Genomic DNA, 72,089 nt, shown 5'->3' on the forward strand with positions numbered 1-72,089 from the left:
TTGTTTATGTATATTGGGGCAAACCTTGTATACATATAATCCAAACACAAACAGAGAAATCATGGTAAACATTTAAAACTGAAGAAATTTAACATCAGGGATTAGTTACACAGGTGACAGATTCTTGGGGAAGCCAAAGAGCAGATGGTGAGGCAACCAAGAGATTAGTATCAGCAGGAAACACCTGTCACCTGTCTGGAGCAATAAGGAGGGGGTAGACTGTAGTTCCACAGCAACTGGACTACAGTTGGCCTGTCCACCAGGAGCTGCTGTCACAGAGAAAACATGGTCACTGCCAAAGGCACCACAGAAAATGGAGAAGGAGGAGAAATATCTCAAGCTTACTTGCTTGTCCTGCCCTTCAATCCTCAGCCGCTACCTTTCAATTGGCCAATTCTACCAAGAAGCTGGAGGAGTAGAAGAGCCGAGAAAAATATTTCCTATGGAACAAAATCAGGGCAGGGGAAGGGAGAGAAGGTGTTTTTAGAAAACTGACAGACACCCCTTTGTCAAATGATGTTATATAACTCAGACAGGAAGACTTGTAGATTTACTTGTTAACTCTGGACACCAAAATCATCCCACATTTGTCATTAGCTTCCATTTACTCTCTTTCTCTATTCAGTTCCTGGAAAGTTATTTTAGAAAGATGAGAACTGATGTCCACTTCACAGAATAAACTATATGCTGCTTATTAGATTAATGATATGAACATGATATGCACACAACTCTTTTTCCAGACAAATCTATGATTATTGACATCATTCTGCTGCTATACTGTGATCTCCTACTAATCAACAACCCTCCACCTTGCCACTTCATAGGTATTTGTGAAACCATTAGATAGGTGTGGTTAAGGTAAAAGTGTATAATTTTTTGAGGAAAGAATCTGTGATTTATTTATACGTGTCTGTGTGAATGTATGTGTGTGTGTGTGTGTGTGCATATGTGTGAAACCAAGACCAGAACCATGCATTTGTTGAATGAATGAACCACCATGTGCTCTAGAAGGCAAGGGAGGAGTAGGAGCCAAGGCTAGAAGGGTCCTGGGGTAGTGAGTGAGTTTTGTTTGGAAAAATAAGTTCCAGTTCCAAAAGGCTGCAGTAGATGGTACTTCCCTTCCACCAGCTACTGGAAATAGGACATTAGGAGCCACAGCTGATTTTACTAAAATCATCCTCTCCAAAAGGGGAGAAGGGAGTAGAACATGGAATCAATGTTTGTCTGTTGCCCTAAACGTTGTAAGATGTAGTATATTCTTCGTCACATTTAATGTTTCTTAATACATTTCTGATGCAGAACTCTTCAAATTGAGCGCAGATTAGAAAACTGACGCTAAGAAAACTTAAGCAATTTACTGAAGGTTACATAGCAGGTAACTGGTAGAGTCAATTTTTCAACCCAAGAATGGAGAGCTGAAAATAAAATATTACACAGTATCTCCTGATTCTCACCCAGGATGCTTAAAATAACTGAAGTGGGTTAAAGAACTCTGCTTCATGGAGTAGTCCAGGGCTCTGTCACCTAAATGATTACTCTAAACTGTTCCCAATTGTTTGAAATGTTCAATGAGAGAAGAGCTTATATCTCACAGTTAAAGAGGGGGAAAAAAGCCTTACAAAGCAAATTGGACTGTGATTCAATACGTATTAGTGTGAATAGTCTAAATCAATGTATCAATGCTTTCTTTCAGCTTTAAATGAAAAGAGAGCTGGTATGCAGAGGGACTAAATGCATTAGAAGTAGGGACAGGCCAGGTAACCAAAGAAAGAAGACAGTGGTAGAACAATGGCGATGAGAAAACCAAAAACAGCTTTCAATAACTTAGCACATTTTTCTTAGTTGTTCTGTTTAATTTTCCACTGTGGGTAGAAAAGCAAAGCTGGGTTCCTGCTACTTTGTTTTGAGGAAAATAACTCCCCAGTTCTCCCACCAGATTACTTCTTCTTTTATCTGCTGCTAACATCAAGATTTGAGTTGGAATTTATTTGAAAAGGTGGCTCTTCTTAAAAAATAAATGTCTGAACACTACACCTAGAATGTTATTGATAGTTGGAGAAAAAAACACTGACAAAAGGGTTAGGGTATCCAGTTGTATTCTAGTTTTGTCTCCTAGAGGGTGGAAAATTACTTAACCCCATGAAACTCCCCTTCTTTTTGTTAGTGGCATGAAGATATCACTAATTAGAGTCCTTCCAGCTCCTATATTCTGTGATTTCTCCATGGGGTGATGCATGTTCTAGTAATAATCGACTCTTATTAGTCCTCTTTTATTGTGATCTCTTAAATAATTGTAAATTTATGGTGCCTGTATTATTGGAGTATGATTGAGCATGGTGAGCTATGGTTAGTTATAGGTTAGGGGCATTTTGAAGTGTAACTGTGGAATGGTATAAGCCAGTTCTAATTGTTAGTTCTAATTCAGTTGAGTTAGCACTAGAAGTTGTTCCTGAACTTACTTCTTCTAAAGATTACAGAGGTAACCATAGACCTTGTTAACATCAACTTGGACCAAGATGTCACTGCCAGACTTTTTTATAGGGACCCACATCATTTCTTCACTTCCTGGAAGTCTTGGGTCTGGGATAATTGATTGCCCTGCTTCTCCAGAGTGGAGGAGGGAATCTCCAGGGACGAGACCCAGGAAAGCTAAGGAGAGGGTGCTGGATGACTGTTCGTGCAGTAATACATCAAACTCACCTAGCAGGCACCAGTATTTCTGTCTATATACCAACTTCACAGAGCCTTGCCATTGCCCAGGAACATCTGGCTAGACCAATGAAGACTCTTTTGATTTTATTCTAAGAATTTTGTTTAGTTGCACTTTCTTGACAGTGAACTGCATAGATACTAATGTGTGGGGCGCAGTTACAGTGTTTTGGCCAGGTTCAAGCCTCGGACTAATGAAAGGACAGGATCCTCTCATTGCCACATGCAAGTCCCAGCTGGAGGGCAGGGCCCTCCCAGCACAATCATAGCCAACAGCTGTGGTTGTAAGCTTGAACCTATGGTCCGAACACGTGGCCCCACGTGCCTTGTGATAGATTTCAGGTGCATGTAGTTGAGTAGTGTTGAAACTCACGAGAATGCTGTAAACAACTTGATCACATCCCTACTTTGCCTCGTGGCATTTGCTATAAAATAAAGACAGGGCTTGTGGGCGCTGGCGCTGTCTCCTCATCAGGGAGCAGCGTCCCACCGAGACCCAGCTTTCATTTTCTTGTCTGTCTTTTCTCAATCTTTTCACCCCCCCCACTCAGGATCACCTTTGGCCATAACACTAAATGTAACTTCCTTGGGAGTTACATTTATGATAGGAAAAAAAATCAGTTGGTCCAGAGATGAAAATTTAATTATTTTCCATTGATTTCCTTTTTTATTTACAAGGATATTCAGGATGCCTATAATGAGGAGCCTTTCTAGAATGAGTTGTAAGGGGCTTTTTCAGTTGCCTGGGATACAGAGTACATAAAAAATAACTAAAGTAATAATGTTAGAAGGTGTTTGTGATCCTTGAGATGTTCTGAATTTGGGATGAGAAATAACAGGACAAGTCCTAGTTTATTGATTGCCTACTAAGGCACTCACAACACAAGTGTAACAAGGAAAAATACAGAAATCTAATGGTTTCTTGTTACTCCATTCATTCAGCAAATATTTATGAGTCTGTATAGTATGTCAGACACTGTATTAGGTTCTGTATGAATAAGATATGTTTTAGGACATAGTGTGAACGAGACATTTCAATAATATCATTGCACTCATGGATATTATTTTATTTTGGGCAAGACAGTAAACAAATAAATACTCCCTTACTACATAATGCAATATCAGATATTTACAATGCTCGGAAGAAAAAAGAAAGTTGAATAAGGTGATAGAGAAAGAGGGTTAAGGGTTATCATGAAATATGGAATTAGGAGTCCTGTCTGACAAGATGACATTTTAGCAGAGATCTGAAAAGTTGGGAAAGCAATGATATAAATATTTGGAAAAAAAATAAGATATTTTTCACTGCTCTTATTTTAAAACTGTGATTGACCATTCTGTTTCCTGCACCTAATATTCCCTCTCCCTTCACACATTTTGGCATTGAAGGCCCAGTTTATAATACACCTTGTCTTTTAGCACTGTCTTGGGATAACTTTCTCTTGTTGAGTCTAAAGATCCCCTTCTTGGACAAAGACCATAGGCTTGCCATCCAACTCAGTCTTGACAGTACAGATGAAAAATTGGGAACCATTCTGTTGGATCCAGTATTTGCCATGGAAAAGATGCCAGGATCCATATGCTTCGAAATGAAATTATCATCATCCAATTTCTCCTCATAGATAGACTTGCTTCCCCACTCCCTGCCATCATGGAGTGCAAAGTCACCACCCCAGCACATAAATCCAGCAATAATTCTGTGAAAGTAGGAAACTTTATACAAATCCCTTTTCCCAAGTGCTCAGAGCACAAAAGTTTTCTGCTGTCTTTGGAATTTTGTCTGCGAAAGCTTGAAGTAGACATGACCCAAGGACTCACCATTGATGGCCACATTGAAGAACATGGTGGGGTTGACCATGGCTAGATGCCAGTAGCTCTGGGATGGTGGCATCTGCAAGGCCTGGTTCATTTTTACGTTGAGTTGTATTCTTGCTATTGAACTTGGAGCTTTGTAAAATGTATTCTGGACACAAGTTCTTTAGTGAATATATGATTCATAAATTTTTTTTCCAGTCTGTGAGGAAAACATAATGTAGCTTATGTTTTTATGCCTTTTCCCAACAGACATGTTTAAAGATTTTCTTTTATGCTTTTTCTGGAAGTGTGATAGCTTCAGGCTTTACCTGTAGGTTATGACCCATTTTGAGGTTTTTTTTTATGTATAGGAATAGATTAAAGTTTTTTTCTTTTGTTTTGCTTTGCTTGTTTTTGCTTTAGCATAAGCATACCCAATTGTCCAAGCACCATTTGTTGAAAGGCTGTTTTTTTTTCCCTCCACTGAGATGATCTTGCCCTTTCTCAAAAGTCAGTTTTCTATATAGTATATGTGTGTCTATTTCTGGACTCTCTTCTCTTTTATTATTCTACTAGAGGCCTAGTGCATGAATTCGTGCACCCTGAAAGGAACTGTGGGCTGCAAGGCTGCCGTGTGCTCAGGGGCAGATCTCGGCCCATCCTCCTTGCCCCCTCCTGGCCCTCCCACTGTGACCCTGGGATCCCAGTCTGCAGGCAGCCCCTCTCCCATGCTCTGACAGTGGTGGTCCCGCTTGCACCCATTGAGGGCGCAGAGCAATTGGGGGGCTGGCACTAGCAGTGGGTGCGAGCGGGGCCAGTGCCGTCAGCAGGTGAGAGTGCAGCTGCTGGCCTGATTGTCCCTCAGGAGCAAGTGGAGGTGGAGAAGCCCTCAGGGGCGACTGGGTCCAGCAGCTGCCACTTACACCCACTGACAGCACCGAACTATAGGGGACGGCGCTGGGCACAGGCTGCAGGTGCAAGCGGGGCCAGCGCCGGCAGCGGGTGCAAGCGGCAGCTCCAGCACTGGCTGCGGGTACGAGCAGGGCCGGTGCCATCAGCAGGTGTGAGAGGTGGCTGCCAGCCCTGATCACTCCTCAGGAGCATGGGGAGGTGGAGAAGCCCTGAGGAGCAATCGGGGCCAGCAGCCACCACTCACACCCACTGATGGCGCTGAGTGATTGGGGCCGGCACAGGGTGCAGGCAACAGGTGTGAGCAGGGCCGGCACTGGCAGCAGGTGCTAGCACCGGCTGGGACTGTGGCACACAGGAGCAAAGAATTTTCAGTAACCACCAGAGGCTCACCCTAATGCCAGCAACTGGTGCCCTGCCTTCGTCTGATGTCCCTGCTAACGTGCTCCAACATCCCACTGCGGCCGATGCCCACCATGTTCCTCACTGTGCAGCCTGCTGCCAACCACCCGCCATGTTCTGCATGAGCCCCCTGGTGGTCAGCGCACGTCATAGTGACCAGTTGTTTGGTTGTTCGGTTGTTCTGCCCTTCAGTCTATTTGCATATTAGGGTTTTACATATATAGATTTGCTTGTTTTCATGCCTTTTCAAAACTGTCTTGATTATTGTATTTTGAATATGTCTTAAAACCAGAAAGTTCTTTCAAAGTTGCTTTAATTATTCTCTGCCCTTTGCATTTCCATACGAATTTTAGAATTAGCTTGTCAATTTCTTCAAAAATACTGTTGGGATGGGGTTTGTGTTCAATATATAGGCCAATTTGTGGCATATTGGTATTATAAAAATATTAAGTTTTATGATGTATGAACATAACACATGTCTCATTTTTAAAAAGATTTTTTCATTTCTCTCAGCAATATATTATAATTTTCAGTGTAGAGGTCTTAAATATATTTTATTAGATTTATACTTAATATATCAGTTTTTTGTGCTATTGTAAGTGTTTTTAAATTGAAATTTCTAATTTATTTTGCCAATATGTAGAAAAACAATTGATTTTTGTACGACAATCTGTCAAATCCTTCTAATAAGGCTTGTGGTGATACAATGAGGCCCAGTGCTTCTAATGAGCCACCAGCAGTCCAATTAAACACTGAAATTATTGTCTTTACTGAGTGATCCATTTGTAGAGTGTTAAGGAATCAGCTCATCCTGATCTTGTGAACTGACTGTGGCAGAAGATTATGACTCTTGTTATTAAACTTTCAACCCCAGCCAACCTGCTACTAGTTCTAAGACAATCATAATTGATGACGAGAAAGTAGGAAAAAATTTAGAGGTCTTGTTTTGTTTCCTTATTACAAAAAGAGGAGACATTCATGAGGGATATTTTGAGAAAATTCTGTGAGCATGTTTGTTTGTTTTTTGATAGACTCTAATGACATCAGAACAAACAGGTGAGGAAGAAGCATCTCCATTCACTGTACCCTTTTCTAGAGAAGACAACCCCATACAGACGGAGAACAATCCTATATGTGGATACAGTGAACAGAGCTAGAAGAATCTGCCCTCATCTCATATTTTTGGCTCATGCACTGGCATAGTAACTGGGTGAGAGTGCAGAGTGGAGATGGCAGGATGGGCTGACACACAGAATGGCACACAGGATGGTGAAACAGAACAAGCATTGAAAGACTAGGCTTGTTTTGGCTCTACCCCTTTCTTGATGCGTGGTCCTGAGTAATAAAGTCAAACCTCAAAGGACCTCAGTATTTTTTTTTGTAGAAAAGAGAAATAAGAAAGTGCTTTTGCTGCAGTAATTAAAAAAAAAGAAAGAAAGAAATCTTACCAGTTGCATAAACACGGATGGACCTAGAGGGTATTGTGCTAAGTGAATTAAGTCAGATAGAAAGACAAATACCACATGATTTCACTTAAACGTTGAATCTAAAAAATAAATAAATAAATAAAGGAACCAAAAGAAACCATCAAACCAGGAACAAATTTATAGATAGAGAACAGACTGAGTGTTGCCAGATGGGAGGGGAGTTGGGGGACTGAGGGAAAAAAGTGAAGGGATTAAGAAGTACAAATTGGCAGTTATAAAAGAGTCATGAGTGTGTAAAGTACAGCATAGGGAATATAGTCAATAATATTGTAACAATTATGTATGGTATCAAGTGGGTACTAGACTGAGGGTAGGGGGGTCACTACATAAATTATATAAATGTCTAACCAGTTTGCTATATAATTGAAACAAATACAATATTGAATGTCAATTGCAATTGAAAAAATTTTTCTAAATGTTTTAAATAGACAAGATCCATGTACAGGCATCCCCCATTTTACTGTACTTTGCTTTATTGTGCTTCAGAGATGTTGTGGTTTTTACCAATTGAAGGCAAAACTCTCCACTGACAAAAGATTACAACTCACTTGATTGCAATACTTGCTTTATTGTGATGGTGTAGAACAAAACCCACAATATCTCCAAGGTATGCCTGCATACATAAGGTTGTTGGGTACCATAGGGAAATGTAAAGTTTTAAAAATGTATCAAATCATACACTTAAGATTGCTATTTTCACTATAATTTAATTCATACTGATACACAAACATACAGGTAAAAATGAGGAGAATGATCATTGGGTAGTCACTGAGATGAGGCCATTTTACTTGCAAATCTCCCTCCACTACACCCCTACCACTAATAGCCAGTCAGGGTCATTCCATCCTTGCAGGTTGGTTTCGATGGAATGTTGGGGTGTCAGCAGACTGGAAACTGCTGTACCAATGGTCCATGGAGGGGCTGCAGTCCTCTGTGGATCTGGGCTTTGGACGCATTGTTGGGAAGCTGGGAGAGGTGGTGTTAGCTGCTTCCCACACCTGAGCCCATGCTTAATGGTCCACGTACTCCCTTGGGAGACATTGGTGTGTCCACCTGTTGTTATTGACTTCTTGGTGGGTCTCGTATATATAATCAGACTTGTTTGGTCTGTTGGGTATCAACTTTATGTAAGATGGGAAGTGCAGCTCACAAAAGCACTGGCCACACAGATGGAGAAGAAACCTCACCTCATTGACAAGTACAGCACAATGAGAGAGGAGTGCACAGGGATCAAGTCATCCTTAGATGATGCCAGGAGTGAGATGGAGTCATTCAATATACCTGGTCTTAGTGACACTTACAGAAAGGGACCATAATCTACTGGATGCTGAGGCAGGAAATTACTTCCCTGGCTCATGAACTGAAGGAAGAGAGATCCAAACGCTCAAGGCAAAAGCAGGAGATGGCGGTGATGGTAAAGATGCTCAATTCCCTGGAGGAGTCTGTGAGAATCCCCACATCACAAGCTGCATTTCCAAAGCTTCCAGGAGCCCAAGAGCCAAGTCCTGATGGACCCTTCCTCAGGAGTGGACCTCCTCTCCCCTCAGGCCGCCCCAGCTGCCAGCTGTGCCGCCTACCTCCCCCTCCACTTGACAACCCTTGAGGCCAGTGGATACAGGAGAGCCCTCTCCCTGGGCTGGATCTCCTCCTCCTCCACACGCTGCACACAACAGTCAGTTCCCATGTGGACAATCCCTCCAAATGTATGTATTAGTCATCTAAATCACTGATTTTCAACCCATGTGTCACAAATTTTTTAAAACATGCAATATCTATTTAGTCAGGGACACTGACCTCTTTTCCCTTAGATTGTCAAAAAAAAAAAAAATGACAACAGCCAACACAACAATAATCAGCAGGTGTGAGTGAATCAATATTATACCTATTTTTTTTGTTAAATCATCAAAAATATTACATATTATATGTTTATATTATATTATATTATTATGTCATATATATATTTTGGTAGTGCTGCAGAATTTTAATAAATAGTTTATGTGTGCCATGAGGTGAAAAAGGTTGAAAATCACTGTTCTAAGTGAACATTTATATTTTATTCTCTCCTTAAATATGGTATTTTTTAAAAAAATAAGTACTCAGAAATCAGTTGCACTTTTCTTTTTTTTATATAAGGTTTATTCTTTTTTATGTTTTTTTTTATGGATTTGAGAGAGAAAGGAAGGGAGAGGGATAGAGATATAGATAGAAACATTGTTGAGAGAGAAACATCATCAATCTGCTGCGCCTTCTGCATGCCCCCAATTGGGAATCAAGCCTGCAACCCAGGCATGTGCCTTGACCAGGAATCAAACGAGTGACATCTTGGTTCTGGGTTGGAGCTCAACCACTGAGCTATACCAGCCAGGCAAATATAATTTGAAAATATATGCAGCTTTGCAATAAAGACTTAATTGTCACAAAGAAAATTTATCTTTCTCTATATACATTTCATTGGTTGTATTTCTCAGGAGATCCCTGACTAATACAATACATATAAGAGAGACGCAAAGATGAAAGGCAATGGAGAAGAATTAAATAATTTTTGTTCTTTTTTCTTGACATATAACATACACAAAGAAAAGCGAACATATTATGTGTGATTACTCCGTAAAAATTCATGTGAACACACGTATGTAATTAGAAACTAGACAGAAAAATGGTACACTAACAGCAGCCTCTTCCTGACTCTACCCCCAACCTCCACTTAAAATCACAGTCCTGATATCCCAAAGCAAGCTTAGTTTTTCATGTGTTTGAATTTTATTTAAATGTTTGTTCATTTTACTTGTATGTAATTTAGTTTAGTTTAATTGCCATATAATATTTAATTGTGGGAATATGTCACAATGTTTTAATCCATTCTAAAGATAGGTATTTAAGTAGTTTTTAAATTTTAGCTGTTTTATATAGAGTTGTTATGCACATTCTAGCATACATCATTTGGTGAACACATGTATACTTTTCTGTAGAAGTATATTATACGAGTGGAGTTGCTGGATTATAGTACAGGCTTGATTATAGAATCACAGAAGAGTAACTGATCAAGTTAGCCTTTTAGACAGATCTTTTTCATAGCAATGAAAAGAATGAATTAAAGAATGTTGAGAATAATTTGGGTAAGAATTGATCAGGGTTTGAACTAATGCATGTAAGTGAGATAGAAATTTAGAGATGAATATGAGAACTATTTAGAAGAGGAAATAATTGAACTTGATGGCCTAATTAGACATGGGTATGAGGTCAGAATGACCTCTAGGTATGCAGTGGGGTAGATTGGTGCCATTCATAGAAATAGAGACTACAGGAATTTCATTAAGTGAGCCTAAATAGGTTTTCAGGGAAGTGCTATTATTCATTTTGGAAAATGAAGAAATAGGGTTTGACACAGTCAATAGCTAATAAATGGCTTATTTTCTCTAAGATGTTTACCAATTCTTTAAACACACCAAATAGTTTCTGGCTTCATATAGCATTTGCCATGCATTCTAATAATTATACTCGTTGATATGTACAGGAAGTTAAGACAGACACACCTGGGTTTGATGTTACCTCTGTCACTCAGAAGTTACATGTACTTGGGCTAGTACTTTAATATCTAAGAGGCAGTTCTTCACCAATAACACCAGGACAATAAATCAATGAGACCGGGTATATAAAGCATCTGTCATATCTGTTAATGATTTACACTAGTGATTTTAAATGATAGCATTATTATTGTTATAGTTAGTTATTATATCTTAATGCTTTTTTACCCCTTATATTATCAAATCAATAGAAAGTTCCATCTTTTCCTACACCTCAACAATTTAACCTGAAATCTGAGAATTTAGGTGTTAAGTAAAAAACTGACATATTAGCAGCCTTGAATCAGGCCTAATCATCCCCATCAAGAGAGCTTCTGATTTCAAATAAGGATGTATATACTGGTGTCTGATATGATTCTGTTCTTTGACATTCCTAGACTATTCAATGATTCTATCTGCCATTTTCATACTCTTCCCTATTTATTAATAACAATCTCTAACTTTCTACTTTTAGTAAGCTAGATTTTAGATTACATATAAGATTATGAATAATTATATATTATTCAAAATAATAATAAATTATTATTTTATTTGGCATTTGTCAATATGTCCCCATATTGTAATAAAAAGTCAACTTTTTATTTAATCAAGCTCATGTTCATAATAGATACATTCATATTACAAAAAAAGTTTTCATGGTTTTTCTTGAACTTTTGTATAAAGTAGTTTTTTGAGCAATAGAAATGCTATTAACACAATTCTTTGATAAAAATTTTTCAGAGAATATCTCTGTATAACATGAAATGTGGATGGATCCCATGTCTTGAAAATTTTAGTAGAGCTAATGAACAGTCTACAGAGTTGCTCTGTATGTAGAGAAGACAGGTTGTCTAGGTCGCAAAGTTTGGGGTCGCAAAGGGCCAACAAGTGTCAGCTGAATGGCCACAGCTGTTGAACCAGGGGCTAACTAGGTATATATTGAATGAGAACGGAAACTGCCATTAATTCATGGACTTCACCCACAAACAGTTGCAAAGAATGGCATGGTTATTGCTGAAACCCTGCCCTGGAATACTTATCTAGGAAGTCTGCACTGACGTTTATTGAATCTATTCATTCTAGTTTAACTTTTCCCTGACAGTCCCCTATTCACCATCTCAGTGACCTAGGAATACAGCAGTTTCTGCTACTCAAAATTACTTTATAACAATCTATCTCCATAAAAATTCTAGCCAGAGAGATTACAGATGAGAGGAAATATTTAGTCAATTTCTTTCAAGTCTGCTGCCTAATTTCTTCCTGACTGAATGGTTATGGGTGTTTGGCATGTGGATTAATGTGAAGGGACAAAGCAGGAGTCCCAACTTCATCATGTATTCATAAACCCTGAGAGCAGGGTTTCTTAACCCTAGTTGCAGATAATCCCTTGGGGAGCTTTCAAATATTATTGCTGGCATGGCCCCATCATGGCCAATTAAGCCACAGTCTCTGAGGATTTGTTTTAAACGCTGGGATTGTTTAAATTCCCAAGATTCCAATCTGCCAGAAAACAGCTCAAGTTTTCTAAGGTGAAAACAGCTGGAGTTTTCTAAGGTGATTTAGAGGCCATGCAAAGCACCTTAGAGATTACCTAATCCAGTGGTTCTCAACCTTCTGGCCCTTTAAATACAGTTCCTCATGTTGTGACCCAACCATAAAATTATTTTCGTTGCTACTTCATAACTGTAACGTTGCTACTGTTAGGAATCGTAATGTAAATATCTGATATGTAGGATTGTCTTAGACGACCCCTGTGAAAGGGTCATTCGACCGCCAAGGGGGTCGTGACCCACAGGTTGAGAACCGCTGATCTAATCCAATATATGAAGCAGATCAAAGTAGCTCTGGTTAACATGAAGAAGAGCATTCCAGAATTCTGTCCACTTGCCCTCCTACAAGCATGGATCAAGGAGACAACTATTCAGGTTATTGAATGAACATAATAATTGAATTCCATGTTTATTATTGCCAAAGTGAAAATATAAAATCGGAGAATTTAGTGACTGGCCCAACTACATAATACATAATGATGAAAAATTTGAAAGCATTGATTTCAAGTAGTTTGTAAACCAGCACTAACTTTGTGTGCCACTTTTATATTTCTGAAAACATACTGTTTGACATTTCCATTCTGCCTTTATTTCAAGATCTAGGACTCTAGATTTGAATTAATTTGAAAGGCATATTATAATCAGTCATATTATAATCAGGTAGGAATGGAGATTCCTACCATCTTGTTTTTTTCAGTTAGTGATTATTTAAAAGGGCATTTGTACCCATGAATGATCTTTTCCCACCCTGCAGGTGACAAGGTGGAAGAAGTCAATGATTGTGGTCATTGCAGAAGAAAGGATGAGAGCCCAATCCTGAGGAAGAGCAAATGAGATGATGGGGCCAAACATCAAAGCAGCTGCTAGTGGTTCTGTGATGAGCAAATACATTCTTCTTTTGCATAGCTTCTATTCACATTTTTATGTTTGCTTGCCTCCTTTTATTGCAATAACAAGTTGTGCATAAACATTATTAGAGACAAATACTAAAGAAGTGAATAAAGAAAAGGGTAAACCATTGAGGATGATTACTACATCCCAGCAGGGAAGGGAGGCATAAGACGATATTGTTTCGTTTTTCTCAGTCTCAGACGCTGCATGTGCCTCCCCCACATATTCTGGAATAATCTTAGAATATTTTCTTTATTTCTTTGTACTTTTGTGCTGCTGTCCAATCATCAACAAAGAACAAATGCAGCTCTGCAATCCTGACACTATTGAACATATTTGTTTACAGTATATATGGTATATGTTTTGGGGCATTCTGTGCCACTTATTACTTCACTTCTGAAATTCTTCTTCAAAACCTTCACTTCTTTCCAGAAATATAGCCACAACTGAATCCTTTCTGAGGAGAGAAAGCTAATCAGTTTTTATGTCTTGACAATACTGTATATATCAGGACTGATTTGGTGGTGGTGGGGGGATAGATTTTAGAAATCTTTGGAAATTGGAAATAAAAGTCTAAACCTTAGACACATATAATTCTATAAGGCTCTGTAATTGATTTACTCTCAAACTTGGGGTAGAGTCTTATTTTGAAACTAGAGACTGAGTGCATGAAAATTTGTGCACTCAGGGTTTCCCTCAGCCCAGCCTGCACCCTCTTGCAGTCCAGGACCCCTCAGGGGCTGTCCACCTGCCAGCTTAGCCTGCTCCCCAGGGGATCAGACATCCCTCTGGCAGCCAGGGAGCCCTCAGGGTATGTCCGCCTGCAGGGAGCGGGCCTAAGCTGCAGTCAGACATCCTTAGTGCTGCCACAGAGGTGGGAGAGGCTCCTGCCACTGCTGCTGTGCTAGTAGCCATCAGCCTGGTTTGTGGCTGAGCAAAGCTGCCCCTGTGGGAGCGCACTGACCACTAGGGGGCAGCTCCTGCATTGAGCATCTGCCCCCTGGTGGTCAGTGCACGTCATAGTGATCTGTCCTTCTGGTCACTCTGCTATTAGGGTCAATTTGCATATTATTCTTTTATTATATAGGACTAGAAGCCCATTGCACGAAGATTTGCGCAATCGGCCTTCCTTCCCCTGGCTGCTGGCACCAGTTTAACTCCGGCACCCGGGACCCAGGCCTTTGGTCCAGCTGCAGCAGAGAAGCCAAGCCTCTTCAGTCTTCAGTCTTCAGTCTTCGCTCTGTGCCTGTGTATGCAAATTAACCGCCATCTTTGTTGGGTTAATTTGCATAGTCGCTCTGATTGGCTGGTGGTGTAGCGGAGTGACACCAATTTGCATGTTTCTCTTTTATTAGTGTAGATATCTACACTGAATGTCCAGATTTTTATGACCAGCCAGATTATTATGACCACCCCATCAGTACTTCATTGACACTTCCAAAAATACTGAATATTGAAAACTTCCTAAGCAAATACTCTCAAGGTTTTATTATTATTATTATTTGCATAACTAATTCACTTCATTGTACTGATGGGGTGGTCATAATAATCTGGCCACTCAGTGTATATTTTGCATAGGCCAGGGGGACACTTTTGCCAGTGGACAACAAAAGTTGACATATAACATAGCAAAATTTCACTCTTGGTGCAAAGTGATGAGTATGCTCATAATAATTATGTTCATAATTAAAAAAATAAAAACAAATAACCTAAAATTTTTCAAAAAGGAAATAGGTATATAATTTTAATATAGTCATACAGAATAAAATGTTCTATTAGTGAAGATACACTAACTACTATGCAAATTAATATCAAAGAAATGTTGAGTGATAAAGGCAAGGGCAGGGAACATATATCATATGCAAATATACATATTAAAATACATGCCAAACTAAATAATATGTATTTACATTTGCATTACACTACCACAAATAGCAGTAGCTAATTACCATCCAAAAATTTCTATTTCACTTAAATTTTTAAAAATGCAAAATTAAACAGAGCAATGTGATTGTTTTCTTTGCTTATTGAATTGGGGAAAATATTGGCATGTTTTTAAAGTATAGCTTTTAATGAGATAATTTGAAAATATATATTAAAGCCTTTTTCATAAAAAGTTTTAAAACATTTTTTTAATAAAATTTTGTGAGAAAATGATCAGATGCTCACAAAACTTTAAAAAAATAACCATAAAAATAAAAAATTAGACATAAAGTATATTCATTTACTAGGGCTGTCATATAAAAATATCAGAGATTGGATGGTTTGAAAAACAAAAATGTATTTTCTCACAATTGTGGGAGGTGGAAGCCAAGGTCAAAGTGTCAGCAGGCTTGGTTATTTTTTAGGCCTAACTTGTTGACTTGCAGTTTGGCACAAGCTGTCTTCTCACTGTGTCCTCACATGGTCAGCCCTCAGTCTTTGTTGTCTGTATTCTAGTCACCACTTCTTATAAGAACATCAGTTATATTGGATCAGTGTCCACACTAAGGATCTTTTTTTTAAACTTAGTTATATTTTTAAAGGTGCTGCCTCCAAATACAGTTATATTCTGAGGTACTGAGAATTAGGGCTTCAACATATGAATTTGGAGAGGACAGAATTCAGTCCACAGTTATATGTTAAATAATACAAAATGAAGTATTATAAAATCTAATGCAATGAAGAAACTAAAGAAATAGAAGCCATTAGGAATTTCCTCAATGACATTCAACAATGCATATGATATATTAGGTAAAAAATAACCACATCTTGGTTATTTTTTCTTGTGTATGTTTAAGGATGCCTATGGTGAATATTATTATTTCATAATTAGAAAATTTTTTAATTTTCTGCATTGGGAAGATTGCACAAAAAGATCAAGAATTAATATATTAAGAGCAGCCTGGCCATTTAAATTATTTCATTTATTAATTCAACCAATATTTATTGATTGCCTATTCTGTGCCTGGTAACCAGGATCAGGGAGGGAGAATTTGGAGTTTACATAATTGTTTCTTTTAATTTAAAATGTTTATACATTTATATACTTGTGGCTTAGGTTTAAAAATTTGTTAATCAGAATAAAACTCTTGTTTCAGAATTTTAAGGGCAAAGTCATCTAATTCTGCCATACACCTAAAATATGTGAGTAAGCCATATAGAAGGAGGCCAGGAAGAGGCCATGGCAACTTTCTTTAAATATTTGAAAGGATACCATGTAGAAGAACATGTGATTTGTAGTGTCGCTTAGGTAATGAAGCTAGGACAAAGGGGTAAAGTTTGATTACATATAAGGGAAAAATCCTAACAAAATAATATTCTAAACGTATCATCTATAGTCTTGGGAGGTAAGGAGTTTACTTTAATGATAGTGTTAAAGGTTAATTTGCATCAGCACTGTATTCTGTTATGAGGGGAATGCTCTATACCTCTGTTATCCAATATGGAAGCCACTAGTGACATGCAGCAGTATATGAGCACTTGAAATATGGCAACTACAATAAAAGAATTGGACATTTATTTTATTTAACTTTCATTAATTTAAATTTAAGTGCCAACATGTGACTAGTGACACCCAATTGAACAACACAGGTCTAGCAGACTTCTTAGCAGGGATACAACTGATTTGAATGGTCAATGAGAAACCCAGTTGGAGTATATGACTTCTAGACCAAGATTGTATGATTCTTTGAATTTAAAGTTACAGACAGTTCTTTTTTCTGAGGTGCATAAAAGGGGGGGAAAAAAGATATTCTAGTTGGAAAGACATATGAGCATGCCTTGGATTGTCTAAGTTAATTTAAAACCTTGTTTGCCAAATCTACAATGTAGCAGGATACAAAATTAACCCCAAGAAATCTGAGGCATTTCTATACACCAGTAGTGAACTTTCAGAAAGAGAGATTATAAAAGCAATCCCGTTTACCATTGCACCAAAAAAATTAAGCTACCTAGGAATCAACTTAACTAAAGAGGTAAAAGACCTCTACTCAGAAAACTACAGGACGTTGAAAAAAGATATAGAGGAAGACATAAACTGATGGAAGAACATACCGTGTTCCTGGATTGGTAGAATCAACATCATTAAAATGTCCATACTACCCAAAGCAATCTATAAATTCAACGCACTTCCCATTAAAATACCAACGGCATACTTCAGAGATCTAGAACGAACTCTCCAAAAATTCATCTGGAATAAAAAAAGACCCCGAATAGCTGCAGCAATCCTGAAAAAGAACAAAGTAGGTGGGATCTCAATACCAGATATCAAGTTGTATTACAAAGCCACTGTTCTCAAAACTGCCTGGTACTGGCACAAGAATAGGCATATAGATCAATGGAATAGAATAGAGAGCCCAGAAATCGGCCCGAACCAATATGCTCAATTAATATTTGACAAAGGAGGCAAGAACATACAATGGAGCCAAGATAGTCTCTTCAATAAATGGTGTTGGGAAAATTGGACAGATATATGCAAGAAAATGAAACTAGACCACCAACTTACACCATACACAAAAATAAACTCAAAATGGATAAAGGACTTAAATGTACGACAGGAAACCATAAAAATTCTAGAAGAATCCAAAGGCAACAAAATCTCAGACATATGCCGAAGCAATTTCTTCACTGACACAGCTCCTAGGGCACTTGAAACTAAAGAGAAAATAAACAAATGGGACTACATCAAAATAAAAAGCTTCTGCACAGCAAAAGAAACCATCAACAAAACAACAAGAAAACCCACTGTGTGGGAAAACATATTTGCCAATGTCATATCTGATAAGGGCCTAATCTCCAAAATCTATAGGGAACTCATACAACTCAACAAAAGGAAGATAAACAATCCAATCAAAAAGTGGGCAAAGGACCTAAATAGACACCTTTCAAAAGAGGACATTCAGAAAGCCAAGAGACATATGAAAACATGCTCAAAGTCACTAATCATCCGAGAGATGCAAATCAAAACAACAATGAGGTACCATCTCACACCTGTAAGACTGGCTATCATCAACAAATCAACAAACGACAAGTGCTGGAGAGGATGTGGAGAAAAAGGATCACTTGTGCACTGCTGGTGGGAATGCAGACTGGTGCAGCCACTATGGAAGACAGTATGGAGTTTCCTTAAAAAACTGAAAATGGAACTCCCATTTGACCCTGTGATCCCACTTCTAGGAATATATCCCAAGAAACCAGAAACACCAATCAGAAAGGATATATGCACCCCTATGTTCATAGCAGCACAATTCACCATAGCTAAGATCTGGAAACAGCCTAAGTGCCCATCAGTAGATGAATGGATTAGAAAACTGTGGTACATCTACACGATGGAATACTATGCTGCTGTAAAAAGGAAGGAACTCTTACCATTTGCAACGTCATGGATGGAACTGGAGAGCATTATGCTAAGTGAAATAAGCCAGTCAATGAAGGAAAAATACCACATGATCTCACTCATTCATGGATAATAGAGACCATTATAAACTTTTGAACAATAATAGATACAGAGGCAGAGCAGCCTCAAACAGATTGTCAAACTGCAGCAGGAAGGCAGGGGAGGGTTGGGGGGCAGGAGGTAGGGGGGTAAGAGATCAACTAAAGGACTTGTATGCATGCATATAAGCATAACCAATGGACATAAGACACTGGGGGATAGGGGAGGCTAGGGGACTGTCTAGGGCGGGGTGATAAAATGGACACATATGTAATACCCTTTGTAATACTTTAAGCAATAAAAAAAAAAAAAAAAAAAAAGAAAAAAAAAAAAAAACAGAAAGGACAAGCAAACAAAGCCTAAATGATATACAGATTAGACGAGCTAATGCCTAAAATGCCTTGTATATAGTAAATGCCCAATAAATGTTACCTAATTTAAAAAAAAAAAAAAAGAAATATTCACAGGCTATAAACCATGGTTTCTCTAATCCTAAAGACTACACAAGGTTGAGATGGAGGAAGAGACATGATAGTCAGAGGAGCAACTTACACTGGATGGGACGAAGTGGCAGAAACAGACATCCTCAAGCCAGAGAGAGATGAGGACTAGAGAGGTAGGGAAGGGGTCCATTAGCCCAAGTTTTCTGGAATAGAGACTCTCTCATTGATCCTTTGCTTGTAATACCCTGCCATCTAACAGTCCTTAACACTTGTGGGCCCACCAGAAAAGGAATGTCCATAAATGTGTAGGGATGGGGCATGAAAAAAACAACAAAAAAACCTGATCCATTTACCTGTTGAAACTGAACTCAAACTGCTGAGAATTTCCTTATAAGCTTGGACAGTGATGGACTGAATGCCAATGCTACATTGGAGGAATTGGATTAAAAAATTAATGACTGAATATGGGGCAACCTGGGTTATCCTGCAAATATAGTGCTACCCCTGGAGAAGAGCCAGGCATCCCGCCTCCGCCCTGATCCTCTACCATGATTAAACATGGACACTTGGTTGCTAGATGCTGGAAACCAAGATCAACAGTAATTAATATAAATGCGAGAAGTCCACCAAAAGGCTGAGTTTGGGCTTTGATATTCACAGAGTGAATTTGCATTTTATTACCTACTGCTGACTCAATGGCCTAAAGCAAACGCCTCCAAAACCTGGTAATCTTACTGTTTACTAAACATTACCATTGATATGTCTGTTTGTATTCCTAAAAGGCAATTGTGTATTCTAGTAAATAAAAGCAGACTGGAATGGAGACTCAGTGGAACTTGACTACTACAGTCAAGTTTTCCCCTGGCTTCCCCCCATAATTTCAAAATAAAAAATAAAAAAAAAATAAAAAATAAAACCTTGTTTGCCAAATCTGAAGGTGTGGTAGAGAGCAGACTATTCTATCTATCATGAAAATCAGGAGTTACTAAATGTATTTTTTACAATTAGCTAAGGTGACAGGGGACACACATGTTGGAAATACAGTGTCAGTGTTGCTACTACAATTACAGATTGTTCATACAAATAAATGTATAAATAAAAAACTGAGACTCAAGCAGTTTGAGTGACAGGACCTTATTTACAGTGACGGCGAACCTATGACATGCGTGTCAGAGGTGACACACGGACTCATTTTTTTGGTTGATTTTCCTTTGTTAAATGGCATTTAAATATATAAAATAAATATCAAAAATATAAGTCTTTGTTTTACTATGGTTGCAAATATCAAAAAATGTCTATATGTGACACGGCACCAGAGTTAAGTTAGGGTTTTTCAGAATGCTGACATGCTCAGCTCAAAAGATTCACCATCACTGTTAACCAGGCTCTCATGAAATTTTAGGCAAAGTTAAAGAGTAGCTTCTCAAAAGCCAGTTTTTAAAATGCTGAATGTTAGAGTGGATACTGCAACTCTGGCCCGCCAAGTGAGTCCAGTGCACATTCTTCTCGCCACAGTGCCTCCTGATAGCACATGTAGACCAGAAGACCCTGCAAACACACCCGGGATATTAACATAACTGGCAATCAAGGAATGCCAAAGACCTGAAGTTCATTAGCTGTATATTCTAGAGCTTTAGCTTGAAATTTCAATTTAGTTTAGAGAAAAAGTGCAAAATACATTTCTTGTGAAAGCATGAGCAACATTTGCAGGTTTATTTCTTAGACTAATCATGAAACTGAGAAAGCAGTGACCTATGTCTTTGACAGATATCTTACCTATAATAAGCAGGGCTTTGAAGAAAGAACTGCAACTTTAAAACTAGTTGCCTGGGTTATAACAAGCATTAATGTCAGGAAAGTCAATTAAGAAGTGACCTCAACAACAAGCCTTTGTCATTTAGGTTTAACCCACTTTCTTTGTCAGCTTTAATGTGAGTAACATTAACTGTTGCCCTTTTTGCTTTGCATTGAAAGGTCATTAAGAAAAGTTAAGCCTCCTATGTGTTTATTCACTTTTGAAGGCTGCTGTTCCCAACATTCAATCAGAGAGGTTGTCAAAGGAGGGGAAGAAAATATTGGGTAGAGCACAATAAACTTGTTATCTATAAACTACATTGAGCAGATCAAATTGTCACCTGTCATTTAGGTGTGTAAGTAAAAAATGCTTTTCTTTCAACTTAATCTAAATACCATACCTCACTGTGATAGCAGCAGCAATTGTTACCTTCACCAGTGAGTGACTGCGTTTGCCTCTATACTTTAGTGCATAGAAATAGAATTTTCTATTTCTCTAAGCTTTCTTTTTCGGTGGCTCTTCCGAATCAAAGATGTCTCAGAGAGCCTATTAAACTAAACTGCTATGACTTAAAAAATGTGATAAATAAAAGTAGTGGGTATTATAACGTAGTTAGGAAAATCACTAATAGATACAAGTGAGAGAGGCTTATTTTAATTTGGGGTGTGTTTTGGAACCACAGGTAAGAACCATGGAAGTATAGATGTTCTATGCATAAAAAATTGTTTTTGGTTAGATGTTTAATATTACAGAGAGAGGAACAGCTAATGACAAATGTTTAACTGGTGGATACATAAAGCGTCATGATAGTCTACCAAAGCCAACTTTAGGAAAATCCTTTTGCCTCCATTTCAATAGGTAAAAAGTGTATGTAATCTGCTTCAACGTATTTTATCAAGACAATGGGACAATGCATGCACCTATAAATACCTCAATGCCCTTATGTAAAAAAAAAACAAAATATATATATATATATATATATATATATATATATATATATATACACACACTAGAGGAGGCCCGGTGCCCAAGGGGAGGATTGGAGGGGGGGGTCAGGGGATCCCTCAGCCTAGTCTACACCTTCTCACAATCCAGGACCCCTCGGGGGATGTCCAACTGCCAGTTAAGGCCCGGTTCTGGGATCCTGCAGGATCAGGCCTAAACTGGCAGTTGGACATCCCTCTCGCAATCCGGGACTGCTGGCTCCTACCAGTCACCTGCCTGTCTGCCTGATTGTCCCTAACTGCTCACCTGCCTGCCTGATCACCCCTAACCACTCACCTGCCTGCCTGATTGTCCCTAACCACTTTTCCTGCCTGCTTGATCTCCCCTAGCCACTCCCCTGCCTGCCTGATATCCCCTAACAGACTGCCTCAGCCCCCGCTGTGGTGGCTTTGTCCAGAAGGATGTCCAGAATGACATCCAGAAGGTCATTTGGCTGTCTGGTCTAAGTAGGATATTACACTTTTGTTATTAATATATCCTATCTAATAATAGACAAACATGGTAGTTGACCATACCTTTGCTACACCTCCCACTGGCTAATCAGGGTGATATGCAAATTAACCGCCAACAAAGATGGCAGTTAATTTGCATACGTAGGCTCCAAGTGGTGGAGAGAAGCCTGACGGCCTCGGGCCGGTGGAGCAGCGAGACCTCATGGCTCCGGGAAAGCAGAGCAGCAAGGACTCACAGCCCCAGGGCGGCAGAGCAGTGAGGCCTCACTGCCCCGGGGCCAGCAGAGCAGCTAAGCCTGACGTTTCCAGGGCCGGCTCCGGCCAGAACTCGGCCAGAGCAAAGGCCTGGGCCCCGGGTGCCAGAGGCAAACCGGTGCCAGCAGCCAGGGGAAAGGAAGGCCTATTGCAGGAATCTCTTCATGCAACAGGCCTCTAGTATATATATACATGTGTTGCCATATACACGTTTTGCTATACATGCAATTTTGGATTAGTAGATTATTCAAGATCCTGGTTGGGCAATAGCATAAATAGTATTTGACTTTATAGGTATGACATTCTAAAACTCCAAATTCCTAGGATGAGGAACATGCAGCTTCAAAGAATAATCTCAGCCCTAGCTGGTTTGACTCAGTGGATAGAGCATCGGCCTGTGGACGGAAGGGTCCTGGCTTCAATTCCAGTCAAGGGCACCTGCCTGGGTTATGGGCTTGATCCCCATTGGGGTGTGTGCAGGACTCAGCCAATCAATGATTCTCTCTCATCATTAATGTTTCTCTCTCTATCCCTCTTCCTTCCTCTCTGAAATCAATAAAAATAAAAATAAAAAATGAAAAAAAAAAAGAATAATTTCAATCAAAGACTGTGGGTTGGCATTTTATAGAAACATGTAATTTTCCTAAAAGCTGCTATGTTATGAATTATATAGAGTCATAAGTATAGGCCTTTGATAATATGTTGTCTTATTTTTTACTTTAATTTGTACATCGATGAGTATAATTCCATAAAGTGCCCTCTTTGTGTGAATACACATATCACTTTAAAATGCATTATCAGGGAGATATCATTTTTTATATTTATTTTTAAACATGTCTAGTGTTTACTAAAGTAATAAAGTAAAATGGTAAGAATATCCTATATAAATTTGATGATAAAATGTATTTATTTCTTTTTACTGAAATCTTCTAGATGGTAAGATTAGGTGGTTATAAAAGCTGCAAGAATGGATTACCACAGAAATTCAGTATTTTCCTTTTAATCATTAAATAGATGCTACTTCAGGCAGTCGGTTTGTTGTTTCTTGGCTCTCTTAGAATGCTAGGGATTTTTGTATGTACTCCATAGACTGGTTCATAATTTTGACCCTGCTTTTTGATAAGTTGTATTTCCAGCTGGTTATTTGAGAAGGTCATGCACACATTGTCTTGGTGTCAAACAGAAAGCACTGGCTCATCATAAGAGCCCTGTGGCTTTTACTGAGGTTTACCATCAGGCAGGCATTTGAATATTGTTCAGTGGCCTTGTGTTTCTTTATTATATTCTGCTTCAAATTTGAATTAAAGGAGAGTTGCAAAAAATATCCTGGCAAGGCAATGACATTTACCTTGTGTATAAACTTTTGCAGCACATCAAACTCAAGAAGAATGAAAAATGTTCTATAACCAGTCTATTGTAACTTCTCTCTTTTCTGTTTCCTTTTTCTGGTGGTCTCAAAATGGTCAAGAAACCAAGGGGTACAGGGGTGGGCAAACTTTTTGACTCGAGGGCCACAATGGGTTCTTAAACTGGACCGGAGGGCCGGAACAAAAGCATGGATGGAGTGTCTGTGTGAACTAATATAAATTCAAAGTAAACATCATTACATAAAAGGGTACGGTCTTTTTTTTTTTTTTTTAGTTTTATTCATTTCAAATGGGCTGGATCTGGCCCGCGGGCCATAGTTTGCCCACAGCTGGGTTAGAAGCTGCTCAATTGCTGGAATGCTCCTAATGAGGAGGAAATACTCTAACATGTTGGTCATATGGTAATGAAGAAGTCAGAGTAGCCATGGTCCTTCTCTCTTTTTTAATCTGTAATACAATGATTGGTATGCTTGAGATAGCCCAGACTGTTAAGAGCAGCACATTTCAAAAAGGAGGAAATAACTCACATCCTATAATGAAAGTGCGTAGTGGACTCTCAGTAAAAGAGTTCTCACCTCTACCTTCAGCTAACTCTCCTACTGACACCCAAAGAATCAAGAATTTTGTCTTCCTTAGATAAGATTAATATTTTTTAAAAATATATTTTATTGATTTTTTACAGAGAGGAAGGGAGAGGGATAGAGAGTTAGAAACATCAATGAGAGAGAAACATCAATCAGCTGCCTCCTGCACACCCCCTACCGGGAATGTGCCCACAACCAAGATACATGCCCTTAACTGGAATTGAACCTGGGACCCGTCAGTCCACAGGCCGACACTCTAGCCACTGAGCCAAACCAGTTAGGGCAAGATTATTACTTCTATAAAGAAAACAACAACAACTAACACTACTACTACTACTAGTAACAATAGCTACTATGGTGGTGAATTTTATGTGTCAAGTTGACAGGGCCAAGGGATTCCCAATGCAGCCAATTAAACATTATTTCTGGGTATCTGTGAAGGTATCTCTGGAAAAAGTCGATGGACCAAATAAAGTGGATGACCCTTCCCATACAGGTTGGTATTACCCAATCCATTGAGGGCCTGGATAGAACAAAAAGGCAGAGAAAAGGTGAGTTCTAACTCTGACACACTGCTTGAACTGGAAAATTGAACTTCTTCTGCCCTTGATGCTCTTGGTTCTCAGGCTTTCAAACTGTACCACCAACTTTCCTGAGTTGCCAGTATATATATATACTGAGTGGCCAGATTATTATGACCACCTGACATTTGTAGGCAAATTAGCCGTACACTGCATCGTATGGGATATGGATATTCGAACACTTTTGCTATCTGCAGTTACCAAGATAAAATATCTCCAATTCACACAGGAACACAGGATTGGACAGTCGAGCATTGGAAAAAAGTCATGTGGTCCGATGAATCATGTTTCCAGTTGCATCATGCAGATGGCAGAGTGAGAATTGGTCGGAAACAGCATGAAAACATGCACCCCATATGATGAGTACAGCCCTTCAAGCTGGTGGGGGCAGTGTTATGGTTTGGGGCATGTTTTCCTGGCATGATTTGGGCCCTTTAATTCGTGTGGAACAAGGTCTGAATAGCACAACATACCTAAGTATCATTGCTGATCAGGTTCATCCTATCATGTTGATGGTGTATCCCAATGGAGATGGCTTCTTCCAACAAGACAATGCACCATGCCATGGTGCTTGTATTGTGCAGGAGTGCTTTCAAGAACATGAGGGATCTTGACCTTGCTTAGGTGGCCCCCACAATCACCAGATCTCAATCCAATTGAGCATTTGTGGTACGAAGTTAAAAGAGCCATCAGGCAGCTGGTTCCACAACCATCAAATCTCACAGAACTGGACAGTGCTATTCATCAGGCATGGTGTCAGATTCCTCGTATCACCTTTCAACATCTTGTGGAGTCAATGCCAAGAAGAATCGCCCCAGTATTGAAGGCAAAAGGTGGCCCAATGAACTACTGATGGGGTGGTCATAATAATCTGGCCACTCAGTGTATAGTCTCCTATTGGTTCTGTCTCTCTGGAGAACCCTGAGCAATAGAGCTGCTAATAAATACCCTGTTAGGATCTGTATTACATTCATTGAATGCATCATTATTAATCCTTACTACAACTCACATAGGCAAGTCGTCCTATATTGTAGGTGAGGAAAGAGCTTCTGAAAGCTTACACACATACAGCAAGTAAATGGTGGGTCCAAGATCTATAGCTGTCAATGTAGCTCAAAAAAAAAAAAATTTCATCATCAAGTCAACTAGTATGGTATATACCAGCTTAAGGAAATTCAGACTGTAAATCATATATAGCATACCCCATGCACGGAGCACTGTATCTGAGTCTCTCTCTCATCTGAGCTCTTTTGTCCCTCCACAGGCCATCCTGGTCCATCCAGCTTGGGATCACCAGTCATGGATTCATGTGACTACCTCAGACCCATATTTTTGCTCTATAGTTTTCTTACTCAATTTTACCCATTTTCGCCCAAAGTTATTTTTATAATTGAAACCTTTGCTTTACCATTTCCTTTCTAACAGCAATAGCATACTGGCTCTTATTTCAGTGGTCTTTAGTATCAATTTATTTATTTTTTAAAAATTTAGTGAAGGGCCCAGTCAGTGTGGCTCAGTGTTTGAGCATGGACCCATGAACCAGGAGGTCACAGTTCGACTCCTGGTCAGAGTACATGCCCGAGTTGCGGATTCCTTCCCCAGTGGGGCCATGCAGGAGGCAAATGATCAATTATTCTCTCTCATCATTGATGTTTCTATCTATCTCCCTCTCCCTTTCTCTCTGAAATCAATAAAAAAAATATTTTTAAAAAGTTTAGTGAATGCATATTATATGCTAAGGAAACCAATATAAATGTAAACCGGTCCTTGCCATTAGGAAACTTGCAGGCTAGTGGGACTTAGATACAGAAAAGCAGCAATATACAATTCAGTATGATACACACACAGCAATAAATTTGTAAGGTGGGTTAGAATAGCAAAGTTTTCTCACTGAAAGAAATAATAACTGAGTTGAGTGGTGAACACCAAAAACGGAGTTAATCAAGTGAAGAAAAATGGTACATTTCAAAAAGAGACAATAGAATGTATAAAGGTAGAGTTAAAATAAAATGGCAACGAATTCTTAGCAATTGGGGTTTAGGTTTGGGAGAGGGGGGCAGTTCTGTGAGAAGTCTGATGGAAGTACCCAGAGAACAAACCAGGAAGGACCTTGGAGGTCACGATAAGGAGATTGAATTTTACCCAGCAGATAGTCCCTGGGTGATTTTACATACTAACCCAGAAGGAATAATAAGGCCTGAACTAAGGCAGTGACCATGGACTAGAACAAGCAATGTTGCCTTGTTGTTAGAACTTGTCGGGAACTTCAGCCCTTTAGAAATTGTCATTCCCCCAAACTACATTATAATACCACTAAGCTCGATCTACTGCAGGGATGGAGTTCAGTAACATGGAGTGTGGACAGTATCCCCTGGGTAGTGATTCCTCACAGATACAGTTTTCTCTTTACCCCAAACTTCCCAAGAAAGTTAGTCATATTTTCCTAAAAATTTAAATTTTGACATTAATTTAAAACTTTTTTAGAAGAATAAGGACATTTAACCTGAAGCAGGTAGTTATTTGTGTGTGTTTACTAGTATATACCTGTGTGCATGCTGATTTCTATCAGACTTGGTCATATATTTTGTCTTTCTTGAAATTAGAAAGCAAGGATTCATAACTTTGAGCATTTTTTCATATGTCTCTTGGCCAGCTGTCATTCCTCTTTGCAGAAGTGTCTGTTCAGGTCCTTTGCCCATTTTTAAATTGGATTGTTTGTCTTCCTAGTGTTGAGTTATATGACTTCTTTATATATTTTGGAAATTAACCATTTATCAAATGTATCATTGGAGAATATGTTCTCCGATACAGTGGTTCGCGTTCATTTTGAGAATGGTTTCTTTTGCTGTGCAGAAGCTTTATTTGTTTGTTATACTCCCGTTTGTTTATTTTTTCCTTTGTTTCTCTTGCCCTTGGAGATGTATTGTCAAAAATGCTGTTACATTAGGTGTTTGAGATTTTACTGTCTATGTTTTCTTCTGGGATTTTTATGGTTTCTTGACTTACATTTACAATAGCTAAGATCTGGAAACAACCCACATGTAGATGAGTGAATAAAAAGCTGTGGTACATTTGCACAATGGAATATTATGCAGGTATAAAAAAAACTCTTACCCTTTGAGACAGCATGGATGGGCCTAGGGATATTATGCTAAGCAAAATAATCCAGTCAGAAAAAGACAAAAGCACATAATCTCACTTTTATGCAGAATCTAATGAACAAAGTAAACTGAGGAACAAAATAGATCCAGAGACATGGAAGCACGCAACAGACTGAGAATTCTCAGAGGTGGGGTGGGAGGAGATTAACCAAAGAATTTATATGCATATATACATGGACACAGATAATAGTGTAGTGAAGGCCTGCATGGGGAGGGAGCCAGGTGGAGGGGAGCAAAGGGGGAAAATGGGGGACATCTTTAACATGCTCAACAATAAAAATAAATTTAAAATAAAACGTTATATAATCTGTAGTGACCAGGAATGGTCTTATGTGCTACCCTAGATTAAAAAAAAAAAAGTCACTGAAAGATTATATAAAAATTTAACAAAACATTATTTTATAGTTTCTAATATGCTAATAATACTTCTATATCACTACACAATTTATAGTATTATTTGCAAATATTATGGCAACATGAGGTATTTTCAAGATGAGGAATTATGTACCTTTTCCCCTGAATGCTTTTTGTGCAATGAATATATCAGTAAGCAAAAATGACTGAATACCTGCTGAGTCCACTCAGCACTGTTTGAAATAAGTGTCTGCTCCTATCTATACTCATACCTTTCCTTTCCTGAAGGAGATAATTTAGTTAGTTAAATGTTTCTGGATGTCCAATTTTACCTACAAAATACCGGTATTTGACTGGCAATACCCCCATCATGCTCTGGAAACCATGCTCTGGCCTGCTGCCTATAGATCTTCCCCTGAGGCTTTTGAGCTAGAGCCAGGTGTGGTTTGAGCATAGAGTAGGCTCTGGGCCCTTTGCTCCTGGACTTCAGTAGATTATGAAAAACCAATTCTGTTAAATTTTCTGTCAACTATGGAGCTTTAAATCTGATTTGTCACTTCAGAGATAAGTTTGTTGGTTTAAATTCTGCAGCATTGTATGGGTTGCAAGCTCTTGGGATTTCAAATGCCCGTAAACATAGGTGTAGGAGATTCTTCTTCCATGGTGGTTAATTTTAATTTTAAGCCACCTTAATCCTCATAACAATGAATGGTTTAATTTTAATAAACTAAATTCATGACAGACAAGATATCACCAGGAAACCACTTGAAAAATGATTCCTTTTTGTTTCAGACTGTATTTTGTCAGGATTCTGAAGAAATTAGAAAAATGGAGTCAGGGCTGGCTAATGATTGCTTACGTAACACTGTAAAACTCTTGCTATTCAGATCTAACATATCTATCTTAAACCTTATATCCCAATAATTAATGAAATTATATCGATCCAAGTGTAATATTATATTTTGATATTAGAAGTCTCGTTTTAAGAAAATGGCTGCTTAAAATATTAGAGATCAGCACGCAATTGTAAAGTGTAATAGCAAGCCACATTTAATTATAGACCCTCTCCTACATAAATACATAGTATGATCATTAAATAATTGGATGTTGAGAAGTTAAGCAATAAATATATATTAAAGAGAAGAGTGTTAAAATATCAAACATTCATAAGGTCACCTACTTTTTTAGATGATTCCCCATCTAAGGTAATGGCATCATCGCTACTTATTTGCTCAAACCATTTGTATGGGTAATCATCATTACCCAAGGGGAAATGCTTCATTTCCCTTCCATTAGTGAACATTTTGTCCTCTCCAAAAAATGTCCAAGGGGACATTTGATCCACATCAAATGGTCCTTGAAATTTAATACTATTCAAAATGTCCATGGGTACACTTGGTCCATACCAAAAAGTCCTTTGTAGTTGGTACAGCCCAAAATATCCATGTTTATAAAACAGCTTTCAATTCAAATAGCCAAAAATATTTATTTCCACTTTAGGTCTACAAGATTATTATATAAAAAATGCTATCAAATTGGAGAAAAAATTAAAAGACAGGAGGAGAGCCTAAGGGAGCTTTGGAACAACATGAAACAAAGCAACATACAAATAATAGGGGTGCCAGAATGACAGGAAGAGGAACAAGGGTTAGAAAACCTGTTTGAAGAAAGAATCTCAGAAAATGACCCTGATGTGGGGAAGAAAAAAAAAATCACACAAGCACAAAGAGTCCCAAACAAGATTAACCCGAAAAGGACACCAAGGAATGTCATAATTATGATGGCAAATGTTCAGGACAAAGAGAGAATCTTAAAGGCTGCAAGAGAGAGACAGAAAGTTACGTACAAGGGATCTCCCATTAGATCAGTGGTTCTCAACCTTCTGGCCCTTTAAATACAGTTCCTTATGTGGTGACCCAACCATAAAATTATTTTCGTTGCTACTTCATAACTGTAATGTTGGCTACTGTTATGAATCATAATGTAAATATCTGAAATGCAGGATTGTCTTAGGCAACCCCTGTGAAAGGGTCATTCGACTGCCAAAGGGGCCACAACCCACAGGTTGAGAACTGCTGCATTAGGTTATCAAATAATAACACATCTGGCCAGAAAGGAATGGAAAGAAATTTAAAAAGTGATGCAAAGCAAGGGACTGAATCCAAGGATACTCTATCCAGCAAGGTTATCATTCAAAATTGAAGGGGAAATAAGGAGGTTCAAAGACAAAAAAAGGCTAAGGGAGTTTATAACTATCAAGCCAGCAATGCAAGAAATGCTAAAGGGACTGGTGTAAAAGAAAGAAATAAAAAGGGAGGAAGGAACACAGACACAAAAAAATAAAACTGGCTAAAAAGAAGTACCTATCAATAATAACTTTAAATGTAAGTGGATTAAATGTTCCAATCAAAAGACATTGAGTGGCTAAATGGATAAAAACACATGACACATATATATGCTGTCTACAAGAGACCCACTTCAGAACAAGGGATTCACACAAACTGTGGCACATCTACACAATGGAATAATATGTCACTATAAAATATAAAAAAGAAGGAACTTTTACCAATTGCAACAGCATGGATGGAACTGGAGAGCATTATGCTAAGCAAAATAAGCCAGTCAGAGAAAGATAAATATCACATGATCTCACTCATTTATGGAATATAATGAACAACATAAAGTGATGAACAAAAATAGATCCAGAGACAGAGAAGCATCGATCAGACCATCAATCCTTAGAGGGAAGTAGGGGAGGGCAGGGGTACAGGGGAGAGATCAACCAAAGGACTTGTATGCATGCATATAAGCCTAACCAATTGTCAAAGACACCAGGGGGGTGAGGGCATGAGTGGGAGTTTGGGGGGCAATAGGGGGATAAGGACACATACGTAGTACCTTAATCAATAAAGAAAAAAAATGCTGTCATGTTTTGTTGGCTCAATAATTGTTGTGACTGTGTTCCCAATCTATACTAATAATAGAGGAATATGCAAATTGTCTGGGATGCCATCACAGTAATAGTAATGACCAGCAGGCTGAGTGGGGCAACAAGGTTCGCACAAGGGTTAGTGAGGGCAACCAAATGACTGAACAGCAGGATGCGTGGGGTGACCAGGTTGGCATGGGTGGTAGTTGGGGGTGACCAGGCCAGTGGGAGGGCAGTTTGGGGCAACCAGGATGGCAGGGTAGGGGCAGATGGGGAAGATCAGGCCAGCAGGCAGAGGCAGTTAGGAGCCAGCGGTCCTGGATTGTGAGAGGGATGTCGGACTGCCTGGGGATCAGGCCTAAACCAGCAGTCGGACGTCCCCTGAAGGGTCCTGGATTGGAGAGGGTGCAGGCTGGGCTGAGGGGACTGCCCCCATGCACAAATTTCATGCACTGGGCCTCTAGTAATACCAATAATAACCCTGCTTGATTCAGTAGCCTAGCTTGTCATAGCACATGGGTTTAAGTTGGTGGGTGCGTATGGTTTAAATGTCTCCATGGACATTTTGGATAGGCACAAATGTCCTGTAAGTTTTCCTTCACCACCACTCCAGGAAGTCTAGTAGATCTTTTTCCAAAATATACCTGTTCACATGTCTATTTCAGGGCTATCACTCTATGAGATACATGTCACCTCTCAGGTTGAAAAAAGCTTTCCTCCTTTCCTAGTTTCCTGAGAATTGTTATCATTGAAAGGTGTTGAATTATTTTCAAGTACTTTTTCTATGTCTACTGAAGTGATCATATGATTTTTTTCTTTATTGTATTAACATGATGAATTACATTGATTTTTTTCAACCTTAAATTTCCAGGGTAAACTTCTACATAATCGTAATGCATTATTCTTTTTGTATATTTATTGGATTTTACTTGATAATATATGTATTCTTAACCAATTTTTCTTTCTATGTTTATGGGGAATATGGTTCTGTGATTCCCTTTTCCTACGATGTCTTTATCTGTTTTTGAAAAGAGGGTAAAACTGGCCTTATGAAATGAGTTGGAAATTGTTTCTGCCACTCTATTCTGAAAATATAAGATTGCAATTACATCTTCCTTAAATATTTTTTTAAAAATATTCAGTGAAGTCATTTGAGCCTGGAGAATTTTCTCATTTTTGTTAATTATATATTTAACTAGAGGCTCAGTGCACAAAATTCATGCATAGGGGGTGTGGGGGGTTCCCTAAGCCCAGCCTGCACCCTCTCCAATCTGGGACCCCTTGAGGGATGTCCGACTGCTCTCAGACTACCCTCTCACATCCAGGACTGCTGGCTCCCAACCACTCGCCAGCCTGCCAGCCTGATCACCCCCTAAGCCAGTGATGGTGAACCTATGACACACGTGTCAGAGGTGACATGCGAACTCAACTTTTTCGTTGATTTTTCTTTGTTAAATGAAATTTAAATATATAAAATAAATATCAAAAATATAAGTCTTTGTTTTACTATGGTTGCAAATATCAAAAAATTTCTATATGTGACACAGCACCAGAATTAAGTTAGGGTTTTTCAAAATGCTGACACGCCAAGCTCAAAAGGTTTGCCATCACTGCCCTAAGCACTACCCTGCCAGCCTGATCAATGCCTAACTGCTCCCCTGCCAGATTGCCACTAACTGCCCTCCCCTTCAGGCCTGGTCACCCCCAACTGCCCTCCCTTGCCAGCCTGGTCACCCCTAACTACTCTTCCCTTCAGTCCTGGTTCACCCAAGATGCCCTCCCATGCAGGCCTGGGTCCCCCTCAACTGCCCTCCCTTGCAGGCCTGGGTGCCCCCCAACTGCCCTCCCCTGCCAGTCTGATTGCCCCTAACTGCTCTCCCCTGCAAGCCTGGTCACCCCTAACTGCCCTCCCTGCCAGCCATCTTGTGGAGGCCATCTTTGACCACATGGGTTGGCCATCTTGTGTGTTGGAGTGATGATCAATTTGCATATTACCTCTTTATTAGATAGGATTTTCTAAATTTATATAGAGCAGTAAAAAGTTTCTATTTTTTTCTTGACAAAGTTTTAATAACTTGTGTCTTTCAATGAATGTGTCCATCCTATACAGGTAGTTGTATTTGTTGTCATAAATATTTTAAAAAATAAAGTATTCCCTTGTTAGTCTTTTAAAGCCTGAAGACTTTGTAATGATGTCACCTTTTACATTGCTTTTAATAGTAATGTGCCTTATCTCTCCTTCTTCCCTCACTTCCTCCCCCTCATCCTCCTCCTTCTCTTCCTCCTCCTCTTCCTCCTCTTCCTCCTTTTCTTTCTTCCTCCTCTCTCTCTATATATTAATTTAACTAATTTTCCCCCTAAAATATTTTAATATCATTGATTTTATAGATTGCTTTTTATTTTCTATTTCGTTGATTTCTACTCATATTTATTTCTCAACTTCTGCATATTTTGGGTGTAATTTAATGTTTTTTCTGGTTTCTAAGGATAGAAGCCTAGATCATTGATTTCAGACTTCTCCTTTTTTTAACATTGATTTTTAGTTCTATACATTTTGCTCTAAGTCAGTGGTTCTCAACCTTCCTAATGCCGCGACCCTTTAATACAGTTACTCATATTGTGGTGACCCCCAATTTCATTTTTACAAATTGAACATAATTAAAGCATAGTGATTAATCACAAAAACAATATGTAATTATATATGTGTTTTCCAATGGTTAATTTTTTAACCCAATGTTTATTTAGAAGCATATTTTTAAAATTTTTGAACATGAATATATATTAACTCTTTTGGCAATCTTATTGTTATTGGGTTTTAAATTAATTACATTGGAGTTAGAGACCATACTTTGTATGATTTCAGAATTTTTAAATTTACTAAGGCGTTTTAAATACTCAAATAAGGCTTATCTTTGTAAATATGCCATTGCATTTCAAAATGATGTGTAGTGACTTATAAAACCAATTAAGTCAAGATATTTGATAGTGCTGCACAGATTTCCTATGCCTAATGACTTTGGCCTAGTTATTTAATAAATTCCTTAGAGAAAGTGTGTTAAAATCTTCATGTGAAATTGTGAAATCATACAATTCTCTGTTCAATTCTCTCATTTTTGCCACATTTTTTTTTAAAACTTCTGCTTTAGGTGCTTGCACATTAATGATTATTATCTTTTTATGATGAATTGACACTTATATTTATGTACAATTTTGTTTTTTATTGATTAACTAGAGGCCTGTTGCACGAAGAGATTCGTGCAATAGGCTTTCCTTTCCCCTGGCTGCTGGCACCGGTTTGCCTCTGGCACCCGGGGCCCAGGCCTTCGCTCTGACTGAGTTCTGGCCAGAGCCGGCCCCGGAAATGTCAGGCTTCACTGCTCCACCGGTCCTGGAGCCATGAGGCCTTACTGCTCCTCCGGCCCCGGGGCCATGAGGCCTCTCTGCTCCTTCGGCCCCGGAATCATCAGGCCTCGCTGCTCTGCCAGCCCCGGAGCTGTGAGGCCTCGTTGCTCTGCCAGCCCCAGAAACGTCAGGCCTCACTGCTCTGCTGGCCCTGGGCCATCAGGCTTCACTCCACCACTTGGAGTCTACGTATGCAAATTAACCGCCATCTTTGTTGGTGATTAATTTGCATATAGTGCTGATTAGTCAATGGGTTGTAGCGAAGGTACAATCAATTACCATGTTTGTCTATTATTAGATAGGATTCTTGCTGTTTCTAGAATTACAGACATGGAATTGAAAGAAATAATGATTATGTAATATGGCACTGTAGTTTTGCAAATAATTAAATAAAACTCTATTAGAGCTTTTGTCCATTATTCCCTTATCTTTCTCCTTTTTTTCTTAATTGTTTTTATTTTTCAATTACAGTTGACAAAGAATATTATCTTAGTTTCAAGTATACAAACCAGTGATTAGACATACAATTTAATAAATGATCACCCCAATAAATCTCATATTCATTCCATTTGACACCATAGATAGTTATTAGAATATTTTTATTCCTTAAGCTGTACTTTGCATCCCCATTACTATCCTGTAACTACCAATTTCTACTTATTTTTTTAATCCTCACCTGAGACATGTTTATTGATTTTTTTTAAGAAAGACAGAAACATTGATGTGAGGGAGAAATATTGATTGGTTTACCTCCCATAGGGGCCTGACCAGGGATTGAACCCTCAGCCTTTTTTTGGTAAACAAGATGACACTCCAACTGACTGAGCCATCTGGTCAGTGTCTGGGAACCTCTTTATATGCCTTTCATTTCTAAATGATAACTTTGCTTGATAGAGTAATCTTGGTTGCAGGTACTTGCTTTTCATCACTTGTAATATTTCATGCCACTCCTTTCTGTTCTGAAAAATTTTTATGGGCACTCCTTTGTAGGTAACTAACTGTTTTTCTCTTGCTACTTTTTAGATTCTCTCTTTTTCTTTAACCTTTGCATTTTAATTATAATGTATCTTAGTGTGGGCCTCTTTGGATTCAATTTGTTTGGGACTTTGTGAGCTTCTTGGCCTTGTATGTCTATTTCCTTCACATGGTTAGGAAAGTTTTCTGTCATTATTTTTTCAAAAAGGTTTTCAATTTCGTGCTCCCTCCTGTACCCAACACACACACACACACACACACACACACACACACACACACACACACTCCTCATGGGATCCTCCATAGCAAATTTCAAGTACACAATATCATTATTGCAGTTATCCCGTTGTACATGAAAACACCCAGTTTTTATTCATTTTTTAAAAAATTGTAGGTTCTGAACAACAGCTCACTATTTTCCCCAGCCCCAAACTCTGATAATCACTGTTCTACTCCTATTTCTATGAGTTTTACTTTTTAGATTCCATATAAGTGAGAACAAACAGTATTTGCCTTTCTCTGTTTAACTTATTTCACTTATCAGAATAACCTCTAGGTTTACCCATGTTGCTGCAAATGTGAGGATTATCTTCATTTTTATCCTTGAATAATATTTTATAATCTATCAGTCTCTCTATTGATCTATCTTAATGTCCCTTTAATAGTTTTTTTTGTTTCTTTTTTTGCTGTTGTTATTGTTTTTAAGTTCATTCAGTAAATTTTTATTTCAGAAATTTATTCTGGAACTTTCATTTGACTTTATTTTTTTATTTCTTGGCTCATGCTTTCTATTTACTGATATTTTTATTTATTGAAACATCTTTTATTTTAGTTCATTGAGAATAATTCTAATAGCTGCTTTATAATCTATGCTTGTTAATTTCAGTACCTGGTTAATTTAGCAGTCAGACTCAATGAAGTTTCTTTTCTTTTGAGAAAGTGACTGATTTTCTTGGTCCTTATTTCATGTAATTTTGAGTAGCATTTTGGACATTATTTATGTTAATTTGTGAAGATTCTGGATTGTGCTATTTTCTTTGATTAATGTTTCTTTTCTCTTATAAATTAATTTTCAGTTGGATGAGAATAACTTGCAAAGTCTGCTTCTTGGGAAGCATCTTTGATCTCATTTCAGATTGACTTGTTTGTTTTTTTTGTCTTTTGCTGAGTTTCTTTGAGTTTGTTCTGTACACATTTGATTCAGGGGTCAATCAGAGATTTGAGAAAACAATTTAAAGATTTCCCCCCTGACTCATTCCTTTTTGAGATTTCCTATTCTGTTTGGGATTTATGGTTTTTTGGCTTCATTATTCTGGTTTTCCAGATTAGGAAGACAATGGGTTTAAATGCATGTGTCTTTATCACCACTGTGTGAAACAGTGTGGACGGAATTTAGTTCAAGATGAAAACCTTGTAGACTTACTTACTGGTATAACTGCTCTCTTTTATCCTAGAGCTCTTATGCACTTATGAGAGAGGCTGTTTATGTTCGTTCTCCAGTATTTTCAGAGTTGCTTTTGCATTATGTTTAAGATTTATAGTAGCTTTCTGCAGTGAGTTAATCCAGCAGGGTCTTAGGTAATCAAAATTGTAAAAGGAAGAGGCTCTTTCTTGCTGATGAGTCACCATAGCTTTTGAATCTGTCTCAATGTCACCCTTATACATAATGTTTTGTATCTTGCTAAGTAAGTATTTTTGAGACAAGGACGATGGCATGCTTATCCTGTAGCTGCCACATACAGTAAATGTTCAATATATTTCTGCTCAATTTAGCTGAAATTAAACCACATCGACTTAAATATATGCAGTAGTGAAAGGATCTACCAGATAGAAGAGGGACAGAGGAAGCTTCAAAAATGCTAATTGAGGCATTAAACTTTTGCCATACTAATTCAATAGCATAGTTCTATGTAGGAGTCTCATAAGTACAAAATCTATTCAGATGACTGATTTGTAAATTTTGGATCCTTTAGTGATTGACCTTTTTACTTAACCTGATATTATCTTGTTAAAAACTATATTGATAGAGAATGAAGTGTATAAATTTTTTAAGAATTCAAGAGCCTTTATGGAGGACAGTAAATAAGAAAAGTTAAAGGTATCATCCTATCTAATAAAGAGGGAATATGCTAATTGACCCTCATGCCATTGCAAAGATGGTGGCACCCAAAGCCAATAAGGAGGAAATATGCTAATTGACTGCCATGCCCTCAAAGATGATGGCACCTACACCCACAAGATGGTGGCGCCTAGTCCCCTCAGTCCTGCCGGGACAGCAGGTGGGCCCAGCAGCTCCTCTCGCCTGCTTCCCAAGTCCCCCAGTCCCCTCAGTCCCCCAGCCACCCAGGGCTGGCCAGAGGTGCAGGCAAGCCTCGGATGTTGGCTGCCCAGCTGCCCAGGGCCGCCTGAGGCTCAGGTAACCAGGGCCGGCCAAGGCTTGCACTGCCAGCAGTGGCAGCAGCAGAGGTGTGATGGGGCATCACCTTCCCATGATCACTGGGTCACCTCCCCCCCGAGGGCTCCCAGACTGTGAGGGGGGCAGGCCAGGCTGAGGCACCCCACCTCCAGCGCATGAATTTTCATGCACCGGGCCTCTAGTAGGAGAATAAAGGTGGAAAGACAATGTATCCAAGGGCACCACTGATTTGGAAAGAAAATTACCCTGTTACTTCAGCAATACACAGCCTCTATATTATTGTTTATGTGTGGGAAACACAAGCTCAGAATTTGAGGTAATTCAGAAAAATTGTAGCTGCCTGCATCAAGGCTATCAATCTACCAATATACATGTGGCAGATTTTAGATTTTCTGTACTTGGTGTTATAGGACTTCATTTTGAATCATTATGTGTACTGTGACATTTGAAAACATTTTATTGCTTTTGTTATTGTGACATACAGATGTGTGTTCTGGCTCCTCATTTTCTGACTAACTTTGTAAAAAAAACATATGTCTTGAATGTATTAGGAGTTAAATTGACCTACTAGTAAAATGGTTCATATCTGCTTTGTGATCAAAGGTAATGTTTATTCATTATTTTTAAAGGTGGCAGGATTTTATAAAGTCAATCTGGGGTTCGATTTTATTTACAAAACTAGAGGCCCAGCGCACACGAAATCGTGCATGGTTAAGGTCCCTAGGCCTACCCTGGCCTCTGTCACATGGCCTCTGCTGCCCTGTGATGCTATGTGAAGCTCCCCACCCCGGGATGCTCTGTGATGCTCGCGGCCCCTTGACTGCTCTGTGAAGCTTGTTGCTGTCTTGTGAAGCTTGTTGCTGTCTTGTGAAGATTGCTGCTGGATGCTCCACATCCCCCCCCCCCCAGCCCTGACACTGCTTCAAGAAACTCCCCCGCCCTGTGACTGCTTTGTGAAACTTGCTGCCACCAGGGTGACTGCTCCACTAAGCTCATGGCCACCCCGTGAAGCAGCCTGCCACTGCCACTCAACAGTCCCCAGTCCCACCCCAACACCAGTCCCCCTTCATGGTGAGCGGCTCTGGGGCTGAGGGAGGTGGGGGACCAAGAGGTGCTCCATGCATTTCATGGTGATCGGTTGCCCATTCAGTTGTGACAGCACTTTGCTCTTTATATATATTAAGATGATTGAGGGGAAGAGTTAGGGATTTTTTTTTTTTTAAAAAAAATGAGTTTAAAAGCCTCTCTGGCCCACAAATAATCTATACTAATAAAAGGGTAATATGCTATTTAGACCAGGAGACCTTCCAGATGTCCTTCCGGACAAAGCCATGGTGGCAGGACCTAGGCAGAGTCGGTTAGGGGTGATCAGGCTGGCAGAGGAGGGCAGTTGGGATTGATCAGGCCAGCAGGGGGAGGCAGTTGGGGGTGATCAGGCCAGCAGGGGGTGAAGTTGGGGGAGATCAGGCTGGCAGGGTGGGGAAGTTGTGGGAGAGCAGGCTGGCAAAGGTGGGGAGGCAGTTGGGGGCGATCAGGCCATCAGGCAGAGTGGTTAGAGGCAATCAGGCAGGAGGCAGGTGAGCGGTTAGGAGTCAATGGTCCTGGATTGTGAGAGGGATGTCTGACTGCCGGTTCAGGCCCTGTGGGATCGGGCCTAAAATGACAGTCAGACATCCCCTGAGGGGTCCCAGATTGGAGAGGGTGCAGACTGGTCTGAGCAACACCCCCGCCCCCGTGCACGAATTTCATGCACCGGGCCACTAGTCTATATTAATTAAAGGGTAATATGCTAATTAGACTGGAAGACCTTCCAAGAGACCTTCCGGACATCCTTCCAGACAAATCCATGGTGGTGCGGCTGATCAGGCCAGGAGGGGAGGGCAGTTGGAGGTAATCAGGCTGGCAAAGGGGCAGTTGGGGGTGAGCAGGCTGGCAGGCAGAGTGGTTAGGGGCAATCAGGCAGGCAGGCAGGTGAGCAGTTGGGAGCCAGTGGTCCCGGATTTCGAGAGGGATTCCAGATTGGAGAAGGTGCAGGCTGGTCTGAGGGACACACCCCCCTCCCCATGCACAAATGTCGTGCACCAGGCCACTAGTCTATATATGTAAAAGCCAATTAGTCTATATATATAAAAGCCTAAGCAACAGAACAACCAAACAACTAAACAACCGGTTGACCGGTCGACCAGTGTGCTCCCACAGCCAACCTTCTGTGGTCAGCCAACCTCCCACGGCCCCTCCCCACGGTCAGCCAACCTCCTGCAGCCCCACCTCCCAGTGGGCCAACCCTGATGGCCCTGATCAGAACTTCCCACAGCCCCTCCCCCTACCAGCCAACCTCTCACAACCCCTAACCATGGCCAACCTCCTGAGGCCTTGATTGGCCCCAATCGCTGGCCAGGTTGAGGGACCCCAGGCATGCATGAATTCATGTACCGGGCCTCTAGTTATAGATAGAAGGCTAAAATTATCCAGGCATTGAATCTTGGTCTGTGAGTTTAAAAGTGCTTTTTGATTAAGTCTAGAAAGACTAAGTATGACTATATTCTTTAAAATTTGGAGAAGGTTAAGACTGGAAAGTTTGCTCTCAATCTGAGGCACAGAAATAATGGACCATTCTTGCCTAGTATAAAACTTTATAACCCACTTTATTAAAGTAACACATGGGCCAACTCTGAATTGAACTCAACTTGTAATATCAGCTTATACTCACCATAGCAATTTCTCTTCCTAAAATACCTGTATAATTAGTTGAATATTGTGCATTCGTTTTGAGTTTGTTTGTGAAAATAATGCATGTAAGAATATAATATAACTAGAGGCCTAGTGCATGAAATTCATACACTCAGGGGGCGGTCCCTCAGCCTGGCCTATGCCCTGTCACAGTGCGGGAGCCCCACGATCGATCACCCCAAAGCGGTAGGCCCCGCCTACCCATCTGGGGCTTCTCGATGGATTGCCCCAAAGAGGTAGGCCAGAGACGGGGGTCCTGCCTCCATGCCATGAAGAGCTGGGAGGTGGGACCCCCAGAACCCCCAGGCAGGCCTCGTCACATGGAGATGGGAGGAGGCAGGATCCCCAGACAGGTCTCGCCACGTGGATCTGGGTCCCCCAGGCTGGCCTCACCACTTGGAGCTCGGGGACCCCCAGGCAGGCCTCGCCTCACAGAGCCAGAGGACCCATCTCCTCCCGGCTCCACACACCAAGCTGGGAGAGGTGAGACTCCCAGGCAGGCTCTGTGCTGTGCATGCAGCGTGCAGCCTAGTCCCACCCACCTGGGCACACCCGCTGTGTGCGCAGCCATCTTATGATGGCGTGAGGGCATCACGGCATGATGACTACTTAGGCTTTTATTAGTAAGGATGTTTGTATTCTCTGTGAGCTTTCTCATAGATATAAAGTACTATAAATTATTTCAACTTGGGAAAATATAATTTAAAAAGTAAGTAACTTATTTACTTAACAATAGCCAACAGCCTTTAAAATGCTGTGCATGTTTCCTTGTCACTGTTAGTTCAGTTCAAACATACATCTTAATAAATTGTGCCTCAATTCTATTAGTGAACCTTCAAAATTCACAAGAGGCTAAAAGGTCAGCTCTCAAGGAGTCTACCTGCCTGTTCTTTGCTCATTTTCAAATGTATTACATATTTTATGACACCATTTAACTGATCTCTTGAATGGACTTTTTGGGGGGTTTATGTTTTGAAAAAATATATTTATAAAACTAGAGGCCCAATGAACAAAATTCATGCAAGAGTAGGCCTTCCTTCCCCCGGCTGCCAGCACTGGCTTCCCTCTGGCACCCGGGATCCAGGCTTCCCTTGCAGAAGGAGGCCCTGCCCACCTGCTGCAGCCTGCCAGTTGGTGGCTTGGGCCTCCCTCTTTGGGGCAATCGTGGAGCTCCCCAATTGATCGCCCCACCGGCCAGTGGCCTGTGCCTCCCTCTGTGAGGTGATCATGGGGCAATGGCCAGGTCCCCTGACCAATTGCATGGCACCTGCCTTGGCTGGCTTGGCACCAGTGGGTGTCATAGTGTGGTCCCGGATGGTCCTCCGAATGGTTGTCTAGATGGTCATTCCGCTGTTCTGCAGTTTGGTCGATTTGCATATTATGCTTTTATTATATAGGATCAGGGGCCCAGGGAATGAGTTCGTGCATCTTGAAAGGAACTGTGGGCTGTGAAGCTGCTGTGGGCACAGGGGCAGATCTCGGCCCATCCTCCATGCCCCCACCACAGCCCCTGGTCCCCTCTCTGCCAGCAACCCCTCTCCTAGTGCTGTTCCCACATGCTGACAGCATCAGCCCCTCTCACACCTGTTGATGGCACAGAGTGACTTGGTCCGGCACCAGTAGTGGGTGTGAGTGGCAGCTGCTGCCCCGATCACCCCTCAGGAGCAGGGGGAGGTGGAAAGTCCTTAGGGGTGATTGGAGCTGGCAGCTGCCATTCATACCCTCTGATGGCGCCAAGCAATTGACACCAGTGCCAGGCACCAGCAGCGGGTGCAAGCGGGGCCAGCATCATCAGTGGGTGCAAGCAGTGGCTCTGGTGCTGGCAGCTGGTGTGAGCGGGGCCATCACTGGCAGTGGGTGTGAGTGGCATCTGCTGACACAATCCTCCCTCAGGAGCAGGGAAAGGTGGAGAAGCCCTTAGGGGTGACTGGGGCTGGCAGACGCCGCTTGCACTCACTGAAGGCGCCAAGAGAACAGGGCTGGCACCAGGCCCTGGCAGCAGGAGTAAGGGGCAGCTTCAGTGCCAACAGTGGGTGTGTGCGGGGCCGGCGTTAGCAGCAGATGCAAGTGCTGGGCAGGACGATGGGGTGCAGGAGCAAAGAATTTTCAGTAAGCACCAGAGGCTCACCACAATGACCACCTTGGTCTGGCGCCCCCGGTCACCTGCTCCACCATCCCTCTGCAGCCAATGCCCACCATGTTCTGTGTTCTGCCGCCACTGCCGATGCCCGCCTGATGGTCAGCGTACATCATAGTGACCGGTTGTCGGTTGTTCTGCCACATGATCTATTTGCCTGTTAGGGTTTTATATATATAGGTAAGCTCCATATCACTGTTTATATAAAATGACAAATCTGAGTATCTTTTTTGCTGTTTGTCTTTTTTTTTTTTTTAACAAGGATCTCAGTTATTACTTTTAATTTTAAAATGAGTAAAACTATTTGATAATTGGAAGAGGGTACTCCTCTCTTGTGTAGAATCTTCAGAAAAACTAATACCTTTTTCATACTATTTATGATTTCGAATACAGAAAAAAAATGTTATATTTTGATATTTTATTAGAGATTTTTTTTATGTGAACACTAAACACCGCTAGCTTTTAATTATTCAATTTTAAATTTAAAAAGGTTTTCTAATTTAAGTTACATGTCATGATCTTTTCCTACCCTTTTACTACTGTCCTTTGAAGAAAAAATCACAATTAAATCTATACTTTAGAAATTTAACTACATAAAATCAAAGGAGATTAAGATATTAAAGACAGAAATATAATACATTTCTTCTAAATTAGTGATCAACTTCTTTGCCTCTCAATATGTAAACGTAAAATTTCCTTGTTTATAAATATAAATATTTGCACTTAAGAAAATACTCTAAAATTTATGTCTTAAGTTAGTTACATAATAATTTTGTGATTCCTTAGTGAAATTTTAGAAATGTATTTTATAAATTTGAATTGATATTGTAATGCACTTTAAAATTCTGAAATTAGATCCTTGTGGTTCAATTTACTTTAGTTTGATTTAGTCCTGTAAAATAAATAGAAGTTAAGATTAATTAATCAGACAAAATATATTTTTTTGACCCTGCTCAGTGTTTAAAACCCAGTCACGAACCTTTACTGGATTCTCTAAGGCTTTTTCAAAGAATGGAAAATACATTTTATTTAATCCTTATTTAGCTAAAATAGTATAATGTTTGAGCTAGAATAGACAATTACATGTAACACATATTCCAGCACCCTAAGCAAATGTTACTTTTAAGATTTTAACTTAGCCTTCTAAATATCTACTTCAATTGGTGATTACATAGGCAGATGGTTAATATAGATAAAAAAAAGACTCAACTTTAACTACTAAATTATACTTTCATAAATGAATACAAGAGGGTTTTGTTTTTGGATATAATGGAGAAGGTCATGAAGGACCCCAATTCTTTCTAACACAACCAAAAGTCAAAGGAGAAAGCAAATAATCATACATTTAATAATTTCACTGAAGATCTTTGAACACAAATAAATCTAACATATCTAAACTTCAGGGAGGTAGTTCTTTCTAGATGATGAAGTAATGTAATGTAAGCTGTTTCCATATTTGGGTCCAGTTGCCGATGTTGGGGACGGGGCCACCAGTGGAGTTATCCTGCAGAAGAAGGATTACCTCTGCTTAGAGAAAGCAAAATTGTCTAAACTTTTGATGAACCTGTGTGCTGAATGTTGAATTTCAGTCTAGAATATTGAAAAGTACCAAGATAATCAGTTCCTTGTCATATGGGCCTTTCTCAGACAGTCTTTCCCAAATGATGGTTTGCTTCATCAAAGTGGAACAAGAATTCAATAAAGAGAATCAGCCAGCAAGATGGAAGTAACAATCTTTTGTAACCCAGTCATGGAAGTGCTCTCGCATTACCTTCACAAATTCTGTTGGTTACAAGCAAGACAGTAAGTCTAGCTCACGCTCAAAAGAAGGTCATTATGCAGACAAGAATGCTAGAAATTAGACATAATTGAAGACCACATTAAAAGTTTGGCTACCAGAGACCTTTTTTAAAAAAATTAGTTAATTAATTTATTTTTTATTTAATTCTTTATTCTTTAAAGCAGCGGTTCTCAACCTGTGGGTCGAGATCCCTTTGGGGGTCGAACGACCCTTTCACAGGGGTCACCTAAGACCATTGGAAAACACATGTATAATTACATATTGTTTTTGTGATTAATCACTATGCTTTAATTCTGTTCAATTTGTAACAATGAAAATACATCCTGCATATCAGATATTTACTTTACGATTCATAACAGTAGCACAATTGCAGTTATGAAGTAGCAACGAAAATAATTTTATGGTTGGGGTCACCACAACATGAGAAACTGTATTAAAGAGTTGAGGCATTAGGTGAGAACCACTGCTTTAAGGTATTACATATGTGTTCTTTTTTCCCCATTGACCTCTCTCCAGCCACCCCCAACTCCCAGCACATGCCCTCACCCGCCTAGTGTCTGTGTCCATTGGTTAGGCTTATATGCATGTATGCAAGTCCTTTGGTTGATCTCTTAACCCTTAACCCTTCCCTGACTTCCCTCTGAGGTTTGACAGTCTATTCGATGCTGCTCTGTCTCTGAATCTATTTTTGTTCATCAGTTTATGAAGAGACCTTTATTGTTTTTGTTTTTGTTGTTGTTTTTATAAATACTTCTCCGAATTAAATTTAAAAAATACAAAACATGGGAAAATCATGAAAATGTAGATGGAAATACACAAATAACTGAGCTGTTGATCAGCCAAGAAATTTAAAATGTCACTTTTTGTTAAATAAACTAAGAACCACATAATGTGTAAATTGAGGGAGCATTTCAGGAGATATTTAAAATATATTTCTAAAAAATTCAAATGTAATAAAAGATCTAAAAATGCACAATCTGAAATTTAAAAGTCCACTAAGTAAAAGCAGTTTGAATACAGGAGTTAAAAAAAAAATAAGTGAACACAAAGACAGGAAATAGCATTCATTTAAACTGAAACACAGATGGAAAAAAAGAATTTTGAAAAAATGAACAGATCTTCACTGATTCAGTGATGGAACAATTTTAAGAGTTTCAACATATCTGTAATTTGAGTTTTAGAAGAAGAGTAATACAATGAAGTAAACCATAGTTTGAAGGATTATTAATTAAAAATTTCCCAAATTTGACCAAAAACTTCAATCCACTTATTAATGAGGTTCAGAGACTTCAAGAGGAATAAATGCAAGAAAAATCACACCTAAGCACACCATAGAAAAAATTCTGAAAATTTGAGAGGAATAATTTTAAAGGAGCTGAGACAGGGGAGCTGATCAATGTTACCTAGAGGAAGGCAATGATAAGAATGCCAGGCGATGACTGTTTAATTATTCCTTAGCATGCTTAGATGCAGATACGCTGGAAACTAAAACAAAACTCAATAAAAGGCAGCTCAGTCCCTGTCGTTTTGTCATAAATAAGATCCCATATGGCAGAGAGGAGGTCTCACATAAACATGTACAAGGATTCCCAGTGTGTCAATAATCATGTCAGTTGAAATAGCACATGCTTCTTCTTTATGGTTCTTTTCCTTGATCTCTGCTCATGGAGGAGCAAGCAGATGTAAATCTAAATCTGTACTAAATACAGTAGCAAGGATTTGGAGAGTCAAAGCCATCAAGGATAACTTCCTGTATTATCTGAGTGCGACTCTCTTCAGAGATGGTCTCCTACTCTTCTTGCTAACTCTTTTGTACTCTGTTCGAGTATTCCTAGCCTTTACACTGTTGTCTTAAAATTTGTGTCTCTGTCTAGTTTCTTTGGAATGGCTTCTCAGTTTATCAGTGCTTTGTGGTATTACCCTGATGATCCATCCACACCCTCTAGCAAGTCCTTGGCTCCTATTTATCCAAAGCAGGAGAAAAGTTCTTGATATTGTTCTCAGTGTGGGATTATTCTGAATGAATGAGAAATCCTATACTAGTGACTAATTTTGAACTAGACATAAAAATAAGTTCTGGCAATTTTCCCTGGGCTCAGCAGAAATCAAGCAGGAAGCGTAAGCATATTTTCTATCCACTTCCTCTGGATGATTGTAGTTGTTTATTTTTTTTTTTTTTAGAGGGGGAATAATATTAGATACTTAGAAACAATCTTTCAACAACTTAGTTTCTCTAATATTTGTTGTTGGTGGTATTTTCTTTCCATTTTCTGTGCACCAGGCTCTGTTTTAAGCACTGAGAGTTAAATGGAGAAACGACAGATATGCATCCATGATTTATGGTTCAGTGGGTATTGGATGAGTCTATTTTTGTCCATTTTTCATGTTTGCAAGTAGAGGAAAATTATCAATCTTGGATTTTCTATACTCATTTTCCAATCCTTCCCAGAGGAGGTGAAGTGGTTTATCTGATGGTGAGTTTAGGATGGGGTACTGGCATGGCTTCACCCTGTGGAACCGCTCAGTTTGGGATCTTACAGCTTGCAGAAAACAAGTGTTCTGATCTGTTCTCTGCTGTGTGGTAAAAAAGACATTTTCCCTGCAGGCAGAAGTCAACGGCCATTCATCTGTGAAAACTAATAAGTGAGTACTCTACAGTATATCAACTCAGTGCTAAATTATTATCATGATCATTTGCTCATATACTTCAGCGATAGCCTTTATTTCATTTTTTTAAAATTTTTATAAGTCAGGAATAAAACTGACATTTAAAAAATCTCCATCTGTTTAATTCATGTCTCTATAACCTTTCTTGAGCAAGGAGGATTTATTTATTGAACCCTAAAATCTCAATAGTATAATCAGTACTAAGATAAGTTTAATAGGGAGTAGGATAGTAGCCAGGGAAGGTAACTTATCCAGACTGGTAGGACTGTGGTGGTCAGAAAATGTATTTTTCAAGTGTATGCATAGAATTCTCTGTTCTCTTTAGCAAGTGCCATGTGAAAGCCAGTGGATTTTGGGTATATGTTGGCACTTAACTTATTTTGAAATCAGGCCATTAGAAACCATTTTCAAGTTTGGATTAGTTACATCTTACGTTAGAGTTATCAATTCATTTATTTAACAATTTGTTATTAAACGCATATCATGGGAAGTATTTTTTTAATCTGGGGATACAGAAATGGAAAATGCATTTTTAAAATATTCTTTAATCCTCATCTGAGGACATAGTATGTTTTTTTATTGATTTGAGAGAGTAAAGAGAAAGAGAGAGAGAGAGAGAGAGAGAGAGAGAGAGAGAGAGATGAAAGAGAAACATTGATTGGTTGCCTCCTTCACACACCCCAATCGTGGATACAGCCCACAACCCAGGCATGTGCATTGATCAGGAATCGAGCCCACAGCATTTAGGTGTATGAAATGGGGTTCCAACCAACTGAACCATCTGGCCAGGACACAAGAAAAATTTTAAAAATCTAAACTCTATGAAACTTACATTCTAGGTAGAAGATTGAGATTTGTGGTTGGTTTGAAGAACCATCATCCTCCTTTAAATTTAATTGAATAAGTAAGTTATACTCCTAAATCAGAGCATTTGTACTTGCTATTTTTTTCTGCCTGGAACAATATATCTCCAGATAGTCATACCTTGAACACTTATGGGTTTTAGTTCTTTTCCTGCTCCACCCAGTGTATATTACAACTGGATTTTTCCAAGAGCACTTATTCCACACTTCATTGCTTTATATTTATTAGAACTGTTATCGCTGCCTAGTGTATAATGTTCTGTCTACTCAAAATACCACAAAGCTTCCCTTCCTTCACGGTAAAATCCAAGCTCTCACAAAGGCTTTCAAAGCCTTACAGTCTGCACCCACCTCCATTTCCTCTGACCGCATCTCTTTTTCTCACTTCTGTAGGTGATTTTACTCTAAGATTGAAAGTGCTTTGAGTAGAAGAGTTTCATGCCGTGACTAAGGTTTAAAAGGATCTCTCCATCCACTGAGTTGAGGACAAACTGGGACAGAATGGGACGGGGAGTGTTAAAGTTTGAAGGAGAGAGACCAGTTAGAAAACTGAACTAATCCAAGTGAGAGATGACTATGGTTTAGAACTGAGTGTTACAACCAGGTCCCAGGAACCGAAGAAAATTAGTCAGTTCTAGACATATTTTGAAACCAAAACCAACAGGATTTACTGAGATTGGGTTTGGGTTTTGAGAAGAAAGGGAAAGCCATGGCTGGCTGCTTCTTCTTGTCTTATCTGAGCAATTGGGATAACGGCATCACATTTAATGGATGGAGATGACTGCAAGGGGAAACAGGAAACCAGGAATGCAGTTGTGACATGTCACACCTAAGATGTACATCCACGCAAAAGTGTTGAAGATGCAGTTGGCAATATGACTGAAGTTTGAGGGAAAGTCTGCTCTAAAAGTCTAAATTTGAGAGTCTTTGGCATACAAACGCTATTTAAAATTACTGGGTGGAATAAGACCACCAAGATGTGAGGGTAGATAAAGAAAAAGTACAAGGACTGACCCCTGGGGCACTGTGACAATTTTGTGGTCAGAAGGCTGAGAAGAGGCCAGGAAAAGAGAATGTACGGTGGCATCCTGGGAGGTGGAGAACAGTGAGAAGTGTGGTGTCTGGAGGCCAGAACAGAAGAATTTCAATAAATAGGGAGTAATTAACTGTGTCAAATGCTGCTGCTAGGTCAAGTAAGATGCATTAGGCAGAATAGATTGCTTTGATCACGGGAAATATGTTTCATCCAGCAAATGTCAGGAGGATAAATTAAACATTTACTCTCTTTTTGCCATGTGAAATGTCAGAAAAGTTTAAGTAAATTCCCAGTGGGTACAAAATTTATTAATCACTGTTTCACCTCAAAAAAATATGCAAACACACACAAACACACACACACACACACACACACTCCCTCTTTTTATATCATGATTACTGTAGGTCAGTGATGGTGAACCTATGACACCTGTGTCAGAGGTAACACGCGAACTCATTTTTTGGTTGATTTTTCTTTGTTAAATGGCATTTAAATATATAAAATAAATATCAAAAATATACATCTTTGTTTTACTATGGTTGCAAATATCAAAAAATTTCTATATGTGACACGGCACCAGAGTTAAGTTAGGGTTTTTCAAAATGCTGACACACCATTAGCTCAAAAGGTTCACCATCACTGCTGTAGGTTGATATCCAGAACTCCTATTGCTCTACAGTATCATTTTCTAAGGTGATGTCCTGTGAAAAATATCCAGGAGTTTTCATAGGATCCGTAATGAGAGGGGGAAAGAGGTGGCACAAAAATACTTTGTATTTTATCTATACAAAACTAACATTCATCAATTTTCAAGTTACACTGTACACATCATTGCATCACATCTCACCACATTAAGTCTTACTATAAAATCACATGATATTTTACCATATGGTCATTTTGGATTCCATTGATCAGTGTTTCTCATTAAGGTATATTTTATTAGTCTCAGTATCTATTATGTGAGAATTGCTAAATAAAAATCTCAACAGGTAGATGATAGGTGCTGCTGATTTTTTTTATTAGTGTAGCTCACTGATAACTTCCTATAAACACATTTGCATTCACTCTGACTCTATTAATGAAAATGACTGTTATTCTGTACAATGATGTTTTCTTACCTACTACCTTCTAACATATTTTCATAAGTATCACAACCAATTTTTTAAATTTACAACCAGTACAATAATATTTGCATTAATTTTGCTATATTCAACAAAATGGGACTATACCTATCTGAAGTCTGTCCTAAAGAAATCTAAAATGGAGCATAGGTGTAACTTGTCTAAACATTTATTTATTGATGGAATTTTGGGAAATCAAATCAAATGATCTGATTTAATGGCTTTCTATTTTTTTCTGTTATTATATCTCTCACTCCATCCTTAAATAGCTCTTCCTGCCACCAATTATACATTTTCCAATTTGGCTTAATTATCAAGCTTTTTATAATAGAATATTTTAATATATTTAATTTAAAATATTTTATCTAAATTAAATCAAATTTAAAACAATCATTTAATTTGGCTAAATTTATTAAAATATTTAATAAATAGAATAAAATAGAGGGTAGCAAGAAAAGAGAAAGACCAAATATGAGATCGATTAACTCCATACAAGAAGCAATAAGCATGAATTAGCAGGAACTGAGCAGGGCTGTTGAGGACGGAATATTGTGGACATCACTCATTCATAGGGTCTCCAGGACTCGGAGCTGAGTCTACCGCATATCAAGCTTTTTATAGTATCTGATATTTTCCAAATATAGAAAACACTCTCTTTTTTGGTGAGAACTCTCTCTTTCAAAGATGTTTATAGTAACTTCTCATGCATTAGTTTGTATTTTTTAATTGTTTTATTGTATCTATTGTGTGCTGTAGGCTGGACTTTAAATTCTTGAAAGTCAGGTTCATAAAACATATTCAAGCAACAGCAATTAATTTTCAAACATACAAGGAACCACATACTTCACAAAAAGTTAACATTCCCTAGGGATTATTTTACATTTATTTCAATGATATAGCTATTTCTTAACACACACACACACACACACACACACACACACACACACACACAAAACAGTCTTTGCAAGTATTATTGGATTTACCTGTAGAGACATTTTGAGTTAAACATTTTTATCTTTAATTCATATTTCTTCTTAGATACATCCCTAAAATGATATTATCCAAGTGAATAACTCATTTTTCTCATTGCACTGGACTCTGAAAGACATCTGGGTATTTCATAAAAATAAACATATCCTCAAAAAAACCCTTCTTTCTAAAAGTTGAACCTGAATCTACTGAAGCTCCTAGAATTAATTACCAATTTACAGGAACTCAAGGGGACAGAGAAAGGTGTTAATGTTGCCATGGGAATGCAATCTTCAAAATGCAGCCTGAAAAGTCTCAGGACAAAAAGTATCTGAATTCTTCAAAAAATAATTGGCAAAGAAACAAATAAAAGGCAATATAATCTATAAATCAAAGAAAAATTTAAAATCTTTGGAAACATATCAACTACCTCCAAAGCATAGATCTTTTGGAATCCTGATTCAAGTAAACAAGCTACTTAAATAGCTTGTTTTGAACAAGCTATTTTCTGGGCATTTTGAACACTGTAAATAGCTAATAACATCAAAGAATTACTATAATATTTAAGCTATTAAATGGTTTTGTCGTTATATTTTTATAAAGAGCCTTTGTCTTTTAGTGATTCAAAAATGTCAAAATCCTTTTTTTAATAAAAGCCTAATATGCTAAGTGTCTGGTTGTCTGGTTGTCCATTCAACCAATCAAAGCATAATATGCTAATGATATGCTAAGGCTGCTCAACTGCTCACTATAATGTGCACTCACCAAGGGGCAGACACTCTGACCAGTAGGTTAGCTTGCTACTGGGGTCTGGCCAATTGGGAATGAGCAAGATGGGCCGGACATGCCCTGGAGCCCTCCCGCTGTCCCTCTCCAGCTGGCCAACCTCCCACATCCCTCCCCAGCCCAGATCGTGCACCACTGGGGTCCTTCGGCTTGCACCCTCTCGCAATCTGGGACTCCCTGGGGGATGTCAGAGAGTCGGTTTTGGCCCGATCCCGCAGGCCAGGCCGAGGGACTCCACTGGTGCACGAATTTGTGCATCAGGCCTCTAGTTATAAATGAAATGATATGATACCTGGGATTCAAAATCATCTAAAGTTGAAAAAATGGGTCAAGAGCCTATGAAACAGTGGTTCTCAACCTTCTGGCCCTTTAAATACAGTTCCTCATGTTGTGACCCAACCATAAAATTATTTTCGTTGCTACTTCATAACTGTAATTTTGCTACTGTTATGAATTATAATGTAAATATCTGATATGCAGGATGGTCTTAGGTGACCCCTGTGAAAGGGTCGTTCGACCACCAAACAGGTCGTGACCCACAGGTTGAGAACCGCTGCCCTAGTGTCTATGTCCATTGGTTATACTTATATGCATGCATACAGGATCCAGAGACAGAGAAGTCTTTCAACTTTACCTCTTGTGCTGAAGTCTCTGTGGCAACGCATATATAGGTCACCGTCTTAGGTAAAGTAGCTTTACTACAAGTATAGAGATTTTGCTGAGTATACACTAACAGCAATAGCTAACTAAAATTAGACTTGTCACAAGTTGATGTATATCCAAATTGGGAGTGGAATAATATAATTCAGACCCTTTCGCCTGTGTTTTTTTTTTTTAAATATATTTTGTTGATTTTTTACAGAGAGGAAGGGAGAGGAATAGAGAGTTAGAAACATCAATGAGAGAGAGACATCAATCAACTGCCTCCTGCACACTCCCTACTGGGGATGTGTCCACAACCAAGGTACATGCCCTTGACCGGAATCGAACCTGGGACCCTTGAGTCCGCAGGCTGACGCTCTATCCACTGACCAAACCGGTTAGGGCTTGCCTGTTTTTACTTCAGGCCTGATTGGACATGTGTCTCTTCATGTTTCATAGCATTTGCTGAATGGATCTGAATTAGCTTTGTTTCCAGAGACATATCAAGCAAACTTCTTCTCACTCCCACATTCACTTGTAGAACTGTTCTATAGCTCATACATTCATCTTAGATTTGCTCTCTTTGATATAACTTTTTAGGTGTGCACCTTATAAACTTTCCTTCTCCTTTTTATAGAAAAATATTGGGACCCATACCCTGCAGTTGGTGCTAGAGATGCGGAGATGAATGAATCACCAAGTCTCTGCCTTCAGGGGGCTCTGTCTGCTGTACTTATACCCACTTACAAAGTGTCTCAGAAATTTAACAACTACTACTTATCTTTATTCACTTGTTGTGCCACTCTCTAAAAGTTTTGTCCTCTCTGAAACAGTGAGATTTCACTCTGCACTCCTGCTTCAAATAATTTATAAGACGTTAGATAAAAATTATCCCAGAATTATTTTTAAAAAGCCCACTCTACTTTTTGCCATATAACGAAGTAATTAATTACCCCTACCAATAATTTGCTTCTTAAAAGCCACTTCTTTTCTGACCAAATGACATTTCTCTTTCCCCAGTCACCTTGTGACTCAATTTTTAAACAATCTTTAATGTAATTTAGTTCAAACCTTGTCAATAATCTAGTCACTCTTTTGCACCCAGACTAGCTTTGTCATCCCACTCTCAACAACCATACCAAAATATTTTGTTTTCTTTATGTTGCTAATGTAATTATGTAAATTGTGAGAAGTTGGGAAACTAGAGAAAAGTTTAAAATAGTCACCCATAATCTCAACTGGTCGTTCTTTTATGCAATAATATCTCAAAGGACTAAATAAATCATCCCATTGTGATCCTATTAAACTCATATTTACTTGGTTTCTTTGAGAATGTTTTATTGGTTACTAGAGGCCTGGTGCATGAAATTCATTCATGGGTAGGATCCCTAGACCTGGCCAGTGATCAGGGGCGAGCTGTGGGGTGACCAGCAGGGTGCCCGCCTTGGCTGGCCTGGCTCCGCCCACTCACAAGCCCTGCCCCCAGCCACTACTGCTGCCAGTCTGTGGGCTGGGGGCACTCCTGCATGGAGCGTCTGCCCGCTGGTGGTCAGTGCACATCATAGTGACTGGTCGTTCTGCCATTCTTTCAGCCATTTGGTATATTTGCATATTAGGGTTTTATTATATAGGGTAGCCCCTTCCTGCTTGCCTAGTGTGAAAGTAAAAGGAAGAACTAGTTATATAGCTCACAGAAATCCCTAGGGATTCTTCCCATGTTCAGCAAAAGAACACATTCAGTCTTCAGGTCTGAGGAAATTTTACACATTTGTGTTTCAGCATTAACTGGACTATGTATTTGAATTACAAAGATGTATGTGCCATGACTTCGGAATCAGAATTTAAAGATTTGACCTTCCCAATTAGGCAGCGTGGTAAACAACATGCCTTTGTAAGTGAGTTGTTTTCATTGGGACTAAAAAATCATCTCTAAAATGTTTGTCATCTTTTATTTCCTTTAGCTTTTACTATTTTTTTTCCAGGAACTCATTAGTATGACCTCATATTCACCTCTGCACTGTATCCTCCTTTCTACCTCTCTCTACACTGATTCCCTCCTTTGAAAAAGTCTTTGGAATTGTGATGGCAAACAGAGCTAATGTCAAGCCCCTTTATAACCGTCACCCAATAAAATGATTGATACTTATTAAACCATGTTGACATGTTAAAAATTATTTTAGAAAATCAGACAATCTAGTGTTTGTGAAACAGAAAAATGCTCATAACAAAATTTCAGCTTTGTGCATCTGTTTTTCTCCATATCCTATGAAAAAAAGGCAGATCTTTAATATTCTATTTAAATTAAGAAATGGTCAAAAACACTATGAATGATTACTTCTGCCAGAAAACAATTGTAATTTCACAGTCTATAATGAATTTTACAGTTGAGAGCATTTCAATGTCCAGAGAAGCCAGACTAGTTAACTTTTTGATTCTGGTTATTACTATTATTTAATTCTTTCTATTCTACCTTTATCAGGGGTTAGTTAACAGATTTCTTTGTTAAATTTCTTCCACTTTCTAAAAGATTTTGTATTTGTTAATTCTAAAAAAATTTACTTTGTTTTAATCATTTTTAGAGAGATTTTTAAATTGTGGGTTCATTTTATAAGAGTTTAAATTACTGGAATTACTTTCATGATTTTGATTGATTAAATATGAATTCCAAATTGGATTTTACAGAATAAAAAACATATGAAGAAACACTGCTTAAAGGGGACCAAAATTAAAAATAAAAAAAGAAGAGACTTTTGGCTACTTAAATAAATTTAAGGCTACAGGCTCAGCTTGGAATTAGAAAGGTTCATAGAGGATGGGAAAGATCCCAGAAGGTGGCAAACAGGCAGATGTAATTGCAACATACAAGAAGGAATGTAGGAAGGTTTCATGAACTCTGAACTGCTCCTGACTTTGATGTCTACCATGGGTAATATCTTAGTAATCATTTATTGAATTCTAATGTGTCAGGCATGATATTAGGTGTTAGGGATACAGGAATAAACAGGCAACTGTCCATAATTTTAAAGAGTTTATAATCCAGTGGAGATTACATAAAAATAAATGGGCGATTAATGCAAATAGTATAAAATTGAATTCAAAAGAGCCTGAAATGGAAAAATTTTAATCTGTTACAAAAGACCCACTAAGAGATTAAGATGTGAAGGTATGTAGAGGAGTTGGCGAGGGTGAAGGGGGAGATTTGGAGAAAGAGACTGAGATGAGAGAACATTCCAGCATAAAAAGGTGGTATAAGCCAAGGTCTGAAGGAAAAAAGAGCATGGTGTACTTGAGAGGCATATTAGGGGTTCAGGAAGGATTCTAGAACAGCTCATTGAAGGCATTATTAGGAATCAATATGGTTTTACAAAGAACAAATCAATATATTAACTAAAATGAATTTGTAATATTGTTTTTTAATTTTATGTCTTGCAGTTTAAAGTATGGATTGGGTGGAACAAATATGTTTCTTTTATGCATCATCTCCTATTGATTATAAGAGTCTAGAAAGAAAGTTGTGATGAAAGAACTCAGAAACCACTTCTGGGTTTGGAATGCTCTAATCTGTTATTAATGCCAGTCAGGTTTGTGAGACAGGAGGTGACAGTACTTATGCCAAGCATTTATCATAACCAAACTATAGTCTGTGGTCAGAAATCCAATCTGTCTCATGATTCTAAGCATACTCTCCTTTTTGTTAAAATACCTCTTAAAGAATTTCATGCTTTAAGCATTCAATATGGAGCATTGTAGGGAGCACAGGAAACTTCATTGGAAAATTTGTAAAGAAGAAATTCCGAAAAGTGAAGTTGGCTGAAGGCGGCCAGCCCGTTTATTGGAATTCCGACTTACGGGAGTTGGCCAAAGGCGGTGCCCTGAATTGTTCCTTGAACTTTCAAAAAGAGTCTGTGCATGTGCAGACCCTAGGGTGTTTACCAGAATCTTTATGCTTAATCTTTAGGTGTCCTTGCTTAACGGACACTGCAGATGCATGTGTCCTCCCAAGATTACTTTCCCTACTGATTGTATCTAAAAGATAAACTTTATCTCAAACTGCTGTTATAATAAAAGCCTGAAGAGGCAGGCGATCAAGGCTGTTTGGTTCCTTTAGCCAGGCAGTCCCTTAGCCCCCTCTTTCACAGCAATTTTGCATCAGAGTAATCATTCATCTGTCACTCAGGGTCTGCTGGTCAGCCCCAACAAAGCATGGTAATTTTTAGGTCTCTTATGGGCTGAATTGCATCTCTAAAATTTGTATGTTGAAGCCCTAACCCCCATTATCTTGGAATGTGACTGTATGTGGAGATACGGCCTTTAAAGAGGTAATTAAGTTAAAATGAGCCCTAATCCAATATACTAGTGTTCTTGTTAGAAGAGGAAATTTAGACACAAAAAGAGGCATCAGAAATGCATATACATAAAGAAACATGTGAAGACACAGCAGAAAAGTAGTCATCTGCAAGCCAAGGAGAGAGAAGCCTGAAAAGAAACCAAACCTGCAGATACCTTGATGGAGGATTTCCAGCCACCAGAACTATGAGAAAATAAATTTGTATTCCTTAAGTCATCCAGTCTATGTTATTTTGTTATGGTAGCCCTGGCAAACTAATATGATATCCTTAATAATATTTCATTATGTAAATTTAAATACAAAATTTTATCATGATAAAATCAATGGATAATACAGTTTGAATGATCATTACACTTGAGACCACACTTACATATATTGCAGGTAAAAAATTAAAGAACTATCTCATATACTGTGTTTGAGAACCAATCTACCCCACAATATGACTTTCTCCTGTACTTCCAAACCATTCCTCCACTGTCTTTTTCTTCTGGCTTGAAATTTCCAATTAAAGTGACCTCATTGGACAACTAGAAGAAATATATAAGAAACCTTCAAAATTTATATCATCAGTAACTTTACTCCTTTACTCTTTTTCCATTGAAACAAAGGTGTGGGTTAGTTTATCAGATTAGCTCATAGATGCTGTAAACAACAGTCACCAACTGGTGGTCCGTGGACCACCGGTGGTCCATGAGGTTAGAAAGGTTGGCAACTGCTGCTCTAGAAAGTTCACAAACAGCAGATGAAATCCAGGAAGAAGCATGTACAAATAGACAAATAAATGGAAATAAGGATATTGGAGAAAAACAAAAACAAATCCGCTGTAAGTTTTTTTTTCACTGAGAAACCACATGAAGTCTTAAGCTTGCAAAGGAGAAGATAAAGTATAACTGAAGCCTGGGTTTAGTCTCTCAGAAGGGTAAGACCCAAGGGAGGCAAAAGAGCCAAACTTTTATCCTGATTATTTAGAACTAGAGGCCTGGTACACGAAATTCATGCACTTGGGGGGTGGGGAGTCCCTCAGCCTAGCCTGTGCCCTCTCGCAGTCTGGGAGCCCTCAGGGGATGTCTGACTGCCATGGAGATGGGAGAGGCTCCAACCACCCCTGCTGTGCTCGCCAGCCGTGAGCCTGGCTGAGTGGTGCTCCCCCTGTGGGAGCGCACTGACCACCAGGGGGCAGCTCCTGCATTGAGCGTCTGCCCCCTAGTGGTCAGTGTGCATCAGAGCAACCAGTCATTTTGCTGCTCGTTCAATTTTCATATTAGCCTTTTATTGCATAGAATAGAATGCATCCTTCATAGACATTGTTCAGACTCCTCCCATGGTATTGTCAAGCAGGAGTTAGTCCTTTAATTATGCTTTTGAAGCCTGTATTTTTCTGAAAGTGCTATTACACACTGGGGCCAAATTTGGCATCATTTCCTGATTAGTAGCATTCTGTGATGCTGCTTGTGGGAGAACCTTTACGGTGCATGGCTTTGGGTGCCCAAGAATAGTCAGTACTTCACTGCATTATCATGAGAAGTCCTAAAGACAGAAAGCCACCACCTGGAAAGTGTGGCACCTGTCTGTGGACAGTAAGGTTTTTGTGTTGATACTTCAACAGACAGATGCAGATGCCAAATGTACAAAAACAGCTATTCAGAAAATCCTATTTTAACTTGAAAACAAGTAACAACGCATTTTATTTTCAGCTCAATAATCAGGCAAACCAAGTGGACATGGTCTTATTTTGCAAGTGTTTCTTCAAGATAGGGCATATTTTGGGAACACTGCAAGGTAGAGTAAACAAAGAAAACATATTTAAAGTTGCAGATGTTATTTCTAAATTGTTTGTAAGTAACAGGAAACCACAGGATGATATTTAACTACTCTGTAGGTAGAAGGCAATTTGCATTTTTAATATCAGCATAATGAGTTTAAGATGCACATTGATCCCATTTTATTTTATATGGAATGCAACAAAGCATGTTAATGGGTAACCTAAAAGCATATAAATCAGGGAACATGTAAAATGTAATAAAATACAGAGCTGTCATAGTAATTGTGCTTGTTTGAAAACATCCCACCCAAGTTATCCACAAAGGCTATGCAATTAATACCAAATGTAATTACAGTGAGTGAAGAAATGAAGATTTTTCTATTTTCAATTTTCCATGAGATACAGTGGAGGATTTGTTCTAGAAAGATGCCCCAAAGTAAAATCTTATATGATTGATAGTACTTTAATTAAAAATAAGAAGCTATTTTATAGTCTTGTTAGTCTTCCTATCTCAGATATAGCTAATGGGCTTTGGCCATGCTGGCCTTTCTTTGTCTTTCAATTGTTGTGCATTAATTTAATTTTTCAGAGTCATAACTCACTTAAATATTCAAAGAATCATTTTAGCCCAGCTAGGCATATGTAATTTACTCATTCATCTCAATTTTGAGAGAAATACATCACATTATTTCAAATTATGTTTATTTTATGATTTTGTTTTTCCCTGTGGTTGCCAATTATTTTAAGAAGGGCAGAACAAGTATATGAGAGTTGTGAGGATAAATGCTGTAATACAAACACAGCAGAGTCAATGTGAACAATTACAATCTATCTTTCTGTTTATAAATGCTGTTGTCCAGGTCAATTCAATTACTACGAGTCTCCAGGCTATAACTAGCTAGGGACCACTTATTTTAGGAACTTACTCTGTCTTTACTCAAACACACACCACCAACACAACAACAAAAAGATGTAAAATTAAGGGAACTTTTAAAGCACACTTACTCCCTCTAATAACCAGAGCAATGCAAATTAAAAGTAATTGTATATCATTTCATACACCTTCAATTGGTAAAAATTAAGATTCTGATAATATGGTAAGAGTAGAGGAAAATAGCCTTGCTGGTAGGAGATAAAATTGCTACCAAAATTTTGGAAAGCAAAATATCAGAACCTAGTAGAGCCTATGACTCCCTCTGAATGTGCTCAGCACCCAGCGTGGAAGATGTCTAGATATCTTCTCTAGAAACATTCTTCCAAATGTGCAGAATGATCATTTTAGTGTTTTTAAAAGAGACAAAAAATGAAAAAAACAAACAAACTACCTAATCATCCCTGAGTAGAGGAATGAATAAGGGTATGGTTTTAACTGATAAAGTGGAATGCTGCAGAGTAATTAAAATGAATCAACCAGAGCAAAATATATGTATATCTAAAAACTTAGGTTGAGTGATAAAAGGATATTTTACAGTGTGATGATGTGTATATAAATTAAAATATGTAAATTATGGTAAACTTATTTAAAAGATCTAAACTTGAAGCTCATACACTATCAGAATAGTGGTTACCTTTGGGAAAGGAGGAAGAGAGAATAGAGAGTGGGTCATAGTTATATCTGTATTTTTTTGTTGTCATTTATACAAAGAGTGATCTGTAAGAAATTTAGCAAAATGTTAATGTTTAATATATCTGAATTTTTGATATATGATATTTATTATGTTCTGTTCTGTGCTTTTGTATATGTTCGAAATATTTCATGTTCAAAATGTTAAAGCTAAATGTAAATTAACATATTGTCTCTTATTTTGTAACTATACCAATATCATTTATAGGCAATTGGAGTTTATAAGCAAAATGCCATTGCACATGCTATCTGGCTTATGTGTTTTACATGTATTGACCCTTTCAGTCTTAATTTTTAAAATTTCTTTAGAGAGAGAGAGAGAGAGAGAGAGAGAGAGAGAGAGAGAGAGAGAGAGAAAGAGAGAGCAAAACATTGATTCGTTGTTCCACTTATTTATGCATTTGTTAGTTGATTCTATGTGCCCTGACCAGGAATTGAACCCACACTTTGGCATATTGGGATGACACTCTAGCCAACTGAGTTACCTGGCCAAGGCCTTTTACTGAAAATTCACAGGTAACAGTTAGGTAAATACTATTATTATTTTCACTTTACAGATGAGGAAATGGAAGCACAGCACGGGACTACAGATTTGGGCTACCATTTGTGTTCTTAACCACAACTCAATTGTCTCTCAAATTTAATAAATTCTTATATGAAATATGGGTCCTGTGATACATGTGACTATACATATGTAGTCTCAGGACAAAGAATTTAGGCATACATCTTAAACATTACTATAAATTAACTAGGAATAATAGAGCAGATAATAACACAAAGCAAAGTCTTTCAATGATGAGATCTAGTTTCTAATTCCATCTCCACCAATGTCCTGCTGAATAACTCGTGACAAGTCCTTTCATTATTTTAAACATTGGTTTTTCCACTTAAAAACACAATGGATCAAATCAGTCTATCGCAAATGCCATAAAGATAAAACAAGGGTATGTATTTGGAAACACATGGAATAATATATAATTATTTAGGATGCTATAGCATAAAGGTAGTTTATTTTGATGTTTTAATATTAAATATTATTTATTTTTCCCACAAAATCTGTAAAATAGTACAGTACACACTGCCCTGAATCTCTGTAAAAATGTATGCTCTTATGTACAAATCACTATCATTTAATATACAACAGTGTATGAAATTCCAATGTGGATTTTTCTTTCAGTCAGAGACACTCCTCCTGTGGCCTTTGCCTCAAACTCTACAGAACTGAGCTTACTTATAGCTTCTATTTTGTGACTTTTGCTTCACTGTATTCAACAGATTCCATGATTTCTGACCTGAAGATGCAAGGTCTAGCTCCCTCTGAGCACCATCAGGGTGGCTCTAAGAAAATACAACACATAATATCCATCTCTTTCCATGTGAATGAAGCTCAGAATTAACCCAGAGGCAATTATTGCTAGCATTAAATTGAAGTTGAAATCACTGGGAATTGCCAGGGAATTTAAAGAAAATGTGTCAGTGAGTCAGGATATAGCAAATTTGGGTCTCACAACAGAAATGAGGTAGCAACATGTGGAACTCCATGTGAATCCAGAATGGACAAAATCTTATAAGAAATAATGCCAGGAAAACTAAACTAAAGTAAATTAATTGAGATATGGCGTCACTGCCTGGATCTTGAACATTCTGTCATTATTTTTTCTTTTTATTTTTAACTTCTTTTCTATAAGTGACCTTAAATTTTTCTCTCTTAATGTTATTCTTTTACTTCCTCTGCCCCTTTGCCTTATCACCTGTATTTTTAAGATGAACTTAAGATGGCAAATTCTAGAATCCTCTTTAGGCTTCATTTGGAGTTAGTGATGTTTGCTGTACAACAGTTTTGAAAGTATGAAGCCCAGCATTTTCTCTGCACTTAATAGACTTGCAGAAATTACATCTTCTTACAAACCAAGCAGGGGTGTCCCTGCTTAACAGGGTTCATGTGATAAAATAAAAATGTAGGGGGGTATCTCATTATCCCAGGGTGATATAGCTAGACTGAAAATCCATTACAGTAGCAGCTACTAGATAAATAAGAGCTATAAAAGGATGTAAATGAAGTTAGCATTATTCTAGAAAAAAAAAGATAATTAAGAATAGAGGTAAACCAGATATGCTCTTTGAGATTGAGATTAAAGCAGAGAAGATCTGATTGAATCACACTTTTCAAGTGACTTTGAGGAGAACAATTTGATCAGGAGATAAATCAGTTTCAACCAGAAGAGTGCCCTGCTCTCTCTGAAACCTGTGGCACCACGAGGCAAGTTCATCTTGAGGCTGGGAAAGAAGTTTCAAGCATAGAGGTGGGTTTGTTAGACAGGAGAGAGATAAAAAGTGATTTTTAGCAGATGGAACTTGTGCCAAACGTGATGAATAGCACATGACTGTGTGTTTACATCTTACCAAATCTGCATGCAGTTTTCATTCCAAGCTGCCCTAATAAAAATTATTATACATCATGAAATGTATTAGAACTTATTCTGAACTCTGAATTATTTTTGAATATTTGTTTCTGGGTGCTATTCCAAGTAAACACTCTAAACTATGTACCTATTATTTTGTATTCTGTAGTACAGAGATGCCCCAAACTGATTACCAGTGTTACCTAGGGACTTAACAAAAATAGGTGAATGGATAAATGTTGATGGATGGGTGGATAGATAGATTTTTAAATCCCTCTCCAGATTTATCAAACTGGAAGTCCTGGGAGTAGAGTCCTGGAATTAACACATGTAAAAAATTCTCTTGTTTTTAAATATATTTTTATTGATCTTTTTACAGAGAGGAAGGGAGAGGGATAGAGAGTTAGAAATATTGATGAGAGAGAAACATCGATCAGCTGCTTCCTGCACAACTCCTACTGGGGATGTGCCCACAACCAAGGTACATGCCCTGGACTGGAATCGAACCTTTGACCTTTCAGTCTGCAGGCCGACGCTCTATCCACTGAGCCAAACCAGTTAGGGCACATGTAAAAATTGCTAAGACAGTTCTGACACTTGACCAAGTTGGAGACTCATGGCATTGCAGTGGGGGTTGTTAGGGAAGAATATTAAACAAAAATAAAGACAGGGAATTGATATTTCTAGGGGTTTCATCTCTGGAGAAATGGCCCTTTCTTTGTTGCCCTGTAGTGGCAGCAGTGAATTCCAAGGAGACACTCCCATGGGAATTACTCTGGTTTTGGAACCTTCTGTTGGATATTGCTATAGGGTCCTGCTTCCATCTTTTGGCAGTCAGGTGAGCTGAAGAGAAGCAAGGTCTAGAGAGCTAAAATGTTTCATTTTCACTTATATGCTATTATCTATGAGCCCTAAAAGGTGTTAAGGACAATGTTTTGGAGTCCACTAAAGGGGTGGGGGTAGAACTTATAAGACTGGCACAATAAAGGCATAGTAAAGGTGTGCCCAAGGATCACACTTTTGCTAAGGTGTGACCATTGTAAGGGTGCATTTCAAAGGATAACCAGCAGGTGACCTTTCTGTTAGGTCAGAGGGAGCCCAGGATCAGATGCAAGCAGATGTGTGAAGAGATAATGGACCCTCCCTGGAATTTCTAACAGATCAGCGTGCCAGACACAGATACCGGCTTCTCCCTGGAATCCACAAGGACCCCCACACAGATACTGACTCCTTCCTGAATACCCTGCAGACCCCCTGCGGTGGGAACTTCCTCAGCTCATGCCCCCGCCCCTCATTAAACACCTGTATAAAAAGAAACCCCCCTTCCCTGTTAGCAAGAATCCACTGGCCCTGTCTTTGGGGTTTGTGGGTCTCAGATTAAAACTTTTCCCTTTCTTTCTTTTCTAATTGACTCGACTCTCTTTGTTTCCTATGCCGCCTCCTGAGCCACCCTACACTTTCTAAATGTAGTGGGGAAAGATGCAGCCCCAAAGCAGTGCTCACTCTACCCTTTTTTCCATGGCAGCCCCTTCACTCTTTCTTGCTTCTGATGTCACAAATAAAGCATCTTTCCTGATTGGCCTGAGATGTGCTTGCCTGAGTCTTATTATATTGCTAGTTTGCTCTATTTACCTCAAAAGTATCCTCACAATATAAATAATACCCCATGTGCAACACAACATCTCACTTCATTATCTCTCTTCACCCCTTGTTAAAAATGTGAAGGGTGTAGTTATGCAAAGACAGCCATCGAAATTCTCAAGCCCAACCATCACAAAGGCAGTCAAAACAAAGGTGGTCATTTTCCTTTTCTGAACAGTGCATGTTAGGATGGTGTAGTAAAAAAAGATATATCCTTTCCACAACAAGAGGCACTTCACTTTAAATGCCTCCTGTTGCTTTTTAATTTTATGACAAGTTACTAGCCCTTTCTAAACCTTAACTATAAATTGAAGATAATTTCTACTTTACAGGGCTATTGTTAGAATTAATTGGGATACAAATATAAAGTATTTTCTATGTAGGCATTATTCAATAAGAATTAAAAATCTTTCCTCCTTCTACCTACATTTATAGACATCAGAGAAACATTTATTTTTCCACATTTATTTTTCTTTTCTTTTTGATGAGCTCCACAAATATCCAACACTCTAGTCTTATAATTAGGGCTACATAATGAGGGAGCCATGGGCAACTAGGAGTTCCATATATGGGCCTTTAATTTTCGATTATTGTAGGCATGTACATTTTGGGGACAAAAAGTTCATGACTCTCTTCAGATTCTGAAATCACCTTTGACCTACATACCCACCTAAAATGTTGGGAATCACTGTTTTATCTGACTAATAAATAATAGTAATTTCCATCTCTAAGTTGGAAATCCTCTCTGTAAGCTTCCATGATTCTACCTTCAAATTTTTGTGAACATATTTCATCAAGCATGTTTCATAGAGTAAATCTGAGATCAAGTGAGATAATATATATAAAATATTTTCTTGAACTGTAAAACTATGTAAATAAAAGACATTGTTAATATTAGCAGCAATGTGTACTGTATTTTTGCCTTTGTGGGTGGGAATATCTCCTCCTGATTTGTTATGATAAAAATCACCACAACGATTACAACATTAATCACAATTAGATTGCAATCTTATCACAATGCTCACAGCTGAGCAAGTTAATTGAAAACTTGATAGAAACTAATTGTAGCTATTTATAATTTTTTCTTGGGCACCACTTCCTATGATTTTAGAACTACAATATTTTCATGTGTGAACAAATCTTTGATGGCATCAAATTTAACCTCTTTGTTTTTAGATTTGAAAATCAGGGCCTGGTTCCCTCTATGGCTATGAAAAACTGACTTGCCCATAACCATGTAGCTAGTTTGTTGAAAGTTAGGATTGTCTGGTATTCGCTGGCACCCTGCCCCGGGGCGAAAGGACCCCCTCCCTCTCTTGGGCCGGTGAGAAGCTGACCTGTCCACACTGACGTCTGGAAACCACCCCACCCCGGTGAAAAATTCCTGCCGGACAAACGGCTCCCGGAAAATGACCAAACTGCAGGACAGACCGCAGGTTTCACCTGACCCTGGAAAGCCCCGACTGCCACCAGTTTCGGCCAGCAACAATTACCTCAGAAAAGTATAAAACCTGCCCCTGCCCAGGTTTGGCGCGGCTTCTCCGGCTCCCCTCTCTGAGCCGGTGAACCCGCCCGTGTGCTCCCAATAAAGCCTGTTTAATCTGGTCTCTGTTTGGACTCACGGTTTTTCCTTGCGGCGGTGTAAAACCTAAGAAGGATAAACAAATGTTCCTTGAATTTTTGTTTCCTTGAATTTTTTGATTGGTTTAAATAGTATTTGAATGATCTTTCCAACTTTTTAAAGGAAATGGTGTTTTAAAAAAAGTTTTGCTTAGCCTTGACCGGTTTGGCTCAGTGGATAGAGCGTCGGCCTGTGGACTCAAGGGTCCCAGGTTCGATTCTGGTCAAGGGCATGTACCTTGGTTGCAGGCACATCCCCAGTGGGGAGTGTGCAGGAGGCGGCTGATCGATGTTTCTCTCTCATCAATGTTTCTAACTCTCTATCCCTCTCCCTTCCTCTCTGTAAAAACAATCAATACAATATATTAAAAAAAAGTTTTGCTTAAAGTATTTGTGGTGGTAGATTAGGAAGAAAATTAATATTGTCAAGAAAAATACATATATGTTCCATGGAGTATCTGCCCTTAAAGTGTATTTCAATTGGGATGACCCAGAAATCTGCCTCAATTATACAATGTGTTTTCCCTGGTGAGTAGCAACGTACAGCTCAAACACTGGTATTTTAGTCCTGGAACCTCATAATAAGGACCCCATTTAGGCTAGCATAAATAGAAGGCTATATTGAAAAATAAAGAAGCAAATCTCAGCCAGGCCCAGGGGAGTTGACTTTTGAGAACCCGGAGGCTTTCAGGACCAGAACTTTGCTTCCTATGTGTTCTGATCTTCAAGTCAAGAGAAAATACCAACGTTTTCTGTTTCTCATCCTTGTACGTGTGGTCAGAAATAAAGGAGTCAAATATGACCCTAAATTAACTTCCCATTCAAACACCCAGCCTGTTGTACTGGGATCTCTGTGGCTCTTTATTCATGCTAGAGAGACAGGGTCTGATCACTGAGCAGCTAGTGGACCCCTAAGCTGCAGGACCCAACTCTGGTCTTTCCAGTGGCTGAAGGGAACTATTATTTTGTGCTATCAGCCAGCTAATCCCGATTTTAGTAGAATGAATATAGTGTTCAGTTACCAGAGAAGAGAGTTACCTCTAAGAGAAAATTTAAAACTAACATAAAACACCAGAATAAACAAGTGGCTCTGAAAATTTTAAGGTTCAATTTCCCCCCCCCCCAGAATTATGTGTTGTGGGCATATATTTTGATACACAATCTAGCTATGGGAAAGACTTTTAAAAATAGATATGATACATCCTGTATAATCTAGGATATCTGATTGCCATAATTCCAACACCAGGAAATATAGAAGTTTCTGTTTCTCTGGGTAAAAGCAATAACCTAAAAAGTTTGAGGGATTCTTATTGGCCATGAGGGAGTTCAGTATGTTTTTCTCACCCCTACCCCTCAGCCCCCAGTTTAATACAGAACTGACATAAACCACTTCCATCATTATTTCAGCGTATCTTCTAGTTTTTGTCACTAACTCCCACCTCCACTACTGCTCTTGAGTTAAGGGCATAGTATTTCAAAAAGTACAAAAACAAACAAACAAACAAAAACCCCAGGGAATTTGGGGTTATTCATATGAAATATTTTCTGAAAAGTTGTAGATCTTCTTGTATTTTATCAGATTTATATGGTGTCATTTTTATCAATTCAGATAACTTCTTCAGAAATGCCATCAATTAGTACATATCTTGAACTATTAACATATACATATTTATATATGCAAATTCTAAAATATGATCATGACAACTCTGCAACTGTTTAACATAAACTAAATATAGAAAAGCCATTAAATTCCAATAACTACTGATAACCTTTAGGTTATTATTTTTGAACTAATTGTTACAGTATTCCATATCTCTATTATAATCTGAACACTCCAGATTTTACTCTCTGCCTTCTTTCCTCTGCAAAATGAAATATAAAAGATATAAAAATAATTCTAAAAACTAATTAGCAAAACAGATTTCTTGCTGTGTGTTTTATATCTATCTTAATAAAAATAATTAACAGTATTTAATTCTGTAGCTGAAACTGATGGCTAGGAAGTTCAGGTGAGAAATTTATTTTTCTTTTTTTAATATATATTTTTATTGATTTCAAAGAGGAAGAGAGAGGGAGAGAGAGATAGAAACATTGATGAGAAAGAAACATTGATTGGCTGCATCCTGAATGCCCCTTATTGGGGATGGAGCCCACAACCCAGGCATGTGCCCTGACCAGGAGGCAACCCATGACCTCCTGGTTCATAAATCAATGCTCAGCCACTGAACGACACGTCCTGGGAGGAATTTATCTTTTTTACAGCAATACTGAGGAGGAAGCAATACATTGTTTCAACTTGGTGGTGGAGGGTTTTAAGAGAGCAAAGAGAAAATTACTTTGATCACAGAATCTAGTATGGACTTCCAGAAAATATTCTTAAAAGTGACCAAGACAGGACAAGGAGGGACTACAGATGTGATTTTATTGAGGAAAGGAGGAAAGAGTAGAATTTTAAACATACCGTGAAAAAGAACTATAACATTTATTTCAAATGATGTGGTAAGTAATATAGAGTCAAAGAAGAATCTTTAGATTCCAGGTGGTAAAACTGATGATAAAATATCAATGTCTACTGAAATGGATCATTTCTACACATAGTTGTTGAGTATCTATAAGGAGCAAGTGTTATATCAGGTACTGTGAGGGACACAAGATGGAACCAAATGGGGATATTTCCATTAATTTGTCAATAGTCTAAAAGAAGTAACAAGTCATTTATAGATTTGGAGTGAATGACTGAATGTGGAAGTACATTAAAAAAATTCTATGGAAGTTCATAAACAATACTTCACAATGTAAAATCAAATATATATTTTTTATGAATGAGGTAACATTAGCCTTGAGCCTTGAATTCTGAGAGGGTAAAAGTATGCAAACAGTAGAACTAGACTGGGAGAATATTACAGAAAACACACACAGACATATAGAGGCACACATAAACAAATGCATAAATGAATGTGTGTATGTGTGTGCACGCACACACACACACAGAATAATATTTACCTGTATATTAAAAGGCCAGTCAGTGTATATTACAGTGCGAAATAAACAACTTGAGGTAAGAGGCTACTTTATTATCATTTTTTCTGGTACCTAAGGCTCAGAGTATTGAATGTTGCCAAGATGGGTAGCAAGGCCAAGGGAGATGAAGTAATTTGACAAATAAGTAATAAATAAAGAATGAAAAATAACATAAATATATCTTAGGTGCTAAAATGTATATCTATATATTGCAGGAAAATATATTTTTATATATTTTTTAAAAGCTAACTGTTACAGTTTTTTTTTTTTTTTTTTTTTTGCTTCTGAGGAATGACAGAAATCATACAAGTGGGGAAAATATTTTCATCCTTTTTATTTCAGAGTGCCATAGGGGTCAAAAAAAAAGACAGAATGAAATGTCTAGTTTCTGTTTATTTTTCTAGGCTACTTACGTTTAAGATCCAGAGTAGATGTATTTCTGTTTACAAAAGCACATAAATAAACCCTTGGAGATAAAACTAGGCCTACTAGGAAAAGAATTTGAAAAGTAGGGAAAGAATCACATTTTGAGCTGGTATTCGATGAATAAAATGCTACTGAACAGATCCATGAGTGGTGACCCCTGAAGGACTTGAAAATAGGGAGGTTTAATATTCAATTTTAATTATATACATCTTTGAACTAGGAACTTCCTTCCTGACCCCAACTTTTAACAGTCTTCTATACATGTAATTACACTGGATGAGTAGAATTGGAGAAATCTAGGAGAAGATGTGTTCCACAACTGAGTCAGAAAGAAGATAGAACAGAGATTAACTTTAGTGTAAAGAACAGACTGAAATAAGAAAGTAAAAGGAAGCAGCAGCTCAGTGACAGATGAGAAACTAAATCCCTAGAAAGTCACAAAAATCACAAAATTGTAGGTTATGAGAATTGAGAGTAATTTTATTTAAATTTCAAAGAAGAATGTGAGCTCAATTCCATATACTTATCTTATTTAACACTTGTGATTATGTGACAAAGGTGGAGTTATAAATCTCAGATCTCTTGCGTCTTAGTTTAATGTTCTTTCTATTATTCGTATACAAGAAGGTGGAGCAAAAGAACCTGGAAACGTTAGGGATTTGGGAGACGAGGGTGCCTATGTAAAGACAAGTGTCCCATTTGTAAGCTACCTTGGTCCAGCAAACGAGACACCCAATGTTGTATTACAAAAGGGGGGTGGGAAGTGGAAGTACTCAACAGGAGTGCAGGCAATAAGTAGTTGAATCGATTTCTTTTGGGAGAGAATTTAAAGCAACAATACAATTGACTGAAATTATCATGCACCAGTTCAAGATTAAGTGCCCCACCCTGCTGAGGCTAACTCTGCCATGCACGGCTTTGGTGTGTCACTGCAGATATACAGTTCAGAAAGGCATGCCATGCACTTGCCTGTCTGCAAGGCTAAACCCACGTCATGGAATGAAATCTACATGGAGCTGGATGGCTCTGATCAGAGCCCGGTAAAGCTTCTCACTCACTAGAGCCAGGCAGTGTCACATAGTGACAAATCCGTGTTACATATTTCCGTTGTTCTTTGGAGGTTGGCTGTGTCTGTTTCCCTACACTGCACTCCACTCTGTTCTATAGCTACCCTTCTGGGTTCTCATACTCAACTTTCATTCCTACACAACATTAGCCAATTAGAAATAAAATCACCTTAGTCTGAAATGCAAGCTCCATGTGAACAGGAATAGTGTATGCTTGATTTTTCTTCTCTTTTTCAAAGTTTTGTAAAAATTGCATACAGTGAAATGCTCAGATCTTTTATGTGCAGTATGATATTTTGACTGTCTTTCAAGTGTTTTCCCCATTTCTATCGTTTACTTTATTTTTATTGTTTACACTATTACCGATATCCCCATTTAGCTCCCTCTTGCCCACCTGTTCCACCCCTTCGCCCTCCCCATTGCCTTTTGATTGAGCAATTTGCCTTTTTAATAATAAGTTTAGGAATTATTTATATATTCTGGACACATGGACTTTCTAACCATAACCCCCCTTCTAGGTTCACCTATCCTCCCACACGTTGAACCCACTTTAGTAGCCTTACTCTGCCCTTTAACCATCAACCACTGAGACTTTGGCTTTCTCTTAAAATTCTAGCTATTCTAATATTTTCTGCTAACTAAGGAATTTCCTTGGGGTAAAGAGCATATAAACATGAATCTCTTACTTTCTTTCAAGGTTTAAATCTTCTCCAGTTTCTGTCCATTTTTGGTCACGCACCTATGCTTTTAAATAAGTTATTTATTTATTTATTTTTAGCCAGACTTGGTAATAATTATCAGTAGGAAGCTTTGTTCAACACATACCCATTGTTCATTAACTGGAACTGGGACATATTCCTGATTTTTTACTGTCTTATTCCCAGATGCTTCAATAGCTTCTTTTTTAAAGTAGTTTCAGAATTAAGTGGAAATTAACAAAAAAAATTAAAAAGTATAATGCTTTGAAAAGCGGAGTGCTAGGGACT

The sequence above is a fragment of the Myotis nattereri genome, assembly GCF_964212035.1.
Source record: "Myotis nattereri genome assembly, chromosome: 3".
NCBI lineage: Eukaryota > Metazoa > Chordata > Mammalia > Chiroptera > Vespertilionidae > Myotis > Myotis nattereri.